The sequence below is a fragment of the Ictidomys tridecemlineatus genome, chromosome 7 (genome assembly GCF_052094955.1).
Source record: "Ictidomys tridecemlineatus isolate mIctTri1 chromosome 7, mIctTri1.hap1, whole genome shotgun sequence".
NCBI classification, from domain to species: domain Eukaryota; kingdom Metazoa; phylum Chordata; class Mammalia; order Rodentia; family Sciuridae; genus Ictidomys; species Ictidomys tridecemlineatus.
Genome location: NC_135483.1, coordinates 55,348,077 through 55,420,165, shown reverse-complemented (window position 1 = coordinate 55,420,165; position 72,089 = coordinate 55,348,077).

Genomic DNA, 72,089 nt, shown 5'->3' with positions numbered 1-72,089 from the left:
TACTGAAAATGTTAAAACAACCACATAGAAATCATCCAGTATATGCTCTGACTTGTAAAATATAACTTATGATTAAGTCAAAAATTAAAAAAAGCATTAAATTCTGTAATTAATTTTAAGTTATTTGTTTTATTTTCTATCTTCTGTATAATTATTTTTGCATGACTTTTAAAGGTATAATTCTTTTAATGGCTCAAAATTTATTATCCTAAAATTTCTATAGGATGGAAGTAGCCATATTTCTTACTACCTGTTTGCTTTGTATATTATTTTGCAACTTATATTTAATATCCCATGATATATCAGTACATTTATTTTAATTTACATCCACTTGAGAAGTAAAAGAATACCAATGTAGGATTAAGTAAGATAGGTAGCTATGAGAAGCATTGTTTGAGCAGTCATACACCATGTTGTTTAATCCAATTGTTTGGATTCTTATAATAGGAAAATAAGTGATTATAACCCTTATAAAGCACTTGAGATAACAATTTGAAGAAAATACATGTTCTTTTCAAATGTCTACTTGGACACTTGAAAAACTCATTAGACCCAAGAGTAAACTACAGAAAAAATAGTAGAATCTTTCATGAGGAATTTATCATAATTACAATTAAGAGACATCAATGGGTTGGAGTTGCAGATCAGAGTAGATCACTTGCAATAAATTCATTACCTGTTATTATTTCTTAAGGTGCTTTATGAGTGCTTTGTAATTTCATTGTGAATGGGATTGCTGCACACTCTTGACAACAGAAAGACAAAGTCTAGCTTGTCAGGATAAGAAAACACAGAAGCTGCTGCTGAGCATGCTGAGTTTTACACGAAGAGCTCAGAATTTTCTTGGAGAGTCACTTTCTCAGTATAGCATGCTTACCATAATTAGTATCCTGACGACTCAGGAGATGGTTGTAGACACAGCTGTTGTTTAAGGTAGCAGGCACATCAATGCAAGCCACTAGGTATTGATTTGTGCAGTGACAGCCTTCTAAGTATGTCATCTGTGTGAAAGAAGCCCCAAATTAACCAATAATAAAGTGTTAGAAGTTGTAGTAGCTGCCCTCTTGGGACTTGTTCTAAAGAGTATAGGTGCCCCTCCCCCACCCACACCATCAATACTGCTAAAAGACTCACAGTGACATTAACTTGACCAAGAGGACAATGCAAAGCCTACAATAATGTTGTATCCCATGTTTTAATGTATATGTGTGTCATTTAATGTAAGTTTTCTATAGGTACTTATGTAGTAATATATGCAAGTGTGAATAGAATAGACATGTGATCTGAAGAATGCTTGGTTCATGAATATCATATAAAATTGTCAAGCATTAGAGCTCATCTTTGATATAACTAATTTTATCAAAACTAAAATTTTATCATAAAAATTATCAAAAAATAATTTTATCATTAAAATTAAATTCAATGGGTTGGGCTGTGGCTCGCCTAGCATGTGTGAGGCCCTGGGTTCAATCCTCAGCATCACATAAAAAAGAAAACAAATATATTGTGTCCACCTATAACAATAAAGTAAAATATTAAAAAAATTAACTTCAAAAGCAAAAACTGGATTATTTTATTTGTATCAGAATTAGATATGAATAAACTTACTGGCAACTTTTTAAATTATTACTGTTTTATTTTTTATTAGAGAGAGAGAGAATTTTTTAATATTTATTGTTCAGTTTTCAGTGGACACAACATCTTTATTTTTATGTGGTGCTGAGGATCCAACCCAGTGCCCCGCACATGCCAGGCGAGCGCATTACCCCTTGAGCCACATCCCCAGCCCTTGTTTTATTTTTGATTTGATTTTCTTTTTGAATATGGGCCTTCACACAGAGTTTATGAAGAGATCACAAATAAAATTGGGTTATTTATTTAGTGATATGCTAATATCACTAAAGCCAAAGGGCACACATGTTTAAAAGAATAATAAGTTTGTAGTTATACTTACTTTAGTCCAAATTATCCCTTTACCATATTAATTTGTGAACTTTTGATTTTTGCCTCATTATTTGAAACAAACTTTCACAACCATTTTATCTACTGTGTGGTTTCTGAACTTTTGTGGTCTTTGGGGGGAGTATTCATTAAACACCATAGACCTTCACTTTTATCTTTTGCATAATGAAACATTAGAATCTCATCATACCATATCACCCATTGCCTTATCTCATAGATATAATATTTCTCTGTAATGGATTTGATCAAAGTAAAATTAACTTTAGAAAACAGTTCTCACTTTAAAAAAAATAGATGCTGCTAATGTTGACAGCAATAAGTATAGGCATCAAGCAAATGTAGGGCTTCAGCTTGCAATGGTTTTTGTAACTCTTATCAAAATCTCAGCAAAAGCCTTCAATTTCTATGGCCTAATATAAGATCTAGTTTAAGAAAGGGAAATCATCTTAATAATTACCACCCAAGCAAATGTTACTACTTTCTTTGTTTATTTGTGGTTTCTAGGGAGAGTTTAGTTTTTACTGAATGATCCTGGTTGTTGGTCAATCCCAACACATAATTTCTCTTCCAAGTGTTAGCTGATAATAATGATGAAGCCAAATCTTGGCTGTATTATAGGCTGTGGGAAATGTCTCATCATTGGCTATTATCTTTGCCAGTTTAACAGTTTTCCCAGCAAGCTTGAGAGTTGAGATTAAAATTGGATGAGAACTATGCTCCCTATCCATGTATCTTAGCTTTTTGGAGTGATGACTCTTCAATTGCCTCTTTAAATCATACGCTGCCCTTCTGTTCTCCACTCTGCTCTAAGAGGTTGACTTCCACAGATTCCTCTCTTGTTCTCTGGATTTTTACTTAATTGGGCCAATGTGAGGCAATGGCAGCAGAACAGAGGGTGGGAGAAAAGAAACTAAGTTCTAGGCATGGTTTTACCTTTCTTTCATTCTCTTGATGTTTCTGGCAGTGGCTACCTCCTTTTACAGCCATAGACCCGGACAGATGCCCTAATATTATGGCTCCATTTCTCCTTGGATTCCTTGGACATCATTCTCCCACCTAATTTATCAATGTTGGCATAATAATGGCTGCATGCTCTTGTTTCTCTTCAGGGACACATCATCCCCTTAATTCTTCTCTTATTACTATGGATAGCCCTATTGCTAAATTCTTGAGTTAAACTGTGATCCTGGCAAGTTTATCACATACCTATGTACCTACGTACACCCCCCCCACACACACACACACATTTAAGGCTCACAGAGATGTGTTTACATCATTTTGAATTAAACAGAATCATTTTCTTAATTCATAAAGGCGTGATAACTGTGTTAACATTCATAATACCAAGCTTTAATTTATTGAGTATATATATATATACGTTTATGCGCTAACCTTTCCAGAGAGGCCTTCAAGCATATCTAGATTTTCTTAATGAAGAGTATAAAGTTCTTCATATAGAGACTTCCTTAAATTCATGTAGTCTGTCACCAAAAGCAGCATATAAGGATGGTCTGGAAGTCATGATTATATATCATAAGGCATAAAATTAGAAAACTTTGTCTTTTAGCTAGTTTTACTTTGCTACTAAAAAAGCTACTATCCTTTCATTCATCTCAACTTATCATTAATTCCAATTAGAACAAGCCCTTAAAAAAATAATTTTTCAATTGTGTTATCTACTGTGTATTATAGCAACTGGGTTAGGCAATGAGGCTGAAGAGTTGTGTGTGTGTGTGTGTTGTTCAATATTTATTCTCCTGAACCTACACAGAGGCTTGTGACTGTTCCAACCAAAAGCCGTGACAAAGGAGACTTTCTAGATTATTTTGTTAAATGGATGACTTTTGCCTAGCTTTCTCTCTTAACACAAAAACTTTTGGGACTTTGATCTGAAGTGCTAGAAGACAAGTCACCTAACGATATACACCATTCTAGAGGGATCATGTGAAGAAACCACATACAATAGAGAGAAATCTGAGAAGTCCCAGCTCTTTGTGTCTTCCCAATCAAGAGTCAGACACATGAGCAAGGAAACCTTAGAGAAGACCCCAGCCATAGTGACCATTTGACTACAGTCTCATTAGGGTCCCTAGGCCAGGATCATCCAGCTGAACTACTTTCAAATTCTTAATCTGCCAAAGTTTTTACAGGTAATAAATGTCTTGTCTGCTTGTTTTTGTGTGTGTATTTTGTTTTTGTTTTGTTCTAAGTTACTATGCTTTGGAATAATTTGTTATATAGCCAACATAACTGGAACATGAGCCAATTACTAAAAGGAAATGGAAGAAGAAAAAGATTCTCCGGAGATTTCTCAAAGTTATTGCTACCTAGATTAGAATTTCCTAAAATGCTTATTAAATCACTCTTTTCCACCCTGGATTTCACCTTAGATCTAAGGAATCAATATCTCATTTTTTTTTTTTTGCCCAAACTCTGTCCCTCTCCATCTGTCTCTCTCTGCTCTCTATCCCACCCACCTTTCTGCTTTAGACAAAAAAAAAAATTGTAACATTAAGTTTGAGGAGGTTTGCTTCCAAATCTCTTAGTTTCTTAAATTTCTTTTATTGCTATCCAAAAACAAAACACCTGATTTCAACTGGGTATAAAAGGGAATTACATGAATCAAAGCCTTTAGAAAACATACTGAAATAATTGAAATATTATCAATTAATATAGAGAGTCAAAAGGTAGAAGTTCTATCAAGTTTTGGTTTAAGAAGTATATGAAAGGGAATGATAAGAACTTGTTCACCAAATATTCTAAAACTAGAACTCACACTGCCCTAATATAGTCTTAGACTTTGTACATATCTTTAAAGAGTATTTCTGTGTTTTTATCTTCTAAATAAAGAAAAATAATTCTCAGAAGTTACACAACTGGCTCTTGTTTATATAATGTATCACATATATGCAAATAAAAAAATGTGTAATACTACAATTATGCTTAATTTAAATATTTTCTAATTTCACTAAGACAAAGTGAATGTATACCTATAAACTTTTATTCTTAGATATTATAATATGAAGGAAAAAATTTCTAGTACATACTTTCATGCAGTAAATAAATGAATATATTTCACATTTGTATATTAAAATATAGTTTGAAAATTTTATGAGCTCCAAAGAAAATATATTGATATTTTCAATATAAATTTCCAGCTTCATCTTTTACACAAAATATTTCTTCTTTCCTTCCAGTCTTCTGCATCAGTTTTCTCCCTTCAAAAATTTAGCTTTTTTTTTTCAGGAAATAGATATACAAATGATTAAAATTTCATTTAATAGTTATTCAACTGGAGGTATGTGTAAGACATATTGGGAAAAAGGAAGGAGAAAACTAAATTTTATTTGGAAAGTTAGAGGAAAATTTTTCTATTCTCATCGTAACCCTAAGTTTAAGATTTAGAGATGAATGGCCCCAAATAAGGTGAAAAAAGAAAGGATGTCAGTTTGGAAAGAGATCAAATATGCAAGAGCTCAGCATGTGAAAGCTTACAATATGTGAGAGAATTGCTTTCAGTTTGCCTGAGCATGAGAAACTTGTTGAGTAAAACTGAAATGATCAAAATGGAAAAAAAAATCGTAAAATGATAATTTTTCAAACAACTACTTAATGCTTTTAGAAATTGTGAAAAACTGATGACCTCATGTTGTTATTCATTTTTTCATCAAGTTTTGCTCAACAAAAGAGAATTAATCTCAGGGAGAAAATACGACAACAGTATTATCTAGTAGGGTGTAAATACATATAGACAAAATATTAAAACATATCACATGCTCAGATATTTGGAGGACTGAATAGAAAATAATTACACAGATAATATTTTTCCAATTTTTTGTTGCAATGAGATTATTAAAGCAACTTTCAAAATAAAATGTTATTTCACAGCTAAAGAACTCAAAATTATTTTTCTTCAAATCGAGTGATGTTTTCTTCATGAAGATATCTTTATCAGACATTCATAAATACTTAGGGAAATCGTATTCATTCAAAATGAAGAAATTACATAAAAATATAAAACATTAAAATACTAAAAGTCAAAAAATCTATATGAATAATTATAGGTATGTTAATTTTTACATACTATATAATTTTATTTATAAAAGTTTTTGAAATGACAGCTATTTAGAATAAAAGGACACATAAGTGATGCCAGATGTTGGAGGCATTGAGGGAGAGAGAGAGTGAGTATTATACAAGGGTAGTGAAAAAGGTCCCTGTGGAGTTGGAAATATTCAGTATCTTGACGACAGTGGTGGATGCATGAAACTACCAGGTGATACAACTAGGTAGGACATAATACATAGAAATACACATGCATAAATGAGTATAGAAAAAATTGGGAAATTCTGAATCATTGTAGTGTAGCTATAATATATAATACTCTTTTGTAAACTATTACCATTGGATGAAATTGAAATTGTCTTTTGACTTGCAGTCTTGTTGAATAATGGTGCTGGGTCACCAGCTGCCCTCATATTTTGAAAGCATAAATGATTTTTCTACAGACCTTACTGGAAATGGACACAGGTTCAGAATGAAAGATGATAAATAAATAAATTGGATCATTAAACCAAAAAAGGTAGATCATCAGTTAGAATCTATTTTTTTCTTACAACAGCATGTGAATCTACAAGTATCTCAATAAAAATTCCAATTAGAATGTAATACTAACAGAAGGATCCCAATTTTATTTTTAAAATACATAGAAAACACCAGATGATTATTTAATTATCACTAAAAATAATTAATAAGAATGTTATTTTCTAATCCTTTGGCTTTCTAACAATTTAGTTAAAAGCAGGAGAAACTTAAAATGTAAATAAGCAAAGTAAGTACAATTGGCTAAAAAACAATTGAAAATATCATGTAAAAAAACAGAATATTTATCAGAAGTTTAAAAAAGCTTCTGAATTGACAAAATTATATAAACACATTGAAATGTTAAAGGAACTAACATGTTCAAAGCTACATGAAAAATCAATGAACATAAAACATACCTCAAAAATGTTACCAATATATGGAAAAATCATTCTTGACAGAATGTGGTCAGTCAATTTATTGTTTTAGTCAAAATTTTTTCAACCAACATCACGTACTTATTTTACCAACTGGAGATTGAAAATGGTGGGCTATTTAAGGACAGAGACCCTAAGGAGCTAAGGGTTTGTGTTTTGTTCTGAGGTCATGACAATGTCTTAAAAATATTCAAATTAGTTTGTAATTAGATATATTTGGAAGAAAAAGACTTGAATGACACTGTGAATAACTGATTGTAAAAGTAGAAGTAGAAAAATGTAGAGACAACTATTGCAATAATCTGGCAGAGATGATGCCACATCAGCTGGGTGGTGTCAACAAGGTAAGGATGATATGTACAGGAAAACAGGAAAGGCACATATTTGTGTTGTATCACAAAGTGGCTTAATAATATTAAATCGAATTCCTGTTCTTATGGAATTTCCAATCTGCTACCTGCTGCATCTATGCATAACACTCATATTGTTAGTTTGCTTTTGCCTAAATCTGGTCTAAAATAGAGTAGTATCTTTTGAGAAATGATTCAGCTTAAGAGATCCACATTGAGGAAGACAGCAGCCCTAAATTCCAACCTGGATTTAGTTTTGGGTAGACACCATGAGTTGATACTAGAAGTGAGTAATGACATAACTTTCTGGGTCTGTTTTTTTTTATTTTTATTTTTAAATGAGAACTGATGTTACCTAATATTTAGGAGAGTTTCAAGGATTAATCTGGAAACAAAGCAGCATGCATGACGAATTTAACTCATTCTTCAGTTAATGCTAATTCTTCCCATTTCTTAAAAATTTTTGTGATAGTTTAAATAGTATGTTACAAGTGTCCAATAATAAACAACAAACTGAATACAAAATGGATTTGCTTATTTTAGTTGGATATATTAAAGATTATAATCAGTCTTTTATTAGAGGTTCCTTTATAAAGCTTCTCCAAACCTATATCCCTGGATTTTGATGCTTTCATTGGCTTGTTTCTATACAAAGAGTATTATTTGTAAGTTTCTTTTAAACTTCAGATATAATTGAAAAGTTTATAGAGAGATAATCAGGTATAAATTTATGCTCAGAAAAATATTACAAAATTAAAATGAGTCCTTGAGTCTGAAAATGAAGTTATTTTTTTGTTAATTTTTTAACCAATCATAAAATCCATATGAGTATTTCTTCTTCAATTTTTAAATGATCATAAAGTCTATCATTTATAAAGATTACTTGAGTGAAACGAAGTCACAAACCAAAAAAAATTACTCAGAATTATTCAGTTTCTTTAAAAAAATTTTTTAAAGTTATCTCAACAAAATATATTTAAACCTCTCTTATATTCACTTCTAAAATAATGTCAAATATTTTACTAAAATATTTGGGAAATGAATATGAGAATATAAATGGTGGTAAATATTAGAATTTGGGGTACATTTATGTGATAGAAAACTATCTTTTGACTTGCAGTCTTGCTGCAGAATTGCACTGGGATTCTGAAAGTTTAAATGATTTTCCTACAGAATTTACTAGCAATTGATACATTTTTACAATAAGAGATGATATTAGTTGGATATTAGACAAAAAATATAAATCATGAGTCAGGAAATTGGAACACTTTTGGAAAAGGAAACATATGCACAGTAATCCTTACAAGGAACAAAATCATAGGTTTCTTAGATGTGCTTTTACCCCAAATCAACCAAAAACCCTTTACAGTCCTCAAAGATGTTATCCTTTAAGATAACAGTCCTAAAAATGTGAGTGAGATACCAGGTGGGCATCCATGACACTTATGTAACATGGAATACAGCTATGACAGAAGATTAGTATGTTCCTAATATCTATCCATATTTATTATTCTTATTTTCTCATAACCAGACTTTTAAGTGAAAACTATGTCTTGGATCTACTCTCATTCATCACATTAAAATTTGTTTAATAGCTTTAGGATACAACTTTTCCAGAAAGACTGTCTTTACAACATTTGACCCCATAAGTCTAGACTCCATGGGGATAAAGTCCGGAGATGTACTTAAGTAGCACTTTAAGCCCAGAGAGATTTGGCACATTCAACAAATAAAAAATGACTGTAAAACCATCTGTAAACATGAAGTGCCATATAAATGCTTATTAATAAGCATTTTCTTCAATTTATATTTAATTTTACTCCAAGATGCCTCTTAAAAATGCATTATGGTTTATTGTGTATAATGTCTTTCAAACAAATTGTATTCAAGACATTTTAGAGAGTTAAATACATGTCAGAGTGTGGCATAAATTATAGAAGGACACTTTCAATGGTAAATGAATTAGTGCATTCAGTCATAAGGCCAGAGAAAAATGGGTTGTGTAAGCGTCTGGTTTGAAATATCTAGACTCCCTGGAACCAACACTTCAAATCCCAGCAGGGCAGCTCTGTCCTTCATCCTTCTGAGATAAGAATCCATTCAGTTTACAGTCTGCTAGTTTTTTGAATGATCTTTTAGAACAGTAGGCATGTCTGCTCTGTGTGAACATTTTACCAAGTCAGGATGAGGGGAAAAAAAACATTCCAGAGAATTTAAGAAGAACTAAGTTATTTTTTTTTCATGTGGACAATATTTTAGTCATAATGAGAGGATGACTTAGAACACAGCACGAGTATAAGCTTGAGAAGTCTAGTCAAGGTTTGAAAACAGAAAAGTTAGTATCTCATTAGTTGTTACTACTGATTCCCACACCTGTTTTTAAATATGGGAAAATGGATTTCAATATAACTATAGAGTTTATGGCAGTATGAAATTGACCTTTGCTACATAGTTGATATTTTGGATCCCATTATGATATTTTTTATTAAGCATTAAAATGATTTCTTAATGAAAAGCATTTATAATCTAGACAAAACTTTCAAGAGTTTAAATGTAAGGCAGAATAATAGGGCCCCTGTAAATGAAATGAAAGGGACACCAATCACATTTGAATGTGGCTCTTCTAAATATTCGCTTACAGTGATTCTGAGTGATGATTTTCAAATTTGTACAGTCTCCAGAAACCCCCCTGAGTGTCAAGCATAATCTGTAAGAAAGAGGAATTCAAATAAGCAAATACAGAAAGCTCTGATGTTTCCCAGATAATGACTTGTGATGGATATTCCTAGATTCTTATTAGGGGAGTGCAGACACTTAGGATATAAATCAAAACTGGGAATAAGATAGAACCAGACTGCTGCTTTTTTACTGGGAATCATCCGACAATCTTGACAACAAATAAAGAGCTGGGATAATCTAAGTGTATTTTATATTTCACTGATTAGCTTTCAGACTGGTGAATGTGAAAACTTTTTAAGAAAAACTTTTTAAAATCTACCATTTGACATTTTACTTTTCTATGATGCTGCTGGAAGTCTACCTCTTTGAGCACCCATTGTTTCTGAGCCTCTCTTCACTCTTTCGAAAGAATGGTAGAAAGAATTCAAAAGTGCTGATGAGGCATATACAGAAGAGCTGAATCATCTGTGAATTTGTCTGGGGAGAAGAAAGTTAACAGAAATAACAGAGAAGCACAAAACTAGCTTTTGGACTTTTATTAATACCTATTGACTATTATGCAGGTATGTGTACAGAAAAACTTGATGCAGTGGCACTATTGCTATCCAAGAAGAATCAAATTTTCTAGCCAATGGATAATATGCCCTTATTTTAATAGTTCCCTATATAAATTCTTATACTTTTTCCAAAATTAAGGTTCTTACCTAACAAGAATATTTACTAATCCACCTATCTTGTTTGGATCACTTCCTAAGGTTCTAACAGCATCCATGTGTCTATTTAATCATATCTCATAGCTTACCTAGCAGTCAATATCAACCTCATCATCTGTCTCTTTTTTTGTATCTTTAGTGTGCCTGGAATTAATTGTAAGATACAGAATATGATAGAAATATAATATGTAGAATAGTTACTTATTTGGGGGTACAGTTTTATTTTTTTTAAAAAATTCAAATGCTCCTATCAAAATGGACACATATTTTAAAGGAACTCTTAATACAAAACCAGCAACATACATTCATATTACATCTTAAGTAGAATAAACAGATCATGAATATGTATGTAGCTTGGGAAAGACTTGTATTACACACTCTGTATTGTTGAACCAAATAATTATACAAAGATAGTTTCATTTAAAATTACAAATGCCATATTTTAGTTTGTGTTCAACAGTTTTAATGCATATTGATAATGGAAGGGAATAGCTTCTATTTAAAAACAATACATTTAAGTTTGAAAAATGCCATTACAGCATATTTTAAAATGTTAAAATGGCTGGAATTGTGTTAGGGTAAGAGCTAGCAAAGGTCCAAATGCTGACTGATGTTTAAGAATGAGACATAATTGCCTCTTTTGAAGAGAATATACATCTAAGTTTCAGTCTGATAATTCCTTATGCTCCAGTTTATGCATTCCTCCTATTTGTCCAGTATGACCTGTACATACAACAAAGTGCACAGGGAACTTTAAAGAGGTTATTATGGGTTGGGAGCAGAGTGACATATCTCTATTAAGAGTCATGTGAATACCAATTTCTATGACATTTCATGTCATTAGTCTTTTTAAAAAAGAATTTGTGGTCTTAATGTCTATATAATAGACATTTGAGGAAGCAAAAAGTATATTACAAGATGCATAGAAGGAATAAAGACCATGCCTATAAAATAGATAATACAAGGCACATCTATGTATTTTATTAAAATACAAGATGGTGAGGTACTAGTACCCTCACATTCTGTCCAGTAGGAAAACCATGGACTTAGAAATTAGATATGTAATTTCAAATTCAGTTGTGTGCCCTTGCTCAAATTTTTAATGCTTTTGAATTTCAATTTCTGTGTATGTTAAGTATTTGTTATGTAAGAGAATGTGAATGCAAGCTAGTCCCCAGAATTCCTCCTTTCTTGCCCTTTCACCTCAATGAGATGTCACTGGAGCCTGGGACATGTTAACATTATACATTTTCACCTGGAATTCATATTTATTCCCTTTTTATCTCAATAAAACTACAATCTTTGCAAATGCTTTGCTGTTGCAAAATACTTTCCTCTCTTCACTAAAGTCTATAGGCAAAGTTATGAAAACAGTGTTTTTATAATAAAACAGATATTTATGGAAATGTTCTGATAGGATTGGAAGTATTTTTACTTTTCTGAAAAAAATAATTCTTCATTTTAATAATTGACATTAGTGTAAGCAGACAATCTAGGAAGAACTGGTGGATGATTTTTTCCACGTATATTATCCTGAAATATGAAGTTAGATTTTTCTTATCTCAACAATTTAATCATTTTTCCAATTAAGGGGAGGTTTAGGACTCAATAGATATACAGATCAAGTAGCACAGTCCTGTTTCAGACTGGTACTTCTTAACTTTGATGCACAGTGGAGCCATCTGTGATGTGAACTTCGAAAAGGGGAGGCAGGATCTTGTGAAAGCACTTAGCTACTTTAAATTTTTTTCTCCACAATCTGCAAAGATGACCATGAAGAGAAGTGTTGCAGAGAAATACACATGCTACATTCTCTATTGTTTATAATGTATTCTTTTGTGCACATATGTATACATTTTATATAATACATGTTAATGTATGTATAACACATGATGTATATGTGGATCATATGTAGTGGCTATGTAACACATGTTGTTCAGGCATGAATCAAAGAGCAAAGGTCAATGTACTGCATTGTTGAGAAGGAGTGAAGCTATGAGACTTAAGATAGAGTACCAAACATAAACTCTGACAATTGAAGGAGAGTGTGAAGGGGATTATTACGTGGGAACAATAGACAGAAGTATTTGAAATATTGGAAAGACAACATCTCAAACACAAGAAACCACAAGAAGGGCTCTTTAGTAGGGAAGAGACTAGCAAGTCACTAAATAATACTTTCGAACTTAGCTGTTACACTGGAAAAGAAAGGCATTCTAAATATGAAGTTTGGAATAGAAAAAAGGGTAAGGGAACATTATCAGCATCATTACCAATTTCCTCTAGGAGAGGCCCTGGAAACAGTTTGGTATACGTATATATTAGAATTAGGATTTCAGAAATAAAATGAAGAGTCAAAATGGTAGAGGTCTTGAATTAAGGTTGTGAATGTGGGAAACAAAAAATAAAAAAGAGGATTCAAAATATGCTATTAAATATATTAGCAATGATCAGGTTTTTATTAGACATCTATCCAGTGTGATGTCAAAGTCTTGGACATATTTGTGAATCAGAAAGAGTGTGGTCCAGTGACTTGGGAAGCTAAGCCAGGAGGACCACAAGTTCAAAGCTAGCTTTAGTAACTTAGGCCCTAAGCAACTTATTGAGACACTGTCTCAAAATAAAAAAATAAAAAAATAAAAAGCTGGGGATATAGCTCAGTGGTTAAAAGCCCTTGTATTCGATCTCTGGTGCCAAAAATAAATAAATAAATAAGAAAGAAATATAGAGGAATTAGAAGATAATGGAGTTACACAGTGACTCAGGACTAAAGCAGCAGGTGAACAGCTTCTCAATGAGATGAATAAAAGAGGGATTTCACTAAAATTCAATATTGGTCATTCAAAGTAACTTAGGGACTCAGAAATTTGGGTACAATAAGCAAAGAAGAAAGAATACATTGGAGCCCACCCAGCTGCCACACCAGTGCAGAAAAGTGGCCATAGCAATGCCTATTCGCCATAGAAGGAGAGAGAACAAAGAATTGGTAGACCTAAGATCAAAAAAGCTGCCTAAACTTAGCTGATCCAGAGACTGCATTTCATAATGGTGCTTGAAAAGCTCACTCTGTATCTCATCTGGCCAAAGAGAGCTGAGGTAGGTGCCATCTTGGGGTCATCTTGTTGCAGAGAGGACTCCTTCTAGGAGATCAGAGCAAACTGTTCCACAGTATCCAGCAGAGCCCAACCCAGTGGCTGAGTGTTGCCCAGCAGAATGTGAGTGAAACAAGAGCAGAGAAATTGCACCCAGGGAGATTCCAGTCGGAAGGGTGAGGAGAGACTGACTTGCTTCTCCTTTGTGTCTGGCGGCTCATGTAACCAGCTAAGGCTGGCCAGGAGTCTGAGTGGGCAAGGGTGAATACACCCAGGGACTAAACTCAGGCAAGCTGGGCTTCTGAACAGCAGTGAGTGGAGGATCTCGCCTGCCCTATGATTGGATTTCTCTGGTGGTTCCTGAAAACTAGACTCTCCATGAAATTGGCTACTCTCTAGTTCTAAGGGTGGTTGATCTAGTCTCTCCAAAGCAGATGCCACAAAACAAAGCCCCTGAGTCTTGCTTATAATCCCCAACCTCTGGAACTTCTTTCAAAGAACACTGCAGAAACTGTACCTGGGGTGCACTGATCTGGTCAGAATGGACGAAACACCAACCGACAGTACTTCCTGACACATCTCACTTCATGCTGGTGAGAAGGGAAGCCGAGTCTTAAATCAAACTGCATATACTTTAGGCCACTCCTACTGGCAGCCCAGAGAGTAACACAAAACAGGAAGGGATTAACATCTTCTCCCTCTTGCTCTAACAGCACATAATTCAAGAAGAATTGGAAAGAAAGACTGCTGCACCTAGATAGGGACCTCCCAATCTAGTCAACTATTTTGACCACCTCAGTAGAGATGGTTCCTTCATTCTTCACTAAGATTTTCTTTTCTTTCCTTTTCTTCTCTCTCTCTCTCTCTCTCTCTCTCTCTCTCTCTCTCTCTCTCTCCTTTCAATTCCTGTGCTGATTGGTTCATATTAACATACTATTATTTGTGTATTTTTGTCACATCTTTAGCATTTTGAAAGCAAAAAGTAGTTATTTTTCCCTTGATCATTTCTAAAAAAGAATTTCTGAGACAAAATTCCACAAATGAGAATTATAGTCAGACATGTATCATTACCTTTGGTATAGTTAAACTTCACTTAATATCCATTTCTGTATACGTAAAACAGATACTTCAACTCACCAAATCTTCTAAGCATGCCATAATTTATAAAATGAACTACTGTACAGAAGAGAAATTAAAGATTAAAATGCTGTAAAATACTGGATGATATTGTTATATTATTGTGAAAGGTATAATATCAAGATCACAGATTCACTAAACTTGTACAAGTATAACTTCCTGCCAAGTGTCAATAAAACATCATAAATAGAAAGCATTGGCAATGAAGAAAGAACAGGCAAAATGGTTAAATATTTCTATCTCAAAAGGATATTGGGAAAATTGAAAAGGTTTCCAAGTACAGCCATAAAAATAAAATTTGAAATGGAAAATATGTCTCATGAAGACAGGAGAAGGAAACTGAGTAGGTTCTGCCTATAAAACAGAAAAATAAGAACTAGTTTAGCTTCAAGATATAAAGAAAGTGTATCAAAGGTAGGCTATTATTTTGCATGTTCTATTTTAAAAAGGGAATTTTTGTAAAGTAAAAAAAGCTTCATATATATATATATATATATATATATATATATATATATATGAAAGTTCATTCATAACAGGACGATACTAGAGAGAGTAATTATAGAAAATAATCCAAACTTCTCTCTCTCCCCCTCCTTTTCTCCCTCCCTCTCTCCCTCCCTATTTCCCTCTCTCTCTCCCTATTTCCCTCTCTCCCTCCCTCTCTCTCTCCATTCCTATTTATTTCTAGTCTCTAGGTGTATGCTTTGGATTATGTGTTTGAAAGTCAAAACCTAGGCCAATTTCTCCTTGGAATCCTTTTCAGTTGTATAATTTTTAGAAAAAAAAGTAAAGTTGCTCATTTTTATATAATGCCTTTTTACTAAATCATCAAGGTAATTGATAATTTATCATTTCCAATAACTACCCACAATTATCATAAGTTCTTTGATGGATTTTGGTGTGGGACAAAATATTTGAATATTTCACTAGTTTTTCTATGAGTGTATTTAAGGTTATGGGGCAAAATGAAGTCATGCAGAAAAATCCTTTCAAAAGATAGAAGTGTCTATATTAGAAATATTTTAAAGTGAAATTAAAAGAGTGAAGAGTATCCAAAAATATAGTAAATATTATTTCAATAATTTGGCCAGTTTCTTTAAATGTGGAGAGAGAATTCAATAGAATCTAAAACATGGTTAGAATAGAATATTCTATGACTATAAAGTCATCCAGCTCTCAAATTGTGATTTCTTTTTAATCACATATGATAATATTTTCCAAATTTGAAATTCAAAATTATCTTATTCTGTCTTGATTGACATAAAATAGTCAACTGGCAGAGAATGCAGTTAAGGCAACCAATTAATTTGAGGAATTTTCATTTCAATAATGACCTTGAGCCTCTGCTGCCTGGAATGTCCTCGGATCATGTTGTGGGTCTCTAGTAAAGATCTATTGTCAAATCAATTGTGAAAACCATGGACCATCTGATCCTTCTCTTGAAATTAACTAGTGAAAGTAGGTCAGCACACCTTCAAATGACACAATGAATTATTATGTTCTCAATGACCCAGGAAGGAAAGCACTGGTGATTGATGGGAGGTGATATTTAAATGAGATTGAACCTTTCCAGGATTAAACATGTAGCAATGGCCACGAAAACTACTATAAACTTAAATCTCTTAAAACAATTTCCTTTTTCACTTTAACCAGATATAGAGTCACAATCTATACTACTACTACAATTCTGGGAAAACATATATATTTGGATTAGTGTTTTATCATTTGAAAGAAAATTTGGCTGTGGTTATAGCAGATTTTTTTTTCATTTTTTATTACTGTGTAGAAAAAAATATACAAAATGATTCATCATATAGTAATGATGTCATTTGTTTTTCATCATGATAGTTCAGCTAAAGTTTAAAAGATACAGTCAAAGATGACTAATTTTATTATAGGAATTTTATTTTACTAAAAGGAAATGAATATTATTTGGGTCATGGTTCCATTCTGTATATAAAAAATAAAACCAACAAATAAATAGGTAAACTGCCTCCCTCAAGAAAAAAATCCTCAATATTTCTCATTTGTTTGATATTTTAGGTAGTTACTGTATTTTTATATGAAGTCTGAGAGTTTTATTCTTTTAAATTTATAATCTATTGCCTATACACATCCATACAGTTAAGTTTTAACTCAGAGCTTTATTTTTACACCTTTTATAAAAAATATAAATCATAATATGCATTATTGTAAGTACTATAAAGTATTATTAAGTAATCCTTTATGTTAAATCCTTAAATATTGTTATTCGGTTAGCTATGAGGACTTCAAGGTGGTAATGCAGTGTATTTTATTTATTAATACACAGCACTGAGTTTTCTTTGCAAGTTTTTCTAAATTCATTAACATGTCAATCATGACATTTAATGAGTCTTTGAGTAGTACTTAACCTGTTATCATGACTCTGTGTATCACAAAGTGAGAAAGAATCAATATAGCCATTGGACTTATGCTGATAGTATAAATAACTATACTATCTTTGAAAGGGACAGCCTGTGTTCAGAAGACACATTCCTTAAGCATCAAATTCCATGTTTTTGTGCCTAGTGGAGTAATGCATTTTCCATTCTATTTCCAGAGATTCCTTAATAACAAACCGCCTAAGTTAGATGTAGAAAAATCACCTCTCAGTGTGCTTAGAATTCCATCACATTCACTTATATATTCACACATTTCTATCATCTTTGGATTTGGGGGTTTCTTGAGTTTTAACATTAATGTATGTTAGCATTCTTAGGATAGGGCAAGGATTTCAGAAGAGAATAAATCCTCTTTCTAGCATCTTTCACTTCCTACTTTAAAAAAGATCCAGGCTGCCAAAGGAACTTGCCATTCAGCCTTGCTTTGTACTCAGCAAAGTTCCTGCCAATAAGATCTGTGAGATGCTGGAGGGTGTCATAAAGCACCCTGTGGAGTGCTTTCTCTCCAGAGAGCTTAAAGAAAAATGTAGCTCTTATCTTTATAGTCTTGCTGGGTCAGAGGGCAAAAAGAGAGGGGAAAGAAGCACTCAAACTCTCCGGAAAAGAAACAGAGAGAAAGAGGAATGAGTGATGGAACAGGGCTTTTGATGTGATAACCTGATACCATAGGTACTTGGGATTAGGCATCAAATTTTAATTATCTGTCTGGAGTAAGAGGAATTATTCTGAAACATTTAAATATGGAAGTTGGGATATAGAAATAGATTTTTAAAAAATCATTTTCAAAAGAAAAGGAATTCTTATTGGGCAGTTTCTAATGATCTAGGAATCCAGGAAATGTAGCCATAAACACATGCAACCTAACAATACTGAAATACTTAAATGACATTTGAAAGTAATGTTATCAGAGCTGTGACCAGCCATGCATAGCTAATTATGAGAAGGATTCAAAGATAAAAGAGTAGAAGTTTACCTCTTTAAATTAAATCAGAGGTTCCACTGGGAGGGAACAGGACAGGTCTATGAACATCAAGGGTCAAATCCTGAAGACTACAAACTGAAATTGTTAAACTTACAACATACTTTCTTTAAGATCATATGTGTTTTAAATCTATTTCAGTAAATTCCCTCTACTTTAATTTTGTACAGCAAAATTAAAGATGAGAGAAAGAATGTTAAAAGCAGTGAGCCAAAGTCAACACCTTTGCTGTCCAAAATATCAGAGAACTTAGTGAAGGAGAACAGAGTTCATGTGCTCCAGGACCCCTGTGACTGCACAAAGGTGAAACAGTAGACATAGAACTAGAAAGATGTCCTCAGGGATACATGTGCTGTGTGAATCTTCTGCTAGTGTAGACAGAGAGACTTGTACTTGGAGTGTACAAACTCTGATACCATTTACACTTTTTCCTTACATTCTATTGTGTGAGGACCATTATAATGCCAAGTTTTGTTTTTGTATTTGCATGGTATATTCTCTTCCTACTCTTGATTTTCATTTTTTGCATTGTTAAGTTGTAAGTACATCTTACAAATAGCATGTATCTGGATTTTTGTCCTTAAAATTAAATTTAAAAGAGTTTTCATTTTTAATGGAGAAAAAATAAAAATAACCATGACATCAGCAGATATTATGGGATGAGATTAATGCCAGGCACGCAAGCAGATTAAAAGAATGAATCATAGATGGTGAATCAGAGCTAGAAATGACTCATATGTGAGAGAGGTAAGATTTATCAATGAGAGATTGTGCTTGTAGTTAGTTATATTTGAAATTTGGATTAAAGGATCTATAAACTATGCAGTTTGCTCCGTTTTCTACGTGTAACTACTCTCAACTTATACTTCTTTATAACGTGATATTAAAGAATGACATTGGGTTCATTTGGTACCCATAGTAGTCTCAGCAGTGTAAATATAATGCATTTTTTAGTGTCTTGATGAAGCCTACTTTGTCATAGAAGTGTTCAGAAAATCTATTCTTCACTGTTACTGACAGACATGTAGAGTTCAAAAAAAAAAAAAAACCCAATATTCTTTTAAGAATGGCAGTTAAGCTAATAATGAGGCAAAACCAAGACCTGGGTTAACTACAGTGTTTTAAATTATTGTATAACAAATCAGTAACTTAATACAGCATAAATCTATTACCTCCCTGTCAGTGTGGGTCAGGAAATCAGGGATGGTTTAGCTGACTTCTCCACTCAGTTTCTAATAGGCTAGACCATGGTGTCACTCAGGACTACAGTTTTCATTTGAAGCATGGGGTCCTCTTCCAAGTGCACTAGGTAGAAGTAGAATTCCATCCTTACTAGTGATATGATGATGATCCTTAGACCCTACCAGTGTTCATAGTTTTCTGCCATGTGGTCTTCTCCACAGCACATTGTTTTGTTTGTTTAAGGCTATAGGTGAACATCTCTGTTACTTGGAATCTGTCATTCAGGCAAGGCATGGACTCTTTTAAAGGGCTTGATGGAGCCCACCAGCATAGTCTTTGTTTGGTAGAATTTAAAGACAATTGGATTAGGGACCTTAATTACATCTGTGAAATCCTTTCACCTTTGCCATGGTAACATAATCTAATCACAGCAGGCAAATCTCATCATATCCACATGTCTTGCCAGTATTTAGGGGCTGGGATCTTTGAGTCTCTCGTAGAATTTTGCCTATGGGGTTACAACATCATATAATATGTATTGTACAGTAGGATTACAGAAAGTTTTGGTCACCTCTCATACTTCTTTTCCTTCATTTCTATACAGGGGAATTAATTATTTAGTTTCATGTGGTTGTAAGTATTGGACAAGGTAGTGATTGTAAAGTGTTTGTTAGAGTGCTTGCACATACTAAGTGATAACTAGTAATTTGTTAAAAGAAAATAGAGAATTTTGAATAGTTACTGGCACCTAATAAGCACCCAAGAATATTAGTAATATTATTTTAAAGTTATTATTCTCTTCTGAAACGTAATGTCTGTCAAAAGCAGAAAGGGATCTTTAGTCTTATGTCATTTTTGTAGTTATAAGATGTAAAATATATTACACATTTACTTTCATATTAATACTTTAATTTTTATAAATAAAATATCTGAAATTAGTACAATATCTATATTTTTAATTTTTTCTATCTCAATAACATCATGATAATTAAAAACTATGTGTTTGAAGAACTGATTAATTTCAGATAATGATCTTCTAGTACACAAGAGACACGGGGAAGATTTTAGTATAATTAGACTTTGAATGCCAAGGTCATGATCAATAAGAGTTAAAGGACCATTTCCAAAAGCTTTCTTCATGGAATTTATACAGACAGATTTTTCTTTTAAAAAAGTCAAACCTCATTGTCAAAAAATATATCTGATGGGATTATTTGCTAATGGCTCCATTACTTTAACTTCAATCAGTATTTTACAGGAAAAGAAGACCAATTTTCAAGCAAAAGAGAAATTTTAGTTTCAATTTGACAGGCATCAGTTTAATTAATAATCAACAAAATGGCATTCAAATTTGCTTCAGTTGGTAAGTTTAATGACATCTATTGATTTTGTATTATTACACTGAATATTGTCATTCCTGTGTGGCATGCTTCAGGTAGGATTTCAATATGCCATCTCACACAAAGTTTCTTTTTGAAATGCTTTATATCAAATGAATAAAATTTCATACTGCTATAGTATGTCCAGCTTTCTTCGTATAAGCAGTGCATAATATTATATATATTTATGCATATATATGTATAGAACTATTTCTTCAATACAGTTTATAGTGATTAATAAATTCTTCTTTGATATTACACTGTAGTCATCACCTTCTACTAAGTACACTCTAGAACACAATATGGCTGTCATACATGATGAATAAGATTAGAAGGGCCTAGAGGTATGACATTTAAGGGAGTCTTAAATAGTGCACTAAAGAATATGGACCTATTCTTCAGGCAATGAGAAGTTTTGATAATACCATGTGGCCGCCCACCAAATACTTTTGAAACATTTTTTTTCTTTTCTCTTTTCCTCATATGCCATACCCCCTAGCAAATCATATTGACTCTATTTTGAAGAAATAACTAAAATCTGATCTCACTGTAACTGTCAATCTCCAAATGGGGTACCATCATTTTCCACTTTAGTTGAATGAATTTTCAGGGTTTTTTTTTATTTCTTCATCTACCCACTTCCAATCTATCCTCCACACAGAAACCATAAGATTCTAAGAAAATATTGAATACCAAAATTCCTTTCTTTAATATCCTCTTTACATCTAAAAAGTTCACAACAATAACAAATGAGCAAACATTGGAATATAACATTTTATCACAATAAAATAAGGAAAGTGCCAGAACCAGAATTTGTACATTAGGAAGGAAATAGTGAAGTAGGGTGCTAGATGCAATAAAAGACAAGATAGTCTGAGATGTGCCTTCTTTGACAGCTGGAGGATTATGAATTTCTCTAAACTTAAAAGACATTCTTAAGGACCATTTAATAGAAGATAATATCTAGAAGTATAGATATCTCAGAAAAAAATAGCAAGTATCTTTGCAGAGAATCGGTTTAGCTCTGAAGAAAGGAAAGGATGGTGAAGATTATGGAGGAGACAGGCTAACCTGACATTATTTCTATCTACAGCCTATCTTCCTAGCTAAAAATAATGCAATAAGAAGGTGGTAATCTCTCACAAGGTGGAGAACCTTTGCTACACTAAACCCTTGCATAACAGAATGGTAGGATTGCATTCACAGAGAAAGTTCCAGGAACACAGTGACAGTAAGTTGCACACTGGGCCTCTCAAAACTTCTATAAAATATACCTATGTGTAGTTTTCCCATTAGCACCATAATAAATCAATACAATTTAGCTCTCACTATAACAAAAATATCTCAATTTTAAAAGTGTGGCGGAACTTGATGAGGTTTTCTTGGTTGAAACCAAGGTGTTGACAGAGCTACATCCTTTGGATGAAAGCATCCACCTCCAAACTTATTCAGTTTGTTGGCTGTGTCAATGTAAAATAATGACTGTTTTAAAGAAAGAAAGAAATAGTTTATTATAAACCAAGTATGAAAGATCATGGTCCAGCAAGATGGACTAAAGTTTTGCTGGATGGCATGTTTTACTGTCGAAGAGGTTACATGGACTTTTATAGCCACATAAAAAATGAAAGTCATGAATCAATACATTTGCATTGGTGGGAGAACCAGGTAGGTGGGCTATAGCAAGGTGGGAAAATCTCTTCCGTAGTTTTCAGATGTCATCTTATTATACTTCTGGCATTAGGGTTGGTGGAGGTTAGAGGTCTGATAAGCTTAGCTTAGTACATCCCAAGAAGAATATTGATCAATTAGGAGAATGTTAGGTCAGATACAAAATTTAAGGTAATGTTACTAAAAGGCCTAAGATAGCTCATTATAATTTTGGCTCTTAATCTGCAACATTCCATCTCTCCATAGCCACAATGATCTAGTCACTCAAGATTAAGCAGTCTGTAGGATTCCTAACCTACAAGAAGATTCTTCAGAGAACTTTCATTCCCAGCTGAATTCGGGTTTTTGTCATTGTCGGAGACCCCTATTTCCCTCCTGGCTCCCAGCCTGGGTCTGGTCTGTACTCTTTGAGGCTGCTTTCAGTTTCATAGCAAATAGTCAGTTAGACCTTTTAATTTCTTGCTTTGCATGTTTCCCTTTCTAACAAAAAGATAAAGTTCCTTTTACATGAAGTCTGACTGCAACAGTGGAAAGTGCTCTGCTTTTCAGGACTCCTGTCATTAGATTAGGTCTGTATGAATAAGCCATAATACTATAGCTATTTTAAATGCAGAAAATTTGTATTAGCACAGTTCTTTCTATCATGTGATGCAACATATTCACAGGTCCTATATATTATAATGGGCATGACCATCTTTGGAGTATCATTCTGCCCACCATAATCAGAATGAGTAATAACAATTATGCAAATTTAAATAGAAAGCAAAAGAAGAGGAGAAATCAGAAGGAAAAGGAAATGCAAGCAGAATGCAGAGAAAGGAAAGAAACTGAACACAAGGAAATAGGCCAAGGTTCGGAAAACAAAGCTTCTTTGTGGTTTCATAAAGTTGGTCAATAATGATCTCTCTCTTTAAAGAAGAAAAACAAAAAAAAAGAGGATAAGTGGATGGAAAATATCATAAGACAACAAAGCAAAATGAAAAAGAAGCTTGATGGAGTTTAACCAAGGAATTTTTTTTTAAATTAAGTATTAAAAAATTTAAGTATTAAAAATTTAAAAATTAAAGTATCTTCAGTTATATGAATAAAAAATTGTCATGGCTGAAAGCACATAAAGTAACATCAAGAAGAGGCTTAAGAAAATCCTTTAAAGCAAAATAAACAAAAACATTTAAGTAATTTTAGAAAATATTGTGAATAAAAATTGAAAAAGTTAAATACCATTTTGATATAACTAGATATTTGGAAGATCAGAAAAAAAGTAACTTAAAGATATAATAGAAGAATTTCAAAAAAAAACATGTAAATAGGTTATGGTAAAAACAATTTTAGAAGAAATTGCAAGTGTCTCCAAAGTGAGGTTAATTTGGATGAAGGGTAAAGAGAGAGTTGTCAGATGTGTTAAATGGCTGTGCCCATATTATTATCTCATATTTCACAACAAATAGTCAGTAAGACCTAAAATTAAAACATATACCTTTAGAAGTAGTGACTTTAAACTTATTATTTTCAGTCATTTTTAAATAAAGAGGAATAAGAAATTTTTAAAAATAGTCTCCATAGCAGATTCAAAAATGAAATATTTTATTGAAATTTCAGTAAGTACTTAATGGTCAGTTTAGGTTATTTTTCTTGAATAAGATAAATATATATACTTTATATTTATTTGTATATTTGCATTTATTAGAGGTTTATAATGTATCTGTCTAACCTTCCTCCTACCTAAATATGTGTGAGAGGTGATTGTACACGTGCTAATCTTCGCTGTAGTCAATCCTGGTTGATGGAACTTTTGATGGATGTAAAACTTTCTGTTTTCAGACTATTTGTTGCAATTACAATATAAGCAGATATACATTCGTTTAACAACTAAAATATAACTGAATTTCATTTTTAAAGTTCCATTGAGCTTCCTAATTTACCTCCTGTGAAGGCAAGCTGTAAAATCTGTTCAGCACCCAACAGACCTTTTGCATGTTAGGCCTCAGGTTTGGACTTCCCTGAGGACTGCATTAGCATGTATTTGCAACTGTGAGCCCTGATTTTGCTTCTGAACTGGGACAATTTCAGTATCAGGAACTTCCTTGAAGTAGAATGACTCTAAGATAGTTACTGGCAATTTGGATGTTCGTAAGAATGAACAGCTTTGTACATACGTTTTATACTTATTTCATGTGAACTGCTTTGGTTATAATTCCTAATAGTTCCTGAATGTCTATGTCCAGTGAAACTGGGGTTTGGCTTTCTGAAGTACCTCCTCACCACTGCATGTCTTTAAAACCTTTTCTGTAACAACAGAGGTTCATGGGCTGTCCTCCCACAAGATACACTTACCACATCACTTTGAGCTTTATGGTATTCCCCAAATTAGTACATATTGCTCTTTTATAATAAAGTTTTGAATAGTAGAATTTTGGAGCATTGGGAATAAAATCCCCACTAGTTAAAAATAATCTATACACATAATGATACAGTCAGCACTATTTTTGGAAACTGGTTTATAAAGGCAACTGTGGAATACAGTAGAATTCTGAAAATGATTATCATAATGCTAACCATTTTTCATGTTATATAACTATCACAGTTCTGCAAACAGCTTTTCTTGAGGGTCAAAAATAAAAATTATAGAGTTAGTGTGGATTACAATAATGTGCAATTACAATACTAATTTAATCATTTACTACTAATCAATGTTAAGAATATTTATATTTCTTCAAGTTTCCAATTCAGATATACTATTAAGTAGTTTTATTTTCAAGCTGTCATTAACTTGAAATTTTTATCCGTATATATATATATATATGCATCTCATAAGAGAATATTATAGTATTTCTACATTTCTTTTTATAATGAACTCTAATATAATGGATAAAAAATATAGAGTAGAAAGACCTCTCAGATACATTTTCTACAAAACAAAAATGTTTTACAAACAAGTGTCCATGACTTTTTCCTTCTCATTCATAATAACACAAAGCAGAAAAAACATTCTATGTGAATAGAATGTTCCAAGAAGCCTCTACAATGTAAGTTGTTAAAATAAAACATAGGCCTGAATTATGGTCAGATGCCTGCCCCTTGCCAATCACATCATATCTCAACTCATCTTCTCCATCTATACAATGGTAGGGTTGAACCATGTTGGGTGTTTTAAAATTTCATTATTTTCCAAGTTAATTCTTATTGTCAATAAAGAAAGATTCAATTTATTTTACTGTATCTGCCTAAATTTATTAGACAATGACTATGGAAAAATGATGTATAAGGGAGACCAACAGTGAGAATTTATTTATTTATTTATGTATGTATGTATGTATGTATGTATGTGTGTGTGTGGTGCTGGGGATTGATCCCAGGGCCTTGTGCATGTGAAGCAAGCTCTCTACTAACTGACCTATATCCCCAGCCCAGAATTTTGTTTTTTTGTATGTCATAAAAATTTAACCTTTTGAGATCACAATTTCCATATTCATAAGATGAAATTTTATATATAGGGTAACTAGTAGTATGTCCGTGGCCTTTGTTTAGCATTATTTACCTTTGTTGATACTCCTTTGTCCTCAAGGGTACACCCAGATTCACCTCCTTGCTGCTTCCATCCTGGTATTCTGATCTCAGTTATATGCTAAGAATAAAAATACTGCATATTTCATGTTCCTGATCATCAGTTTTATTCTAAGGATTTTGGAAGTCAGAGAAAGGATTGTTTATAAATATTAAGGAAATACATGAGTATTTTGAAATATATATCAAAGGAATATTTATAATTAAGCAAATAATTCAGTGTTTTCTGTAGTTACAGGTTAGTTTAAAAAGTTCTGCTAGATATTATATCAAATGATCTAAAGTTTTCTCAATTTGGAAACTAATGCCCAACTATACATTTGAGACTCTTTATGTGGTGCATATTATATTTATATATTACTGAGATGTAATAATTTCTTTGCCAAGAAGCATTTTTAAACTGTTTTCTGCTCTTTACTTAAATATACTACTTCTTTCAGTTTGTTTGTTTGCTTATTTATTTATTTTGATATTCATGTTTCATTCAATGTCTAAAAATGAAGGAATAAAAATGTGTTTTGTAAAGATATTGTGTTCAAGGAGTAGTGTTAGAAATGTGACTCATTTTCGAGCATTTGTATTTTTAATGGACTTTTCATGCAGTTAGGTTTAAATGCATATATCTTGAATCATTACATTGTTACATTACTGTTTAGTCTATTCAATCCAAATTGACATCATTTATAAAACAATTGAAATCACAACACATAATTTTTTTAGAAAATATTGGACCACTTCAAATTTTATTAGCTCTTAAATTTGGAAGTGATCAGGGTTCGAGCTGTGCCATAGAAAATAATTTAAAATTATTGAAACACTTCACATATTTTAAAAACCACTTCAGTGGGGGAAATGACGGTGTTCTGAAAATGGCAGTAAGGGTGTAAAATTATCAGAGATTCAAGTGTTTCAGTGCAAAAGCGATTGAGGTTCTTTGCTTGCACATCACAAAGCAATTGAAAATTACTGAAGTGGCTCAAGTGGTTCATGTTTCCAGAGAGTTTTTAGTCTTTCTTCCTCAGAGTGCTTTAAATGTTTGAATGTCTGAATAATTCCACAATGTTGCATATAGACTTCTGGTCCGGATGATCAGTTTAGGAGTCCATTCAAATATTGAATGTCTGTGTTGGGTTTAGGCAGATATGAAGTGATTGGAGATCCTTGATTTCTAACAGTCAAAATGGTGCAGCCAATATGGAAAGCAGTATGGAGATTCCCTGGAAAACTTGGAATGGAACCACCAGTTGACCCAGCTATCCCTCTCCTCAGTGTATACCCAAAAGACTAAAAAAATATGGCATATATACACAATGAAATATTACTCAGCAATAAAAGAGAATAAAATCATGGTATTTTCAGGTAAATTGATGGCACTGGAGAAGATAATGCTAAGTGAAGTCAGTCAATCCCCAAAAAACAAATGGCGAATGTTTTCTCTGATATAAGGTGACTGACTCATAGTGGGGTAGGGAGGGAGAGCATAGAAGGAATAGAACTATAGATAGGGCAGTGGTGGAAGGGGAAGGGGAGGGGTAGAGGATTAGCAATGATGGTGGAATGTGACGGACATCATTATCCAAAGTACATGTATGAAGACATGAATTGGTGTGAACATACTTTATATAAAAACAGAGATATGAAATATTGTGTTTAATATGTGTAATAAGAATTGTGATGTATTTTGCTGTCATGTATATAAAAAATAAGAGCAATTTATAAAAAATGTAACCATGAGCCATTTACTACAGGCAGAACAACTGCTTTCATAAAACTTAGAGTCAGAGAAAACTTTAGTAATCTCAAAACCCGATCCTACCCCAAATGAGAAAACTAAAACCCAGAGAAACAAGGTGACTTACTCATCAGGAAAATTCTAGTATGAAAAGCAGAACAAAGACTGTCTTTCAGTGAAACTATCTCTCCTATGAGTAACAGCACCTCTTTCCTGTTCCATTTTATTTTTCTAGTTTTGATAATTTTTTGAAATTTGTGAGGGCAGAAGTCCAAAGGTTGAAAATTGACAGAAATATAATGCTGATAATTCTCAGGATAATTTGGCCTCAGTTCCTTCCAAAAATTATGAATAAATAGTATAAACAAATACATAGTATGTCATTCAGACTAATTGTTTCTATCTGAAGATCTCTTTAGATAATGTGGATTGAAAATCTGACATATTAATGATGCAAATCTCAGAAGAAATATGAATGCATTATTGAATAAATATTATTAAAAGAGTACAATTACAAAAAAAGAATACAGAATTTATGTATAGAAACAATATTAAGAAAACTAAAGTAGGAAACATTAATAATACACTGCTAGATAATATTAGTTAGAATGTCATACATTTTAAGCTCAAACATGTTTATTAGAATGTCGATAACAATATAGTAGAGATTCAATTTATGTAGTCTTTCTAACCTTTATAGTATTATTTACATTCAAAAGCATACAAACTAATTTTAGTGACATTTTAAATTTTTCAAAAAGAGCATTTCATTTAAGACACATTTTGTGTACATTTTCTTCCTATGAATTCTTCACATCTTGTGAGAATGTATGAAAAACCAAATGTCAAAACCTCATGAGAAGTTTTAAAACATTCAAATAAAGCTAATATAAAGTTTGTTTGATTCAGTCACAATAAAGATTATAAAGAAAGAAATAAAAGCAGGAAGTATCAGAAAAACATTACAATTGTCCCACCATGTCCTTTACTATTTCAGGTCACAAAGCAAGAATACAAAAGGGGAGACAAGAATCATATCTCTAAATATTTTATAGTTAAAGATTAAGGTAACAAACTATCTTGATAATATTGCTTGGAATAAACAATTGAAAAGCCAGGCTCAGTGATGCAGACCTGTAATCCCAGCAGCATAGGAGACTGAGGGAGGAGGATTGCAAGTTCAAAGCCACCCTCAACAATTTAGCAAGGTCCTAAGCAACTCAGCAAGGCCCTTTCTCAAAATAAAAACCTGAAAAGGACTGGGGATGTGGCTCAGTGGTTAAGCACCCCTGGGTTCAATCCCTGGTACAAAAAAAAAAAAAAAAAGTAAGTGAAATTTTATAGCTTCTAATGCAGTCATGGACCTCACAGTGACATCTGGGTCACAATGGACCTATATATGATGATGTTCCCATAAGATGATGATGGAGCTGAACTGTTCCTCCCGTATAGTGACATCACAGACATCCCACCAGTGTTAGCCCAGTACATTACACATGTGTTTGTGGTGATGCTGGTGTAAACAACCCTCCTTGCTGCCACTTATATGAAAGTATAGCACATACAATTATGCACAGTGCATAATTGTTATGGACTGGAATAAGGTGTCCCCCCAAAGCACCTAAAAATGCAGAAATAGGAAATGATTTGAGGTGAAATGATTAGATTATGAGAACTATGACTTCTTCTCTCTATCCTAATTTGAACAGACTGAGTGGTAACTGTATATAGATTGGGTGTGGCTGGAGGGGCAGGTCATGGGGGCCTGCCTGGAAGCATTCATCTCCCCTGAGGTTCTTCTGATTCCTGACTACCAGGTATTGAGCAGCTTTACTTGAGCATACCCTTCTGTCATGATGTTCTGCCTCAACTTGGGACCAGGGCAAGGGAGTCTCCTGACTGTGGACTGAGCAGTTACTTGTCAGTTATTTTGGTCACAGCAACAAAATAACTGACTAACACAATGATACTTGATAATGGTAAACGATTAGGTTTCAGTTTTGTGTATTTATTTTTCTATGCTTTTTATAGTTATTTTAGAGTGTGCCCTTCTACCTATCCAAAATGTTTGCTATGAACATATGCTCTGTCATGTCAGCAGCAACCTCATATATCTTGTGTTTTCTATGTCCCTTAATGGCATCAGAGGCCACGTAAGATGATTGATGTAAGTTTACACTATGATGTTCCTATAATGATAAAATTACTTAATAATAAATTTCTCTGAATGTATCTCCATTGTTAAGTGACAACAGTTTGTAATTCAAAGCCACATAAATACTAAAGACAATGGAATTTATTGACTTATGTCAGTTAACAATCACTGAATACATGATTTTGTCAGAAAGTCTCTTGAAATGCTTTGTTCTTTCAGGAAGACTAATTATTTTTCTGGTATGATAAATTTTTCAACCTCCATTTCACTAAATAAATAGGCCGAGTGATATTTCAACATTATAGAGATTAATATGACATATTGATTCATATGAGAGAAATTCTTTTATTATTTTGGATAGCTAATTTGTTACCAATATATACCTAAGCAAGATAAGAAAAGCAAATAGATTCAGGAAAATACTGAAGTGCAAAATAAAGCCTAAATACCAAAGTCTAAAATCATGGGAATAGTCCCTGCTACACAGTAGACCAATTCATACATGTCACCTCTTTATTATTGTTGCTTAACATACATATGAAAAACAGAGCAAAGCATTTTTGGTTCAATGAAACATGGCATGAAATTCAAATATGTTCTTTATGTGATGGAGTTTTCATTTCCATTATAACTTATGTCGTATTACATAATCTGGATGAGCATGACTTTACCTGAAAATATTAAGTTCAAATATGACTTCATGCTGAAGCCAATACATGTATCAAGTATAACTGCAAAGCTTAAAAAATATTTCTAATAAGTACATCAAAACAATAGTCAATATGAAATTCTGTGTGGAATATTATTTTAATTATTTGAAACACATTCATGGAAAAAAAACTGGAAGACTTATTACTTTTATCATTGATGAAATTTATAGGTGTTTAAAAATCTTATTCACATTTTTCTATATTTTAATAATAAAAATAAATGCTATCTTTTTAATTTGCTCAAAATGAAAAAGCACTGTAGCAAACTACAGAAATATAAATTCATTTTGGCACAAAGTCATTAATAAAATTTTATTTTATGTAAATAATCAACTAGCTTCATTGCTACCTAATAATATTAAGACACAGCTCACCAAGTAAAATCTTATGGGAAGTTTTGTCACTGGTTTTGCTGTAATTAAGATATTTTATACTTACTTCATGCTATGTGTGGACCAGTTTGAATTCTACTCAGAAAATTTAGTATATAAACTTTAAAACATTTTTATTGAATTTTTTGGAATGTATAAAGAATATTTCATGTCCTTAGATCATTTCACACTTAGTTCAATGAATATTTTTGAGAACAGTTCATTTCTAGGTATTTTGATTTAGAGATAAGAAGAAAAACCTGGTTCCTACCATGAGCTCTTGGGTTGGAAAGTGGGGAGAGGTGGAGTGTATATGTGTTTGTGTGTCTATATATTAGTTTGTGTGTGCATGTAGTATATATTTGTAGGTAGTTACTGTATAGAGCCTGTATATACAGACACAAATGCACATATTATACATATATGGTATATGTATGTACAAATATATGCTATGCATTTTGAGTTTATTTGCCTATTAAAGAATAAATTCAAGGAAATATTTGTATTTGTAATTACTTATTAATTAATTAATTCAATACACTTTTATCAAGGGAACCTGAATTTTATGAAACAAAGCTGAAATCTGAATCTTTTCTATGCTTGTGACATTCCTGCCTGTTCTCTCCTAACTATATGGTGCAGAGTGAGAAAAATTTGACTTTGGCCTCCAAATCCTCTACAATGAACATGGTTGGATTTGAGCTCAATGCTAATATTTATGAATCCTTTAACAGTAAACATCTCAGTTCTCATAGTCAGGGCTAACTTTATTCAAATGTACACTAAAGATTCATTTCAGGGAAGAAATCACATACTGAATGATACTACATAAATTAATTGATAGGCACAATGATACATATTAATATACTAAATACCCAAATTATAAAAGGATGTGTGCAAGATTATATTTATATAATATATATCAAAGAATGAAGGTGCTGAAAGGGAAGCAAAATGACTGAGGATCACACTGTTAAATTAGGAATGGAACCACCATATGACCCAGCTATCCCACTCCTTGGTTTATACCCAAAAGATGTAAAATCAGCATACTGTAGGGATATAGCCATATCAATGTTTATAGCAGTACAATTCACAGTAGCCAATTTATGGAACCAACATATCAATGGATAAATGAATAAAGAAAATGTGTTATATATACACAATGGAGTAAGAAGAATAATTTAGTGGCGTTTGTCAGTAAATGGATGGGATTGGATACTATTATACTAAGTAAAATAAGCCAGACACAGAAAGTTAAAGGTTGAATGTTTTCTCTGATATTAGGAAGTTTTCTTTAAGGAAAAAGAAAGGGGAAAACAAGGTGTGTGGGGCAGGGTAGTATTCCATCAAAATAAAAGGAAGATCAGTGGAGTAGAGAATGAGGATTGATGGAGAGAGGAGGGATTGGATAAGGGAAGAACAGTGGAATGAATCTCAGCTAATTTCCCTGTGTATATTAGAAATATACCACAATGAAGCTCACCATTATGTATATCTGTAGTTTTTTATGAAAAAAATCTATAAATGTAGATAAATGAGAATAGGAGAAGGAAGAGAGGAGAGCAAGAATAAATACTGGAGACTGTATGGGTGCAAATGACATTTCATGTTTTATAATAATGTCAAAATGAATTTTAATGATATATATAACTAACAAAGACCCAATAACATTTTAAAAAATAAATAGAAGGAATTTCTATCAAAAAAAGAGAGACTGTGTAAATAGAAAGCCTATCTTATTTGCAAAGCAACTTGAACCTCCTAAATTCTCAAAACCAGAGATACCGTTATCTTTCCTTCATTCCAAGAGATGCTGTTAACATATGTGTCAGGCACTACTCTGGTCATTTTATATAGGAATAATTAATCCTTTGTAATCAATATTTTATCATAATTTGAACTAAATGTCATATATTTTATTATTTGTTGTGTGGTTAAAATTTTTAATGTTTTTTTGGCATCAAAATAATACAGTCAAGAAATCTAAGTTTCTGTACAGACTCTAAAATAAAATGTGTAGGAACTTTCCTATATTCATTCAAATGAACATGTGTGCTATTCCCTAGAAACAAAGTAGCAGCTTATCAAATATCTTGAAATTTATTTTGTAGTTTACACTGCCGATGGCTAAATCCCAGTCATCCCATCTTGCTAAATGAAAAGAAGTATTATTATTTTAGTTTTCAGTAACATGCCTGTCAGTTAGAAATGCCTGCAAGACAGTCAATCAATAACATTAATTGAACAACCACTTTGCACAAAATACTATATATCACTAGATAAGGCCTTGCTGTTACCAGTGGAGTCAAATAGCTAGACTGGCACAAATGTATTGTTTGATATAGTTTTGAAATAATAGTCTTCTGTTATGTTAAGTCAAATATCATTAAACCTTTTATATAGCTACACAATTATTTGCATATCAAGTCAGATAGAATAAGTCAATAACCTATCTATAGAAAGCAGAAAATCCAATAATCACTCTTTTCACTACTATCATGTACCATCCATCTCTGGCTGGAATGTATTTCTGAAAACACAAAATCAAACATGCCATTCCCAATCTCTTGCTTCATAGCTTTCAAGAATTATCTCTCATCAGCATCCGTCTTTCTAAAAATGTACTCCAAAAAGCATCTGTAGCAGAATCCCCAGTGATGTATGTTAAAAATGCAGTTCAAGCCCAGCATTCTGTGACTTCCTTGTGATTCTGGAGTTGGATCCTGTAGACATTTCTTCTTGGTCACCTCATTCATTGTGAGGCAATATCAGATTGGAAGATTGCCTCCAGTACCCTCTACTGATAATGCAAGACTATTAGGAGTGCAGTTTCTTCTTGCTCCTGAATGCTACATTCCTAGGCTACTTCTAGACTTCTTTCTATGCCAAGGCTTCTTTCTATGCATGGACCAACAATGTCTTCTCTCCAAAAAGTTTTTCTCCTGTCTTACAGGTAATTTCCTGCTTGATTGCTCTCTACTGTGCTTCCCAGTGATCTTCCTTCTCATTCAACTTTGGGAAAACCCTCTTCCAAGTTTGTTTTCTTCTTAAATTGTTTAAGTTCAAAATTGCTACTCCATACATTTGCTATCTCTACATCTTTAGAATTCATTATTATTATTATTAGTATTAGTATTAGTAGTAGTAGTAGTAGTAGTTCCTAACCACCATTTACTATTTAATCATTCTTTAGATTAAATTTTTACTGGTCAAATCCCTGGAGTAGTTTCTATCTCCTGACTAGAATTTGATGGATACACTTGCCCACATATAGTACTTTCTACCTGTGGAGAATTATTTGGAGGAAGATTTCACATTTTGTGCAAACTTCATTCTGGAGACCCAAGTCCATTTTTGTTTTCAATATGTCACATATATCACATTTTTTTTCTTAGTGTCTTCAGAAAAAGAGAACTTTGCTGGGGCACAGTGGTGAACACTTAAAGTCCCTGCTACTCAGATACTGTAGCAAAAGAATCTCAAGTTCATGATCAATCATTATAATTTAGTGAAACCTTGTCTCAAAATGAAATTTAAAAGAACATTGGTTAAAGATGCTATCCTTTCTCCATTGCATGTTTTTAGCCCCTTTATCAAATATAAGATAGTTGTAACTTTGTGGATTAGTCTCTGTGTCCTCTATTCCGTACCATTGGTCCACCCGCCTGTTTTGGTACCAGTACCATGCTGTTTTTGTTACTATTGCTTTGTAGTACAGTTTGAACTCTGGTATCGCTATACCTCCAGATTCACACTTCCTGCTTAGAATTGCTTTTGCTATTCTGGGTCTTTTGTTTTTCCATATGAATTTCATGATTGCTTTATCTATTTCTACAAGAAATGCCTTTGGGATTTTGATTGGCATCGCATTAAACCTGTAGAGAACTTTGGGTAATATCGCCATTTTGATGATGTTAGTTCTGCCTATCCATGAACAGGGTACATTTTTCCATCTTCTGAGATCTTCTTCTATCTCTCTCTTTAGGGTTCTGTAGTTTTCATTGTATAAATCTTTCACCTCTTTTGTTAGGTTGATTCCCAAGTATCTTATTTTCTTTGAGGATATTGTGAATGGAGTGGTTTTCCTTATTTCTATTTCAGAGGTTTTGTTGCTGATATACAGGAATGCCTTTGATTTATGCGTGAGAGCAACTAAGAACAGAACAGGAAGGAAGAGCATGAGGAAAAGACTAACAGTAAACAAAGACGAATGGGGGGAGAGAAAGGGAGAGAGAAGGGAAAGCATATGGAAATGGTAGGAGATCTTCAATGATACACAAAAGTATAAGAGGTTATGATGGGCAAGGGGGAGGGGGAAAAAAGGGAGAGAATTGAACAACAGCAGAGGAGACAGAGAGGGAAGATGGGAGGGGAGGGGAGGGGGGATAGTAGGGGATAGGAAAGGTAGCAGAATACAACAGTCACTAATATGCCATTATGTAAAAATGTGAGTATGTAACAGATGTGATTCTGCTATCTGTATTTGGGGTAGAAATGGGAGTTCAAAACCCAATTGAGTCAAATGTATGAAAGATGATTTATCAAGAGCTCTGTAATGTTTTGAACAATCAAAAAAAAAAAGAACATTGGGAGTGTACCTCAGTGGTAGAGTGCTGGCTAGCATAATAAGACCTTGGTTTCCATTCCCAGCAGTAGAACAAAGAAAAAGAAAGAAAGAAGGAAGGAAAGATGGAAAGGAAGGAAGGAGGGAATGAAGAAAAAGAGAACTCTCTGTGCTTTCATGGTACCTCAGTTATATCTTTCCTACTGAATTTATCTTCTATAATAAAAATTGTGCATTTAATTCTCTGCCATTCTCCATAATCTCTGAAACCCAAACCACAGTTTTCTGTCATTTAGTTGTCAGCAATATTAACACATTCTAGGTATACCATTGAAATTTGTTGCTTATTTAAATAGACTCATCCTCCTCCTTTAATTTGTATTTTAATGGTGTGGTTTTGAGGTTATATAATTTTCAGAAAGTGTTCTTCATCTCTATTCTGAATAGAGTTCGTTAGGGTTGAATGAGCTTTTTGTCTTGTCTAAATCCATAGAGCAATATGCTCTGTAGATAAGGAGGCTAACACACTATAGTGATTTCTGTAACATTGAACACTGTGCTGTTAAGAATTGGACCCATGCCAGGACACATTTCTCATTGACAATTAAACACCCATCAACTGGTAATGATGACTCCTGGTAACTTGTGACACAGACCAGACAGAAAGGCTATGATCTAGATGGGAAAGGTATTTGATCTCATTACTCATCCCTGCAGCCATTCTCTGCCTTAGAATGTTGAGGGACTGGAGCCCTCAGTGATCAGAAGCTACACCATATAGACAATCCCATGAGAAGTGCGTGCATTTTATTTTAAAGGATGTAAACATGCTTTCTATTTGATTTGTATGTGTATGTTTTGGGGGAACAGTAAACATTTCCTCAGTTATTGAATTCAGGTTTTCAAAACTTGCAAAATGGTTACATGATGTGCACAAGGAAAGCTGATATCCAAAAAGTAACAAATCTGTATCTTAAGAGTTAATTTTAAAATATTAATGTTAAAATTAAAACATTTAACTTTTATTCCTTTTGAAAAATGAGAGTAATGGCAAAGAAATGTTTTTGCACATAAGCATTTGGAAATGTGTACAGCACGCAAAATAAGTTCAGGTTTGGTTTCCTAAGCAAATGAAATGAAATTGATAGCAATATATTCTAAAGCAACCCTGTGGCACTCATATTATTATAATACCAGCTACCTTAGTATTTCTGATTCAGAATTTATACCTTATTGAAGGATTTCTGAATCTTTAGATTTTTAGTCTTCTTTTTGAAAGGAAATTAGTCAACTACTTAAAAATGACAATCTATAGAACTGCATTCATCCCACATGGGCCATAGACCATTGATGAAAACATCATATCATGATGTAAAGCTATACTCTAGATGGCATGCCTTTTTATTTCTACATTATGAATATTAAATGTTATAAAATAAAAGCAAGTTCATAACCAAACAGTATGAATTTATGAAAATTTCCTTCTTGCATAATGTTTATATTTTAACTTCTTGCCCACACACTTTCATAAAATTCCATTACCCTACTACACATAATACCTTTGTTGTCTGTTTCAGAATATTTATAGTTATGGGAATGAGAATTATTTTTCTTTTTCTATGTAGGTCATCAAATCCTTAGAAGTTGAGTTTTACCCTTAGTGTCAAAATGACCACACTTGACTTGTTTTCATTATATTTGATTGAGTTATTTTTTTTCTTCTTTACATTGTAAATAAATTATTATGTTGGTTAATGAGCAAAAGGAGATATAATTATAAGTAATGTATATTCATTTTATTGGTACAAGGAGTAGAAAGAAATGGAACAGATATTAGAATTTTTCTTAAAAATGCTAAAAATTCTTCTGAATTATAAGGAAGTTCAAAACCTTTGAAACATACATAATCAAGAAACACTTTTTAAGTGCCTATAATTATCATATGTTGCATACTTCTTTGTCTAACAGTTTACTCTTTGGAAATTGGGAGGCTAATAATATAATTTATTATAGATGAGAAAATAATAATCTGAAGCAAAGAAACATAAATTTAATTATTAAGATCCTAAAATTAATTGGGGGGGAGAAAAATGTATGAGATACAGAAACTCTATATAGAAACTGTAAAAGAAATTCTTCTTTTCCTAGAAAACTTGACCTAAAATTTCTAAAGATAGATTTTAAAATGTAAACTAACATTTACCTGTAATGAAAGTCAAACATATACCATTGAAATGATGCCTGATTTGGTATTTATTAGAAGTCTGCCCCTTTTCATCTTTTGAGCACCATGGGCTGATCTGACTACTGAAGCAAGATTTGCACTTTGTATAACACATCCTCTAATAGTTAGAAGCTTTGAGTTAGATTATTTGCTTTGGCAAATAACCTGGGCATGATATTCATACATTCTGTTCCTCAGTTTTATTTCTTAATTTACTGTGGCTCAAATGAAGTCACAAGTTTTGTCATGTGTAGATATGATAATATATTACCATACATTTGCTAGCTATTAATCTATATATATATTTGTAAATTATTAAAACATTATGATTAATAGTTTAGACTTTATTGAGTAACTTAATTACAAATATATATGCATTTAATTGTCACCAGATCCCTTTACATGACTTTTTACTAGGTTCTATATTAATTTTCAAAAGAGAGCATACATTTTTCTAATCTATTTTACTCAGAACTATGAAGGTATTTTGTCTACTCAAGAAATAGATTTAATTGATTAACAGATGAAAGGATTCTAGTGATTTTGGATTGTATGTCAGCATTGCTTTGTGTCAGACAATGAATTAACTAATGACTCAAAATATGCAATTTTTATTGAAGAAACACGCCATATTTAGGTTTTTACAGACATGACTATGAACAGTCATTCCAAAAACTGTTTATAAAATGCATAGTCATTTCTGTTATGATCTACCTGTACTAATTTGTAAGGCACTTCAATTGCCATAGCATGGAAAGAGATTTTCTTTTCCTTTTTTGCATTTTAAAGAGTTGCAGGGGGCAAAGGTTGTAGACATACACAAACCAGGATCATATTCTGATTTGACACATTTGCCTGACATGCCTCCGTATACCAGAACTTACCTTTCAAAATGCGGAAGAACGAGGTTGTGAAAGATTGTGGGAGATGTCAAACTACAGTGCCTAACAGCTCTTACCTCTGAACATGTCATGGTCAGTGATCATTAAAGTCCTCTGATCTTGCCTGCAACCGTGTGGAAATCCAAATGTAGAGGTCTTGCTGCCAATCATTACTTAGGTTATTGTTGTCTTTTGGAGCAGTCACCATAGCATTGGAAGTGAATTCATTAAAAGTATTACGGGTCCCTAATACACTTAAAAAAAAGTGGGCTGTAGTAGGAAGGAAACCTTAAGTTTGTCATTTAATTTCATCTGGCTCAAATAAAAGTCATAAAATGACTACCTTCCTCATTGTAGAAGGATCACAGATGCAGATTTTTTTTTACCCTATGAAAACATCTTTCAAAAAATATTGTGAAAGAAAAATCTAAATTCTGAATATAGTTATACTGATGAAATATAAAAACAAGAGTTAATTTTAGAAAGGAATGCATGCATGCATTTTATATGATTATTTTACTCTTTAAAACCTCCCTTTGCAACTTTTTACCTACTAAAATACCTGGAGTACCTAAAGAAGTGTCAGTGTAGAAGTTGTCAGTATAGAAGTTGTATTATTACATTTATTTTACATTGAGTAACCTATCATTTTTCCTCCACTGTTCTCTTATTTGTTGTCTATACCTTTGCTTTTGCTTTTATCTGCAAATGGTCATAAAATATCTGAAATATATTTATTGTTTTTACTGAGTGCAATTTGCCCCTGGCCACTAGCAAGCACTAGCAGGAATATCTTCCTCCTGAAATTACTCATTTAAATTTACAAAATTTTTATGACTAATGATGGTCATAATGAGGATGATATTTTTAAACTTTGTGTTTTGCTTAGAGCACTTGACTTTTATTTTTCTTCCTGTTGGTTGATGCAGTGATCTGAATATCCCCTCTAAGTTCATATATTGAGTACCTAATCCCCAATGCAATAGTATTGAGAAACAGAACCTTAAGAGCCTTTGAGAGTAGATTAAAGGCATTGACATAGGAATGGGTTTGTTATCACAGCAATGGTGTCCTTATTAATGATGAGCTCAGCCTTTTTCCTTCTATCATCTGATGTCTTCTGCCATATTAGGACATAAAGAGAAACTTCACCATATGTAGCCCCTGGATCATGGTCTTTAGAATTCTCAACCTCCAGGTTGTGAGTTGAAAAAACTTCTATTGTTTACCAATACTCTGTGGTAGCCTATTATAGCAGTGTACTGTGGACTGTTAGTTTTACCTGGTAGGTCAAAACAAGTGTTCTTAAATATGGTTTATCCCATATACTCATGATTTCCACTTTAGCATCTTCTAGTCTGGTTAACCTCTGTACTTCAATAATTTATTTTGGATATGTACATTCTAGCTACGTTACTTATAGTGCCTGCAATCCTTACAATATCTTAAGTTAGGCCTTTGTTGTTCAGCATTCACAAGGATAGCTCAGACTCAGGATAAATGATTTGTTCATGGTCCCTAAATTAAGATGTGGCAGATACACAACGTAAATTTTTCTTTCTTCTTTGATTATGCTCTACAACCTTCACAACACTTGAATAGTGTTTTCAGTGTTAAAGTGAATGTAGCTCCCTTAGCGATGGTATAAACTTGGACGAAGTAAAATAGCATTACTTCTTTGAGTCTGAATTTCCTCGTGTATATTAGCTATGACATCAATACTGGCCTAATACTCAGGTGATGGTTTAATTCATGTTGGTGAACATAGCTGCTATCTAGAAATTGACATTAAAATATACAACTTTTGGCGGTTATTAACATTTTATATTTTTTACTTCTCTACCTCATTCATTTCTACTTTTTCTTATTATGTGCCTTCTCTGACATGGAATAAAAAAATATATTTCCAAGTTTAGTTTTTTGTTTCACTTTGGTAAAACCTACATCATGTTGAGGACATTGCCGTCTAAGCCAATTTTCATTTTTTATGAACCGGGGATATCAAGGTAGAATATTTCTGATGTCACACACAGCAGGTACTCAATAAATGCTGGTTCCCTCCTCTTGTTTTTTTTTTGCTTTGTTAAACATGATGTTTTATGCAAATGTTAGATTTTATTATTGCTAGGAACCAAAAGAGTCTCACCAAAATTACATTTAATTTGATGTTCAGAAGGACCCAGAAAAGAACAATTTATTATCTAACTTTTCAAGTGCTGTTTACCAACACAATGCTATAGTTGTTTACTAATTATATAGAAAACAGCACTTTGTTCTTCTTTAGCCAGAGAAAAGAAATTGCTTTTTCTGATAATCTCCACCAGCAGGGGTGTATTATACATCATTTTGTCATGCATTGCTTGGACATTGATCCTTTCCAAATAGTCTTCCAATGCTGATATTTTGTTGTACTGCATTAAAATCATGCTTCTTTTTCTACATGCTAATTTCTTTCATCTTATCTATAAAATCTGAAGGTAGTCTCCCTGGTCAAGATACCCAGGTTAGCATTCCCTGAGCTGATTGATCTGCTCTCTACTGCAGGCTCATCTGATCACCCCTCAGTGTCTTAAAAGCAACAACTTCTGCCTATTGTATAAATTTTTCACGTTACCACCATCCCTGCCACACATGTTTTGGCTTTTCCCTTTTTCTTGGGCTTATCTTCTCCTACCCTGTTCTTTTATTTATTTATTTTTCCATTTTTATCTTCCCTTCTTTGATACTTTATCCTGACTGTGATCGATCACCCTTCTTTTCACATGATCCAGAGAAGATGGATTAAAAAAGGTAGATAATATATTTGTAAAGAACGTAAATGTTTATGCAACATAAAATACATGGCAAAAAAAAAAGAGATTCTCAGCTTTGAAGTCATCTATGTGGGTACTTATGACATTCTTGGGCAAGTGTATTTGCAACATTCAATTTCCAGTGCTAACGAGTGGAAGTTTGATGTGTCCAGTAAATGAAAGCATGTCTGAGGGACACTTGGAGAAATCATCACCTTCCCAGGAGGTAGTGCAAAATTAATTCTGCATTTTAGTGCTTTCAGTTTCTCACATGTGATCCCACTGTTATGTCACTTCTGTCACTTGACGACTAGGCACAGTGACTCACTGATGTTATCTTCCTGTGTTTCATTGTTAGCTGCATGGAATGTATTTAACTTCTCATGCTGCTGTCGGGTTTTATAGTATTCTTGCTGTCTTTTAAGTCTTTATTTTTTTTCTGCTACTTCCTTGTTCAAGAAGAGTTTGCAATATTTTTTTCAGGTGTTTGTGAGGCTGAAATACACAATGTTGACATCTCCTTTTGTCAAGTGTCAAATTTTTGAGGAAGTTTTCTTAGATATTTTTGAAAGCAAAATTTATGCTTGAATGTGTAAATAGATAACTGGTCTAAGATATGGCTTTAATAAATTCTCTGATAAATTCTCATGAAGTACTTATTTGATTTTTCAATGTGTACAATTATATACTCCTGTGAATGATCCCAATGCCTTGTGTTTATATAAAATTATAATAAAGTTTAACATACATCATCTCCTTTGTTTCTTTGTGAATCACATCAACACTATAATGTAGAGAAGGTATACTGTTTCTTGTGGTGACAGATTCTGAAGTTTCATGGCATTCTGAAAGTCATGTAGCTAGAGAGAAATTAAGACTGGGATACATAGGTCCACAATATTTATACATAATTGGCCGCTTTTTCACCCAAAGTTAATACCTCTTGTCCTAGTTCATTAAGGGTTACTGTGATGAAATACCATAACTGGGTAGCTTATCAACAACAGAAATTTATTTTTCAATTTTGGATCCTAGGAAGTCCAAGATCAAGGCAAGATCAATATTCCAAACTAGAGGGCCCTGCACACATAATCTAATCACCTTCCAGAAGTCCTCACCTCCTAATATTATCAGCTTTGATGTAGAATTCAACACAAGAATTTGGATGGACACAAACATTTATATGATAGCACTTCTTCTATATAAATATGTCTAGAATATGTAGCTGTTTAATGCCTTAAAATAAAAATTATTTTTATTTTCTACCATCATTATCATAATAGTTACAATTTCTTATGTAAATTTTTTTGTCCTTAGAAAAGTTTAGAAGCCAAGTCCAATTAGTCACCAATGTGGGTGAGAAAGATGGTATAACAGAATCTGAATAATGTGTCCAAAGTAAAACACTTAAACTCTAGATAGAGCAGAGGGGTGGGAGGGACAGGGAGAGGCCAGGGGGTTAGCAAGGATAGTGAAATGTGATGAACATCATTATCCAAAGTACATGTATGAAGACACAAATTGGTGTGAACATACTTTATATACAACCAGAGATATGAAAAATTGTGCTCTATATGTGTCATAAAAATTGTAATGCATTCCGCTGTCATTTATTTAAAAAAATCAATAAAAAAACAAAGTAAAACACTTAAAATGAATTAGTCTTGACTTCTTAATTATGTGTAGATTTGATTATACACTGTTTCTACTTCCCTATTCTAAACTATTTCTAAACAAATTCTTTAATACTTTTTGTTTTGCAATAGTTTGTGACTGTTACACAATAAAATGAAGAAAAAGTAAAGAAATGAAAAAAAAGTAATTTTCAAATTAACCCCAGCATAACTTCCAGTTTAGATCCTCTCTAAACTCATTTATCTACTACTTATTTTTGCCTGAGGAAATTGGTGGTCATATCAGTGACTTGGATGTACATGCAATAATTTGTCTATAATTCAGCAATGAAGCCAGCTACAGATTGAGATAGATACACTTTGCCCTGAGACTGAGCAGGGATACCTCAGATAGACACATGCATGTGCATCTACACCCACATGTTGCTTGGAATCCAACCAATGACATTTCAATTAGATACACTGCATTATCTGTGTATCGTTTGAAAACAAATTATCAAAATTTCATGTTGTAAAACAAGATACATTTTTTTCCTCACAATTTTTATGCATCAGGAATCAGAATATGAATAATTGTGGATCCTTTTCTCAGGATTTTGATAGCAACAGAGTCAGGTCAGTTTTTTCCTCTCCGAAGACTTAAGTTTTCTTTCAAGATCACAAGATGATTGGTAAAAATCCCTTTCTTAGTTATAGAACTAAAGTCTTCATTTTCTTGCTGGCTATCAGCAGAGGGTTACTCTTGGTCCCTACAGGACATTCACATTTCTTTGCCTTGTGGTCTTCTCATAAACCCTCTCACAATATGGTAGCTTGCTTCTTCAAGTCCAATAAAACTCTCTCTCCTTTCTTCGAAGACACAGTTTCACATAATATAATATCATTACTGGAGTGACTATCCCTTCACCTTTGCTTATAATTTAATCAAAATTATGCGTCTCTTATCATGTTTTCCATGTTTCATTGGCAGGGAGAAAGTCACATTTCTAATCCCTTTCAAAGGGAGCCGACTGTAATGGGCATGGCCCAGTGAGTGCCATCTTGAAGTTTTGCCTAACATACCAACTTACAAGACAGATTTTTTCTAAGAGGAGTAGACAAATACTAACTTCTCTTTCCATTTAAGTTTGGAAGAAAAATGACTTATTGATGGCAGAATCTGACTCTATGAAATGGTTCATAAAAAGCATTGAAGAGACTTAGGTTTTACCTTGTCCATCTATGGTAAACAGTTTTGTTAGCAAGTTTCTCTTGTGGTGACAAAATACCTGTGAAAATCAACGTAAAGAGGAAGGATTTATTTTGGTTCATGGTTTCAGTTTTTTCCCAGGGTTACCTGTCACATTACTCTGGGTCTTTACTATAAAGAACATCATGACAGATATGGTGGAGCAGAGATGTTCAATTCATGGGTAGTCAGGAAGCAAAGCAGGGAGGGCTGAAGATCCCACATTACCTGTAAAGGTACACCTCCAATAACGTATTTCTTTCCATTCGAACCTAAAAGTTCCACCACTTTGCAATAGCACCAAAGACTGCCAACAAAGCTTTCAAAATGTGACCTCAAGGGACATTTAAGATCCAAACTGTAACAATAGGTGGTATGCTTTTACTAACTAATATCATGGAAATTCTCTTCCTGTCTTCGCATCCTGTTGTTTCCTTTCCCCTTGTAATCTAATGCATTTATAGTGATGTGAAAAGATAAAAGAAGCCCTAGTTTTTAGTGTCAATTAAGTTGAATATATTTTTTCAACATGAGCATAAAAACGTATTAACTTGAAATGATTTTTAAAATTATATCTGCAAATATTTTTTTCAATTTAAATGAATAAAGAGTACAGGTAGGTTTTTAAATATTCCTAACATGATCTTATGTGTCTCTTTTTCTATAAATTATTTTTAGCTTAAGCCAAGACTGTATTAGTCTAACTTCTCAAAACAATAGTATTTCTGAGAAAGTTTCCCAACTTATGGTTATACTGTTTTCAAGAATTTCTACTTCCTGAAAATTTAGTATCTCAAGCTAAGATTTATGAATAGTGGACCAATATATTGTGAAGGAAATCTTACTTGGAGCTTACAATATCCACCCTCTATGGGCTGAGGGAATGAGTGACTATAATACTGATGATAATTTATTGCATAATAATAAGACTTTACTATTGTATCATTTAAATTAATCGTGTTGCAGGGAGGGTCTTTTCTGTTCTTATTTATTCAAAGGCATTTGTTTGAGTTCTATCTCTACTTTCTCATGTCAGAGAAAACATTAGACATGATTAGCTGTAGGTATCTGTGCTTCATGACATCCAAGCAAAGTTCTTTTTATATTTCATCTTATAATTGTATTTGCAACTTAATGTTTGAAGTGTCAGTCTTTGTAAAATTAGCTCATCTTGTTATGATTTAGAGCTTTGATGTGAGTGAAAGGCTTCTATTGCAATGCAGAGTCACATCTGAGAGTAAACTGCATAGACAAAGAGACTTACAAGACTAGTAAATCAAATACTCTGAGCTGTCTATGTGGATTATGAGATAGTATTTGCATAACTTTGAAGTATTTATACTGATGAAATTACAATAATTAAAATCATTGCTGTGTCAATTGCTAGATGCCACAAGGCATAGCAATTACTAGCATGCAAATCAGACTTTGTGTAAGCATTTTAAAGAATAATTACCTTATTTGATTCAGATGTGCCTGAAAGGCATTAAGAATCATTTGAGCTATTTGCCTTCAACAATTTTAAGGCTCGTAGATAATGTTGTTATTATCAATTATTTACTTTTGTATATCACTTTTCCTTATTTTGGTTGAAACTTAATGCCACTGACAAAATAAAAATACACAACTTTGCTGTAACTAGGAACAATTTACAATATCAGTTAAATCTTCATCTTGCTTCAGCAAACATTTTTCTTTCTAATGGGCTTTACTCTGCTATGTCATCAGTTTCATTCTAAATAGCTAATGTATACCCAATGTCTATATTCACACAATTTAGGATCAGCATTGTGAACTGCAGGAAAATACCAGAGTAGGAAATTAAGACATGAGGCTATAGAATAGCCTCTCAAAAATATTTGTTACAGAAAATGTATAGGTGGTTACTTAGCTTGCTGAAAATTGTAATTTTTACATTGCAATTTACTTTCTAAAAATGAACACCAAACTTTATGTAACATATAAAATCAGACTTTGACATCATGTGATGTCAATAACATATTAACAATTATGAAGTACTTGATCTAAGGTAAAATGATGGATAATGCAAGATTACTTCATATGATTATGTTTAACAAAATATCAAGTTATGATCTATTTTTTATCTATATGTGGTAGTTATTATAACACAAGATTTTTTTAAAACATCATGCTAAATAATTGAGTTGAAAATCACAAAACCACAGCAGGGAGTTTTATGAGTATTCCGCCCAACCTACTTTCTGAGAGTTTGCTTAATTTCCTTAAGTCTCTTAATAGTTTCCTAAAACTGTAAAATTTTACGTAATACTTTTGAAAATCCAGGGTGTTTTCCTGACCAAAGCTTTGTTATTTTATTTCAATGTGAATTAGTTTTGTTTTTTGTTTATTGGTTTGTTTGCGTCTGAAAGCTCCAGAAAATATGCAGAATTTTATTTTTCATTGAGTTCAAAAGTTGATTTAAAATTAAAATATCCGTAATTATTTGCTTGACTCTATCTCATCTTTGGATGACTATGGGAGTAATATCTACTTCCTATTTTACAGAAGTCATAAACATCTGAAAATTCAAACATTCAGAATATATTTAAAAATAATTTTAGATTATTTAAGCTAGCAAATAATGGTTTCATTTGGAAAATATATTCTGTGAAAATGAAACATACAGAGGTATACGGGATCTGAAAAATTAGTAATGAATATGTGAGGTCTGTGCCTTTTTTCTAGATCTATTTGTATCTATCCAACGGATAATTTCTCTTTAGTAAGACAGACAACATGATAGACAGATATATATTTCTCTTCAACAAAAGTTAGTAGAGGAAAGGTCCTGGTATTAGGTCAAAAATATTTTAAGGCCATATTTGAGATATTCATTAGATATTTTTTCCTTGATTGAATAAAGCTTTCTACATAAGAAGTATCCAATATGCTAGAGTACACATTTGTTGGAAAAATCAAGGAAAGGAAATTTATTTATGCAGAAAGATATTCCTCTGACCATACTGTGCAAGCAAAAAGAGGGTCTGGATTTTATCATGACAATTCTAGTTATCATTAATAGTGGAATTGCTAAATTTGGATATTATTGTGATTATTTTATAACAAAATGTATTGAAATACAGAAAAAGGATACAAGAGCATAAAAATTCTTATAAAAAATAAATCAATAAATCTTATGACAAATTGTAGTGTATGTAACCACTGGAAATTAAAAAGATTTATTGATTTTCCATTTCAGTACTTTTTAAAAAATCCAGGCTTTTTTGTTTTAGCCTCTCTTCCCTGTGGAGTGACAGTGGGTAATCTATTTGACTCTTTCCATGTATTTTAAACACTATCTTCATTATTTTTGATTAAAGCTTTTATAGCTATGTTCCTTAGAATTCTTTTCTTTCTTACAAAAACCATACAAAATAAAGGTCCACTGACAACTCTTAATTACACTCGTTTAGAACAATATTTTGAGAGACTTAGTTACAGGGCATAGTAAAATTCAAAAAAAAATTATTTTTTTCCCTATAGCAAAATAAACCCATCATTAATATGTACACTCTAGGCAAAAAATTGTGCAACATGAATACTTTTAGCATCACAGTGCATTCGAATTATAGCATCATTACTGTCAGTCCTCTAATAAAAGACATATATATATATATATATATATATATATATATATACACAAGTACAATGGATCAGAATTCTCTAGAAAACATCTAGGCAAGATTTATAAAACAACCTAATTTCATTTAAAGTAATTTCTCAAAATTTTCTACAGAAATTCTGCCTAAAAGTTAACATTAACTATATTATACATCAATTTTGTTGTAATTGGCTAAGAAAAAGAATGACATAGTAGAGCACATATATATAGATGTTTTAATTTCATTTTTATATAGTTTGAATTTAAAACGAATGCTTATGGCATATGCTTTAGGAGGGTATGCTTATGTTTATATAGATAGTATTAAAGACTAAAGAATTGTGTTGTGCTATAGAGCTAAGCACACAATAAACCCAAACCTTACGTGGTCCTTTCTGAGCAACGACAAAACCAGCTCAACCTCAGGATTCCCTGGAGGACATTTTAATAAAGGAGTTCCATTGTCTTCCCCAGAGGTGCAGAATTAGTGTTTTAGTTAAATCAGCTCTAGGACTCTGTACTACAAAGAATTTTCCAGAGATATTTAATCACAGCCAGATTTGAAATGACTGGCAGTTCAGTTTACATAGAGGAACGCTTACAGATATGTCCCACAGTCCACAAAAGGGGGTAGAAGTAGGGAGTTACAAAGTTTATTTAAACTTCTTTTTCTCTTCAAAGCAAGCAGACTTTTACTGTTTTCACATATAGCTTTAGTGCAAAATTTCACTATGCAAAAACTTCATAGTAAACAGAATTTTCTGACCTGGTACATTTTCAAGTTGATCTTGTAACTTGTAACAAATAGTTTTGTCTCTAGTATAGAACTCTTTTCTTCTAAGTATATAATAATTGGTAGATATTTTCTTAACATGAAAGCCAACACACACACACACACACACACACACACTTACACACACACATTAGAAAACAAAATTCATAATTCTGCTTAATAGTGAAATAGATTTTCTAAGGAATAAGAAACAAATTTTAAAATTTTCTATGTTTATTATAATATTGTTTAGGAGAGCTACTGAATGCAATTAGCCTAAGAATAAAATATAAATTTCACATGTTAAAAGGAAAAATTTAAAATAGTTAAAAAATATAAATCTAAGAGAATCAATTAAAAATCCATTTGAAAACATTAGGCAATAGCTTTTATATTTAATCAAAATTTATTTAGGTAGACATTTACATTTTAAAGTATCAATAGCAAAATATTTCTCTACATAAATTAAAATAACAAAGATAAATCATTGTGAAAAACAATTTAAAGTAACAATATATACTATAAAATATTTAGAACCTCATGATGAAAGTTGAGGACCCATATCAAGAAAACCAGGTAATTATTTTGAAGTGTTAGTATATGACACTATATTAGAATAGTAGAGATATACCTAACTTTTGAAAGGAATATAATGTTATAAAAATGAAATATACTGTAGAGATGTCAAGTATCTCAGAAACAATCAGCATATTTAATGCACTATTCATTAAAAACAAATAGCACTTGCTAAGGTATCTATAAAGTACATGCAGAAGAATAAAATTATAAAAATCAGAAAATCATGAAAAAGAAAAAAATCACATGATTACAAGTGATAGAAAGTGAAACCTAACAAATACACATTATGAAATTCTAGTCACAAAATTAATATATTAACATTAGAACTGAAATTAATTGACTATATATTAGAATAGGGTAATAAATGATATTGTAAGTCAGTAGAGAAAGGCAGCATTAAAAATATATATTCAAGGAATTTAGCTTCTGGCACATAGTATAAAAATGGAACCAGAAATACTCTACTGCCTGAAACTATTAAAAATCAGACAAACTATATAAAGTGATGGTTGGCAGCCATTGAACATCAGACAACATAGAACAATGGTCACTGAGTGAAGACTAGCAGTTGTCCCAGATTATTACTAGAGAGAGTATCCAGGATACAGTACAACAGGGGCCAACAAGATGGAGGTCAGCCTTATCCAGTGTTGAACAGAAAGGTCTGGGCTTCAGGGAGGGCACTGGAGAACGAATACAGAAGACTGATTACTAGGAAAGAGACAACGACTTAGCTAGAGAATTCCAGAGTTCTGCAGGGGGCTAACCATCATGTCTTCATCTGTGTAGTGGTCAGTGTATGCTGGTGAGAAACTACCCAATCTTGACAGGCGAAAGAGAGAAAGAAAGAAAGAAAGAAAGAAAGAAAGAAAGAAAGAAAGAAAGAAAGAAAGAAAGAGAGAGAGAGAGAGAGAGAGAGAGAGAGAGAGAGAGGGAGGGAGGGAGGGAGGGAGGGAGGGAGGGAGGGAGGAAGAAAGAAAGAAAGAAAGAAAGAAAGAAAGAAAGAAAGAAAGAAAGAAAGAAAGAAAGAAAGAAAGAAAGAAAGAAAGAAAGAAAGAAGGAAGGAAGGAAAGAAAAGGAAGGAAGGAAAGTAGAGGAATAAATCTCATGACCCAAAAATGTAGGCAATTTGAATTGCCACCAGCCAGAGTGGAAAGTCATTGTAATTCATGGAGCATTATGCAGAGGGGGTCATTGCCTCAGTATTCAGACAAAATCACTCTTGGACTAAAGATGAATCTGGTCCTGCATATCACAAATTAACGCAAACTCAAAGGAATAAAGCTGTTTCTAAGTAATTTTTTTGCGTCCCAGAACAAAACTCAAGAATATTATAGCACTACAAAATATAACCAGCACCCAGAAATGTAATACTAAAAATGCTTGGCACTCAATAAAACATGACTAAATGTGTAAAGAAATAGGAAAAACAATTCATGTTAAAGAGAAATCTCAATCAATAACAACATAGAGAAAAACGATAAAGATTATATCATTTGTAGAAAAGGCCATAATCAATTATCATTGTATGCCATAGTTCACAAATACAAAGGAGCAATTAACAACATACGCCATGATGTCTATGTGGAATGTATATAACTATACCCATAAATAAAATAATAAAGAGCACTGGAATGATAAATATGTATATTGTGGCTTATATATTAGGTGTTTCCTAAAAACTCATGAGTGAGACAATGCAAGAAAGAAGTGAAATGAATGGATTATGAGAGCCTTGAAGCTAATCAGTGCAGTAAAAACCTGATAAGAATTAACGTGGTAACTGGCAGGTCAAGTGCTGTTGGAGGTGGGTACCTGGGGGTTTATCTTTGGAATTATATTTTGTACCTGAAGAGTGGAGTACACTCTCTCTCTCTCTCTCTCTCTCTGTTTTTTTTTTTCCTTTCTTTTTTTAAAAAATTTGTCCCTTTAATATATAATGTCAGTAAAGTGTATTTTCACATAGTATACATACATGGAATATAACTTATACTAATTAGGATCCCCGTTTTTTAGTTGTTCATGATGTGGAGTTTCACTGGTTGTGTATTCATATATGGACATAGGAATGTTATGTCCAATTCAGTGTACAGTCTTTCCTATTTCCATTCTCCTTCCCTTCCCTTCATTCGCCATTATCTAATCCAATGAACTTCTGTTCTTCCCTACACAATCCCCCACCCCACCTTATTGTATGTTAGCATCTGTGAGTCAGAGACAACATTTGGCCTTTGGTTTGTTGGGATTGGCCTATTTCATTTAGCATGATAGTCTCTACTTCCAATTTGCAGTCCCACAGCAATGTATGAGTGTACGTTTTTCCCCACATCCTTGTCAACATTTACAGTTACTTGTTCTTAATAATTGCCATTCTGGTGTGAGATGGAATTTCAGTGCAGTTTTAATTTCCATTTCTTTAATTGCTGGAGATGTTGAACATTTTTTCACATATTTTTTGATCATTCATATTTCTTCTTCTGTGAATTCCCTGTTCCTGTCCTTTGCCCATTTATTGTTGGGTTATTAGTTTTTTGGGGTTTTTCATGTTTTTTTTTTCTGTTTTCTGATGACCATTTCTTAAATTACTTTTTAAAATTTCTCTGCCATGTCATTCCACCATGATGTTCGGCCTTACCTTGAGCCCCTAGGAATGGAGCCAACTATCTATGGACTGAGAACTATGAAACTGTGAACCCCCATATAAACTTTTCCTTTTAAAATTGTTAATATCAGCTTTTCAATCACAGTAGCAAAAAATCTGACTAAAATAATGTGGATAAATATAAAATACTTTATTTCTTCTTTCTTTCATTCTTTTTTCCTTTTATCTTTTCTATCTCTCTCTTTCCTTCCTCCATCCCTCTATTCTTCCTTCCTTCCTTCCTTCCTTCCTTCCTTCCTTCCTTCCTTCCTTCCTTCCTTCCTTCTTCCTTCCTTTATTTCATGCTGGCGTTGAATTCAAAGCCTTAAGCAGGGTAAACACAAACACTACAATAGAGCTACATCCCTAGTCCTTCTTCTTTTTAAATATCTTTATAAGTTAATTGACTATTAAAAGAAAAAAACTATGATGGTAAAGTTTGAGATTTTCAACTAGTAAGAAATAAAATGTAACAATAGTACAGAAGCCATGAAGGGCATAATAGAAGATTACTCCTACATGACCCTTCTAATATGCTTCTGAAAGAATTAAGAGATTGCTTCAGTTTCTATTGTTAAGCTTATTATGTAAGATTCAAAGCCTGACATTTGTTTTCCCTGAGTTTCTAAAATCTCTTTCCAAGTTTATCCTGATGCCTCTGTCTTGCAGAGACTTAGATATTGATTTTACTAATTTAGACAGGAAAATCTATGTTGTCTTTGTAATTCTGTCTCATTTTATCCCTCAGATTGTGAATGTCAATACATAATCTTCATTTATCTAAATTCTTTTCCTTCATTTATCTAATTTCTTTCACAAAAATAAACTTTCACAACGTTAATTTGTTAAAGTTTGGTTGCCCTGACCAAAACTTCCTGACAAGGACAACTTAGAAGAAGAAAAGTTTATTTTGGGTTCACAAGTTCAGTCCATTGTTGCCCAACTGCGTTGCCCTGGGACTAAAGGGAAACAGACCATCATGGCAGAAAGGTATAGCAGAGAAAAAATGTTTTAGTTCCTAGCATTCAGGAAGGAAAAAAAAAAAGAGTGTTGGAGGAACCAGGGACAAAATGAAATCCCCAAGAGAACACCTTCAGTGACCTATATCCTCCAACAATGTCATACCTATTTATAGTTAGTACCTGGTACAGTAGTCCTTCTGAATTATTTATCCACCAAGTGGATTAATCCACTGACCAGGTTAAAATTCTTATAATCTAATGATTTCACCTCTGAACATTGCTACATTTTATAATACATGAGCTTTTGGGGGAAACACCTCACATTCAAACCATAACATTCTGCTCATGGCCTCTGAAAACTCTAATCTTCCAAGGCAAAATCATTTAGTCAATTGTTAGGAGTCCTCATATCTTAATAATCCTAGTACTGACCAAAAGTTCAAGTCTAAATTCTTCTCCGAGATAAAGACAAACTTGAAGCTTTGAACCTTTGTTTAAACAAGATAAAATTATGTATATCCACTATATTGTGGCACAGAGTAAACATTCGCATTCCAAAGGAAATAATAGGAACATAGAAAGAAGAAACAAAACCAAAGCAATGCCAAAATTTAGCTGGGCAAACAAGTCCTGTTGCTTCATGTCTAGCATCTAGAGAAAATGCTGGTGAAGTGTGAATTCTAAAGGGCTTGGGCAGCCCCACCCCTGTGGCCTCGGTTTCAACTCATATGGCTTCTCTTCACTTGGCTTTTCTTGCATTTCCTCAGCTGGTGTTCCATGTTACTGGCAACTCTTAATTCAGCACACCTCCATTACAACTTCATTCTCACAGCTTTAAGCATTGCCATCCCTGGGGTTATCCACAGGGATTCCAACCTGGTACACTTTGCCTTGCCTTCCAGGCCTTCCTTTGAAATCTCTGTGGAAGCCCCTGTGACCTTGTAACTCCAGCATCCTGCATTTCTTCGAAATAAATAACACATGGACTTGCCAAAGTCTTCTACAAGCTCAAGCAGTAGACAGGTCCCCTTGAACTATGGATGCAGTGGTCTTTGAGTGGGAGGGCAGCTGATCACATTGTAACATATCCTGGGGAATAACTTCCTTAGGCACCCTGTGTGAGCAAGGTGCTTCTATAGTTTCTTTTTTTAAATTGATTTTATTTTTAAATACATGACCCCAGAATGCATTACAATTCTTATTACACATATAGAGCACAATTTTTTCACTTCTCTGTCTATAAAGTATGATCATACCAATTCATGTCTTCATACATGTACTTAGGATAGTGATGTCTATCACATTCCACCATCATTGCTAACCCCCTGCCATCTCTCTTCCCCTCCCACCCCTCTACCCTGGTATTGGCACCAAAGCAAACTGGTAGACCAATGGTACAGAATAGAGGACACAGAGACTAACCCACAAAATTACAATTATCTTATATTAGACAAAGGTGCCAAAAACATGCATTGGAGAAAAGATAGCCTCTTCAACAAATGGTGCTGGGAAAACTGGAAATCCATATGCAACAAAATGAAATTAAACTTCTATCTCTCACCATGCGCTAAACTTAACTCAAAGTGGATCAAGGACCTAGAAATTAAACCAGAGACTCTGTGTCTAATAGAAGAAAAAGTAGGCCCTAATCTTCATCATGTGGGATTAGGCCCCAACTTCCTTAATAAAACTCCTATAACACAAGAATTAAAACCAAGAATCAATAAATGGGATGGAATCAAACTAAAAAGTTTCTTCTCAGCAAAAGAAACAATCTGTGAGGTGAATAGAGAGCCTACAACTTGGGAGCAAAATTTTAGCCCTCACACATCAGATAGAGCACTAATCTCTAGAATATATAAAGAACTCAAAAAGCTAAGCACCAAAAACAAACAAACAAAAAACAAATAACCCAATCAATAAATGGACCAAAGACATGAACAGACACGTCTCAGAAGAGGATATACTATCAATTAACAAATATATAAAAATATGTTCCATAGTTTCTTAAAGAAGTTTGCACTGTTATACTCTTAAATCTGTGGTGAGCTGGGTCTTGTTGATACCTAAGATGCCCTCAGGCATCTTTCCTATTGTTTCTGTGAAAAATACTTACTTTGTGGCCGTAATCTCTCCCTTGGCTCAAATTTTAGACATACTTCTTTTGAGACCAAACTGAAAGTTTTTAGTCTTTTTTTTCTCTGCTTTCTGCTACCAATTATCATAGCAAACCTGGCTAAAAGCTGCCGGCAATATCCATACCTAAATGCTATGCTGCTTTGAAATTCCTCCACCAGTTTAATTATTACATGACTTTTAAATTCAGTCCACAGAAATTCTCAGGACATGTCAAAATATATCAAGTTCTTTGCCAGAATAAAACTTGAATGGCTTTTAGTCCCATTCCTATAGTGCCCTCATTCCCTTCAGAAACCTCAAGATCACAGTCTTTACTGTCTGCAATTCTTATCCATATTCTAGTCTTCTATGCTCCAACCAGAATTGCCTACTAAGCTCTATTAACATTATTCCAAGCCTTCTCCATTCAGTATCTGCAAACTTTTCCAAATTCCTTCCACAATCCAATTATAAATATTTCTGAACCACGTGGTCAGTTATAATCACAACAATTACCCCACTATTCAGTACCAGTTTCTCTGTTATTCAGCTTTTCACTATTGTGACAAAAATATCTTACATTATCAACTTGGAGGAGGAAACATTTATTTGGGTCTCACCGTTTCAGAAGTTCATTCCACTATTGGCCAACTTCATACTCTGGGTTCAAGGTGAGGCAGAACATGGTGGAAGGGCATGGTGGAGTAAAACTGCTCAGCTTATAGCAACTGGAAAGCAGAGACAGAGAGCAAAAGGAGGCCAAGGACAATCCCTACTGGCATGTCCCCTCAATAGTCCTTTCAAATTATTAGTCTGGTAAATGAATTAATCCATTGATGATGTTACAGCTCTCATAATTCAATCATTTTACCTTGGAACATTGCTGTACTGGGTAATGCAGGAGCTTTGAGGGGGAATACCTTGTATCCAAACCCAAACAACTAGGTAAATATAAATTAATCCCTGGTAAGACTGAGATGGGTCTCCAGGTTAAAAACCAAACCAAACCAAACCAAAACAAAACAACAACAACAACAAAAAAAAAACTAAACTAAACAAAAACTAGCAGGAAAGCTGGATCAAATAGGAAAGTGACTTAGGTACAGGATGGAAAGACTTTAACTTAGTACCAAACTATCAAGTCTCTATATATGCCTTCATTTTTACTGAGAATTCAGGAAATTCACCAATAGTGAAAATAAGTCTTCTGTTGTCTCTGCCTTTTAGCCTTTTGCTTTATTTACGACAGTCTGATAAAAAGGAATTTTTATTTTATTTCTTCCCAATTGGAACTAAGTGCATCTCTTTCAATTGCTTGGAAGATTGAAATAGAATTGCATAACAGGAAGGACTTTGACGTGGCTGATATAAGTTGTAAATTTGATAAGCACTTTCTTCTAGAAACTTAGCAGCCTGTCCTCTGGTTTCACATTTCATACAGATTGTTGACACCTCCTGTACAGAGTACAGAGGACCTGTGAATACTCTAAGATCTGTCCTCAAATATTCTTGATTCTTGAACACTAAACCTGGAATTTTTTCTTCTTGTGCTTAGATATATACAATGGAATAGAATATCATCAGAATATAATGGTGACTTTCATTTAATACAAACTTATTCATGACATATGGTATGAAAAAAGATAATTGCTTTAATATTTTAAATAAATCAAACAAAAACATGGCTGTATTAAGTAAGAAGACTTAAAATTCCAAAATAGATCAAAAGAGCATGAAAAAATAAACTACGATTAAATAAAATAAGTAAAAGACACAACATATAGTAGACTTAACAATATAATCTAGTGAGTCTTTTGTGTAATAGAAAAATAACACAGACAATTGCAAATCATAAAGAAGAAAATTAATGAAAAAAATTATAGTAATAGAAGATAATCAGATAAATTTAGCTCTATAAATAATAACTCTTCTCAAATAAGGAAAGAGAACAAATAGAAGGAATCATCACATTTATTAAAATTGCTTAAAGTACTAAAATTATTTACTAATGCTCATTATAATCTGGAAAAAATACTTAATTCTAATCTGGGAAAAATACTTAATGATAATCCTTACTTGATATTACTTGAAAAAAGTTACCTATGTTAAAAAAAAACAAACAAACCTTGTAAATTATATTAAGGCAGAAATTAGTAACATAAAGGAATTTATATAAGAGACATAAATAAATTAAAAATTAATTAGTCCAACTTTCCTGAAAATTTGGAGCAAATATTGTTCTAATAAATGAATCAAATTCTTTTGGTAGCAAAATTTTTTAAAACAAATGAATTATTAGCTAATAAATATTTAATAAACTATAAACAGTATAAATAGATTTATCTTACAAAAATATTCAATCATAGTTTAAAAAGTGGTGTCCTATATCATATTCATAACAAATCTCCTGCTAGAACAAATCATTTCAGTGGCATAACACAATAAGTCTCGTCTACTTCAACTTAAGTGCTAGGAATTCTTTACTCTATTTGGGGAAGTAGATACCTACCATTTAGTTCTATTATCATCTGGAGCCTTGCCAACTCACCCTGGATTTTCAGAATATGGACATTGCACAAGGGAAGAGAAAGTGTGACACATGTGAGAGGAATTTTAGGGATCAGTTTAAGACTCGACTAAATATCATGGATACTTTTCCTCAACATATTCCTAGCCGGAAACTGTTTACATAGCTTCACCAAAAGCAAGGGAGGATGGAAATATACTTAACCACTGGGTTAAGAAGAAAAGGTGGGAAAAAGGTTTGAGCACTAATATGTTTTCTTACTAAACCATTTTTTTAACCAAAAATAAGAATAAAAATGAAATAAGAAATTCAAGGAAATAAAGTATTATATATATATATATATATATATATATAAAATCAGAAGTTAAATAAAAAGTGACAATTGATTAAATCTGTATGTTCCAGATATAGACTATACAGTCTTCAGAAGTATATGTGAAATGCCTACCAAAATAATAACATATTTTACAATGAAGGAAATTGCAATAGAAGAGACTAGATTGCTTAGGAATGCACTTAATAAATTTATTCACTTTATATAAATTGTTCATTTCATCATGGTGGTTTGAGCAACTATTCTTGGCTACAATCACATAGACATACACTCAAAGGAAGACTTGGAATATTGAGAAGGGATTTACATGAAATGTGATATTTTGAATTGATTAATAATGAACAATTTAACAATTTATAATTAACATAATAAAGAAATGTGAAAAAATGAAATGTTCCTAAATGAACACATCAAAATGTTTTATTAATAATTTGAGGGAAATTTATATCTCTCTAAATAACTAGGATTAAAATAAATTCAGTGTGAATAATTCAACATAAAAATTAAGTATTTGAATTAAAAAGTGTTCTAATAATGAGGGTTAAATGAAATATACTCTAAGTTAAAAGTAAAGAAAAATCTTAAAAGGAGCATGCAGTTTACATATGATTAATTTTAAGTGAAACAATTAATTTATGAAAGTGCAAACATATGTGCACATAATATCACAATTACTCAAGGAGTTAAGACAAATGAATACATCAGTATTTATCAATAATGGTCTAGATGTCACAAATATGAAGAAATACTTTAAAATAAAAATGCTTATTTACACTAAAATTTAACGGTATCAAATACGTTTTTTTCTGAATGCTAAATTTTGCTCCCTAAGTCAAAATATCATTGGAATTCAAAATATAGCATTGGGATTCAAATCTTTTTAAAATTTCAATTAATTGCTCCATTTTTTCAAATCAATGGAAATATTAATAATAACACTTTTTTTTTCTGTGTTTGTCAGCTTTTCATCACTGTGACTGACAGACCAGGCAAGAACAATATGGAGGAAGAGGAGTTGATTTTGGCTTATGGTTTAAGAGGTTCCGTCTATGACAAGCCTAGTTTATTGCTCTGGACTTGAGGTGAGGCAGAACATTATGGTAGAGGTTTGAGCAACTATTCATGGATACAATCACATAGACATACACCCAAAGGAAGCCTTGGAATATTGAGAAGGATTTACATAAAAATGTGATATTTAGTATTGATTAATAATGAGCAATTTAACAATTTATAATTAATGTAATAAAGAAGGAAAGCTGCTTATCTCATGGCAGCTGGGAAATAAAGAAAATGGAAGAGGCCGCAGGGAAGACAAACCCTTCCAGGACATATTCCAGCTATACCCTCCTCCAGCCATACCCCATCTGCCTACAGCTACCGCCCAGTTAGTCTGTTCAAAATAGAATGGACAAGTTAGGTTATTGCTCTCATAATCTGCTTGAGGTTGCTAGGGGTAAGGACAAGGATAACTAAGGAAGGGCTGTTGTGATTGCAGCTGTGAGGAACAGAAGCAGGTGTTATAGGTCAGAAGAAGGCATTGTGGTTAACCTTGGCAGAGAGTAGAGAGTTACAGGATGTCTTTCAGACCCACTGTCTCCTTTCAGATGGCCATGATGTCCACCTCCCCTGTCCTTCTCCAAGGCCCTTATCCTGGCTGCCTATGGGAGATCTATGTTTCTGCCTCAATAGGCCTGAAACATAGTAGGGGTTTTATAGTCACTTCTGTAAATTACAGGGATACCATTAGTCAAGGTGAGTAAACAAGGTGTTTTGTAAGATGTGTTATGATTATTATATGCATATGAAATAAAGATTCTATCTATAGATGATGTATTTCTTTATTATAATATGTCTATCAAGACCAGAGTTTGGAATTGAATATCTTGATTTAATTTCTAATTTAACCTGATAAAACTACATATTTTAGTAATAACATGTGATTTTTTATTTCACTGTCACAATTTTCTTTAAATCGTGCAAATGATTAATGATGCCAGAGTATTTGTCAGAGTGGGCTCTCTTATGTAATTAAATTTCCTTTTGGATAAAATAATCATTAGAAATACATGATACATGAATGTTATCAATATTAGACCATGATATTTTATGCAAATTTTATTGTGACATAAAAACATAAGGAACTATCAAATCGAATATAATCAAATCATGTACAATCTATCTCAGAATTTAAGATTTGCTACCTCTATTCAGTGAGCTTAATATTCCTGGCCATATAAATGTATTAAATAATAATATCTTATTACTAACAACTTTACATTCTTATGAAATGTCTTTGAAATGTTGAGTTTTCATGCAGACTACATGTCTATTGTATTTTACTGCCAAAATAACATGTTTCAAATAGTAAAACGGCAGGGGAATACTGACTGAGCTATTAATAAAACACAACAGCTTTTAGCTGGCAAAGCAGCCTTCTTTCCATCAAACATGTCTCAGCCTTTAATAAAGAAACTCAAGTGGTGTAGGTGAAAAATTACTTTTCTCACCCGGTCATCTGTCTGTCATGTATTATTCAGGTCACCAATGTTTGTCCTGAACTGTATCATTCTGTAGTTGTGTCAGGTATGAGATATGTTCAGTGTAATTCCATCAGACTTCGTGAAGTTGATTAGAACAGATCACCTTTCGGCATGGGCACAAGTTATCTCAGCAGATTGAGTGAAAAAGACTTATTTATCTTTGCCTTATAATAAAGAAAAAGATGAGCAAATTTATCCATTAACTTGAAAAGAGTCACATATTTGGTGTGAAAACAAACTATAGCCTGTAATTCTATTGAAAATACTATAGTAGATAGATGTTTCTTCAGGAGAAAAAAAAAACTTACACTAGGTTCAACATTTAATAGCATGACATATTTAGCCAATGTACATACCTTTTATTATAACCCTTAAAAGAATAAATATTTGTCCCACAAGAAAATGACAGAATATAATAAAAAGTGTCATATCTTTGATGGATTCCATTGATTTTTTTCCAGTATTATTATTATTATTATTATTTTACAAAACAATTTTCCCACAAAATATACTTCAAAGCTTATGCAATTATTATACTATTATGTCATAATTAAAGTATAGACCATTTTGCTATAAATATTATAAACATTTAGCAACTTAAAATAACTGTGAAGAGAGTTGAAATATTAGGCAGACATATAAGTTAGGTAAAAAAAACCTAAGATCTTGTCAGGTGACCTGGACCTTCAGGTTCCTTATCTATCACATTAACAAGTTGGACATGTGCATTCCCATGGTGATGAGAGAGCAAGGTAATGCACACTGATTACATAGTAGAGCTTGATCTATGTTTACATTTAGATTTGACTATTTATTAAATTCATGATTTTAGACATGTTTCTAAAATGCAAATTAAATAAAGTAACATGGCAGCATCTAGCACATAGGAAGGTTTGCATATGCATGTAGACACACAGTATGTATGTATTGCCTCATTCCTAACATGATTTAAAATAGTGCATTTTAAAAAATCAGTGTACTTTGTTCTCTTATCTTCCATTTCTTATTTTAAGAATCCTTGAAATAAGAGAATTCTGCTGTCATGTATAACTGATTAGAACAACAACAACAACAAATATATATATACACACACATATATATGAATATAAAGACTTATAATATTGATACCAAGGGCATGGAAGTTCTCTCCTTTTATTCTGGTCATCATCTCTGTTATTTAGAGTTTTGAATTTTTTTCTGTAGAAGTCTTATCTTTTCTTTTAAAAGTCATTTCTAGACAATTTATTGTTCCTGGTGCTGTTCAGAATATTTTCCTTTAATTATTATAATCTAGTTGATTATTGTTGGTGCAGAGAGACAAATCTCTTATAAAAGATGTTCATATTATCTGCAATATATGGCAGCATTATGTCTTACTTGCCAATTCTTACGTAGCTTGTTTTTTTAATATTTGCCAAAAGTTCCAATAGTATGTTAAATAGTAGTTAGTAGTTTTAGTGAACCTTTGTCTTATTGTTAACCTCAAATAAAATACATTAAAAGCTTTTATATTAAAAATGGAGTTTGCAAAAAAAAAGAAAGAAAGAAAAAAATGGGGTTTGCTGAGGATTTTGGTAAATATCTTTTACCTAGTTAAATACAACCCTGTTTTTGTCTTAATTTGCTAACCCCTTTTATTTAAAAGAAAAAAAAGAATGACTTGATTTTTATCAAATGTATTTCTATCCTTAATTGTGGAAATTACAGACTTTCTTTCTTAATGTAAAAAAAAGAGAAAAATATAGAACACCACTACTAAAGAATACTAGTGATTTTGCAAAAAGATTTTTTTGACCTACCATATAAAAGTCAAAAATACATAGAGTGAAGTACACTGAGGAATTACCCAATTACTCTTTTTTATATATACATTTTATTTATAGTAGGCCATAGATGGTCTAGAAAACAAAGTCAATTTCTGCTAAATTGTTTCTCACCCCCTGGGATCTGGAATGTGTTTTGAAATAGGAAACTTTGGAAATTTTCTCAATTCTCCTCAATCTCTGTTATATATTTTGTGGAAACTTGTTTTGTATTGAAAGGTCCCCTCTATATTTCTCCCACTCTGTAAACCTGTTTCCTTTTGCTGGAAGCCAGAGCTCAAAGCATCAAGAATTTATTAAGCTTCAGGGAAGTTGTCAATAATGTGCTAGGCTGTGGAGAATATTTGAGAAAAGTAGCTTTTGTTCTCACAGGGTCAAATATGTTTTTAAACAGGTGACCAGGAAGGCTTGCATGTGCAAAACAAGTCAAAAACAATATAAAACAAGACTAAATCAAGTGTTAGCACCTTGAAGGGCAAATTAAAGCTGCTAGCAAGATTTGGAGAAGGAAAAAATATAGAAGAGAATTGATTTTGTGTAAAAGATTTAGATCTAAAAAGACATAACTAATTTTATACTCATCTTACTTCACATGTAAGATCTTATATTTTTACTAAAATTATTTGCTTTAGATTCTATGTTTTATTTGTGGATCATTCCACATAATTGTTTTATGAGGTTTTGAAAGTCGAGAGTGATTTAAACGGCTGCTCAAAACACCTCCTCTGTTATGTTGTTCTGGGATTATCTTGAACCCTAGCTGCAGAGGTGAGCTCTGGTTTGCCTCCTTTAATGAAATCATATAATTTCATTGAGGAATAGGTACATGAGCTAAATTTGTCCAATCAGAGTGAAACTCTAAAGTTTTATTTCATAGTTAAAGGAAAATATATGGTCCCTCTCCTCTTCTTTTAACGATAGACGCAGAGGCATTAAGTCTTCTTGCTGAAAGCAACCATTCTTCAGCCATGAGATATATCAGCTTGAGGACAAAGAAGACATAGGGAACAAGTCTACAGAATTTGGGAGAAAGTACCCCAAACCATGTATTAATTCTGGACTTTTACCAAGAACCAACACTTTACTTTTATTTATTTTTTTCAATCCAGTTTAGATTATGTCAGTTGCAGTGCTATTTGAAAATTGGTAAGCATACAAATTAAACAATTAAAATTAAATATAAATTATTTTTTCTTAGACAACCAATTTTATTTATTTATTTTAAGTGTTATTTAATTATTTTAAGTGTTCTTTTTAACCAAAAAAAGATTTGACTTTTATATATCAGATATATTCTTACCTGATATATTTTGTCTAAAATACTTTATCAGTTAAGAATTTAAAAACATTCTAAAATTACAAGTATAGATCTGGATGTCTGAAAGAAATCACATGTAAACCCTGAGAAACAAATGAGAACAATGAGAAGATAGTGTATTGGTGACAGAGAAAACATATTCTGGAGTCATGGAGAAATGGATTTAAATTACCACTTCAATCACTCACTCCTTCTGTGACTTCAGGATAAATCATTTATCATATCTCAGACTAAGCTCCTTATCTGGTAATTGTAATAATAATAGCACCCAAATTTCTGGCTTTTGATTAGTTATGTGTGATTCACACTAAGAGTATGCTCTGACAGTGGGTAACTGATTCTGAAAGAGAGAAAAAAAAAATCTCTACGTGCTTGTGAAATAAAAGATCTATATGAACCACAGTTAAAGAAAAATAATTAAAGTTGAATTAAATGATAATAAAAGTAAAACTACTAGGCTAGAGGTAAAACTATGTTTTGAGACAATATGTAATTTAAATGTATATGTTAGAAACAAAGAAAAGAAGGCTGAAAGCCAATTATCTATGCATAATAGAATTAGTTAAGAATATAAATTGGTTCCAAAATAGTAAGAAAATATTAAAGATAAAAGCAGAATAATATGTCTTGTCCATTGATCAAAGAATCAGTAGGGTAAAAATATCAACTCTCTTCAAACTTATCAGTTCATTTAATGAAATCCCACATTAAAACAGATGTTTTGCAGAAATTAAGAAGCTGATTTTATAATTTACAAGAAAATATAAAGGACAATGTATAGTATGAAAAGCATGATTTTTAGGTATTCACTTTATTAGACATCAACACATTAAAAAGACACACTGAAAAAAGATAGTGTATTTTTGGCACAGTAAATAATACTAAACCAATGAAATATAATTGAAATTTAAAAAGCTATGTCAGAAACACATGGACTTTTATTTAATTCAAGGTGGGACTACTATGCTGTAAGGAGGGTCTTTCTGATACCTATTGCTGAGCTAGTTGAATACCCATCTGGAAAAACACTCTTACCTCATACCATATTAAAAACTCAGTTCCAGCAGTTTGCAGCTGTATATGTAAAAGGTGAAGCAATAAAGATTCTAGAAGACAATATGAAAGATCATGCTTATGGTTTTTGAATTTAAAAGATCTTTTCTAAGCAGGGCAAAAAATTAGAAACCATAAAAACAAAATACTTTAAATTGGATGATTTTAAAGCTTTTTTTCATAAAAAGGCATCTGAACTGAAAAGGTATTCCGCAAAGACTGAAAAATATTGTAACACACATAATGACAAAAGCTTATGAGCTCAGAATATGATAAAAGTATAACCAATAATAAAGGGGCAGAAAGCTCATTGAAAAATATGAACAAGAGTGTTCAACAGGCATTTTACAAAAAAATGTATCCAAATGTTCCATAAACAGATAGTAGAGATCAACTGATCTCAGATGTGTTTATTAATATATATGAGCACATATATGCACACATACATACATATATATGTATATATCTCAGAAGATTACTACAAGTCCTTCAGAATGACTAATATTAACAGATTACCAATACTAAGTATTGAATAGAAGGTAGAATAATGAGAATAAAAGTAAATGGTTTAGGATTCAGGATCTACTGAAGTTCTTGGGGACCTCTTTGATCTAATTTGAATTGATCTTTTGTCTCTCAACCAAACAAAAAAATTAATGACTACCTTGAGCTTATTACATATAAATTTATTATGTTTCCAACTGAACATAAATGAGCAAAGTCCAGAGAAAACCATTCCATGTCCATATTTGTATTGAGATAAAAAATGGCCACAGTGTAGCTACAAAAAAAAGAGATTTAGCATCTCCCTCTTCTAAGGAACCTGAGAGACTTCTTACCCTTTTACAAATGGAAGTTTTAAACTTGTTTTAATCTATGTCCTAGTTACAAAGTTAGGATAAAGCAATCACCCTATGACCTTGCTTTTTGACAACATCCAATCCAGATGTGGCCCTTCCCTTTGCCTCAAAGTCTACCAGTACTATCTTACACCCTATAAGCCTAATTCAAATCCTTTTGCTGAGACATCCCACGAAATCTTCTAACTATTGGTGTAATTTTGATGGTCTTTGTTGATTTTAAATAAGACATAGAATTGATACAGTTAATCTTTCAACTGGATTTTTTAAATATTTAAATCTTAGTTTGAGCTCTAAAATTTAATTTTTCCAGTACTTTTATTTTGAAAAAAATTGCATAAAGATTGAAAACATAATTTAATGAATATTTATATAATTATTACCTGAATACAATTTCAAACATTGTGCTATATTTAAAATATTAACTAAATATTTACTAGTTAGTCCTCATTCAAACAATAACATTTGATAAATTAAACAATGCTTTAATTCTTAAAATCCCCTCTTAATTTTTCCTCCTTTTCACTGAATTTTTGTGGGTATTCTACATTTTTCCCCCTACTTTGTTTTTGTCCTCAAAAGGCACAAATTTCTTTATCCATTTGCTACCTGGAAGAGGTAAGTTTTCACCCTAAACCCTAGCTTTTTCTGTCCTCATAATGTGTTGTAATTTTTACTCTTAGTTTCCATCATCATATACAATCAGAAAAGTTCCAAGATAATATCTCCTATTTTTTTATTGATATCTAGAGGTATACATACAACTTCTTGCCTTTCATTGTTTTTTTAGAAGTGCTAAAGACATCTCAGATTCTACATATGTTTATAAAATCAAACCCTAGATTTTAACCATCTAACTGTAGTCCTTTGCCCTATTGTCTAGACAGGGACTGGCTTTGTTAGGATTTTGCTTGGAAAAACATGAAATCTATAAGTCATTTTGATGTTTTATCCAGTGATACTTCCATGTGTAATTCTGGTACGTTCCTTCCAACCCCCAAATACTAGCTTTCTCTGGGTCCATCAGCTTGCTTTACCCACCATCATTTCTCATAGAAAATTATTGGAATAGACTGCTTTAATGATCTCCAATCCATTCTCTAAAATGAAAAGGAGTAAGTATAAAGACTAAAAAATTAAAAAAGCAAGTCTTACCACAATCCCTTGCTTGGTTAAACTTCTTCATTGTTTTCTCATAGTGGTAATAATAAAAATAATGCTCCTAAAGAGGATTTATAAGGCTCTAAACTCTGACCTCAAATTGAATCATTACCTTCAATCCCATCCTCTGCATACTCCTCCTCTTAGATCTCTTTGTTCTATGCTTTCTCCTATTTCCTCGAACACCTCACTTCTTCCCTTTGTGCCCACCTACTAATTTTTCATATCTCATGTCAATTCTCACTTCTGGACTGCCTGTGTTTGAAACAAATTACCCAGCTTATGCTTTTGAGATACTGTGTGTTTCAGCTATCACTTATCACAATTAAATTTTATGTTACTATGTAATGCATTCACCTAAAATTCCAAATCACAAGAAGAAACACAGAGAAAATAGGTATTCATTTTTCTTCTACAAAAGTGAATCTGGAGCAGAGCCTTTCTGACCTTTCACTCCCTCATCTATAGAGGATAGGTAACTTTATTCTCACACTCATCCACCACTAAATCTCATGATGCTCTTCCTCTGTTTCACATTTTCATTCCAGAGAGAAGAGAAGCAGGAAAGGACATTCCAGTAGTTTTCGATTCTTTATATCAGAAGAATAGAGGCTTTCCTAGAGCCCCTTAGAAGACTACCTTTCCATTTAATTGTTCAGGACTATGCCCCAATTCTACCACTCACTGTGTTGGTTGTTGAGAAGCAATTAAAAATGGTGTCAGAGAGTTAATTACAGAATTGGTTCACAAGTTTACATTTTTTATGGGATTAGTTGACTTATGTTTGTCTATCCCAGTAGTGTAGATTTTAAGCTCCTTTAAGGCAGGGACAATATTTGTTTTGCTAGTAGCAAGTATTTCATAATTACAAATTATATAGAGATATATAATATATATACATATGTATGTGTATATATATATATATATATATATATATATATATGTGTGTTGCTGTTTCCAAATTGTTAATTAAAAAAAACACTTTCTGTGGATCTATTCATATATTCCTTCTAAAATATCTTAGTTTCAGAGTCTTATTTTCCAAATAAAGAAAGGATAATAATATAATTCTTATTTAGTCCAAATTCTTAGTTGTACTTGTCTCTGACAAGTGAGTATAAAACAGTGTTTTAGTCATAATCTCATAGAAGAATCTAAAAGACTAATTAACTTGAAGGCATTATTATTTTCACAGCAGAAGAAGCTTTAGGTTTTGATACTGACTAATGTAAGCAAGTAACACAGTTTTGGCAATATACACATAAGTTCCTAAAAGGACAATATTAATTTATTTAGTGATATGTGAATAACAACAAAGGAAATGGGTCATGCAAATGGGCCTTCAGGTCAAATATTTTCTAGTAGTGGCTCCAAGGGACATAGTGTGCAAAATTATTATAATTGCTCTGTACAGAACATAGCTACATTATATTAAGACTTCTCTAAAGTTCATTAACCTAGTCAATTTATAAATCTGACATGAAATTAAGATATGTACATATAATAGAATACAATAAAGGAATTATAGATATACATGCACTGATATGAAACTGTATCACAAATTTATAAGTTTAAAAAAGGAAGTTGTTAAAACTGTTGGGGATAATATATTTAACTACAGTGACGATTTACTGATATGATGAATAAAAATGACAAACTAAAGAATAAATGATTTTATTTTTATCAGTATGTATTATATGTATTAGCACATTCTTGATATTTATAATTTTTATTATTCATTGTAATACTTTAATATCATTTGTATATATAGTATCAAACCCTAAATTCTTTTTATGATTTAATCTTTATGGTTTGAACCTTATTGTGCAGAAAGAGAATATAGTCATACATTTTATAAAAGGTTTTTTTAAAGGTATTTTCAAATTTGGTTAGAAACAATAAAAATAAAATTATCTATCTGTATAATATCATTTTATATCATATAAACAATTTTTTTAATTTGAAATTTTAGAGCAAATATTAGGTTAAGCTTAAAAAAAGAAAAACAAAAATCAATTAAATATGAGAGCTAAGAATTTTCTACAGAAAGATAAGTATTTTATGCTTTTTAATTTTTTTCATATGTGGAAGCTGATTTAAAAAAAAAAAAAGATCTGAAAAGAGAAAACATGGAATATAGAAGAAAAAGGGAAAGGGGATGGGGCAGAAAGAGGAGGAAAAGAAAGGTTAGTATGAGGGTGGATATAATCAAAACATAATAAGTGCATGTATGGAAATGTCACAGTGAAACCCATTGTTTGAACAGCTAAAAATTAAACAATTTTAATAATAAAGAAAGATGTTGCATTAAATAGATAATAGTAAAAATTGAACAGGAAAAGCTTGCTAATTCTTGTAGTAACTTTATGAAGATATATATATATTTTAAAACTCACCCTTTAAAGTATAAAATGTGATGCTTTTCTGTTTTTATTTTTTCTTTATTCACATAATGAATATTTATTTTATTTTTAAATATTTTAATTTTATTTAGAGATTTGTGCAACTGCACCTATATAAAATTTTTGAACATTTTGTCATCCTAACAATGAATCCCATGACTGTTATTAGTCACTCCCCTTTCCCCCTTTCTGCATACCCCAGCAACCACAAATCTCTTCTGCTTCTATGGATTTGGTAATTAAGAACAATTTATATAGAAAGTCTTTTTTTTTCATCCAAAATCATCCACTTTAATGATGAATAGATTTCCTTGACATTTTTGGTTCACATATATTTTTTACATTGTTGCGATCATGTATTTATGTATTTTTTTTAAGAGAGAGTCTTTAGTACCTCCTTTCTTTCACTCAGCATGATGCTTTCAAGGTTTATTCAAGACATAGTAGACAAAAGAACTAGATGGCATATGGCTGAATTACTTTTTATTATATAATGCATTAGATTTTTTATTTATTCATTAGTTTATGGACATTTAAGTTAATAATTTCAATTGATGTATGCTGGACTTAGTTGATTTTTGCTTTTGTTTGCTCAGATGTTTTGTTGAACTTCTCTACCGAATTTTAGTACTTTAAACTCTAGAACTTTACTTTGGTTCTTCTATATGCTCTCTGTCTCTTTATCAACATTCTCTATTTGGGGAGATCATTATCATCTCTTTGAAATCTTTAGACACAGATTCTTATAGTTCTTTGAACTGTAGTAGTTAATTTTGAGTTTTTATCTAAAGCAGTGTTTGAACTTTCTCAGGAACAATTGATATTTCCTGTTTGTTTCTTTCTATTGATGGGCTTTATTTTCCCATTCCTTCTTATTCTTTTCTCAGAAGCTGGATTAGTTGGTTTTTATCTTTATTTATTTATTTTTTTCTGTGATCAAAATACCTGATAAAAACAACATAGAGGAGGAAACGGTTTTTTGGGATCATGGTTTCAGAGGTTCAGTCCATGGTCAGCTGACTTGATGGTCAAGGCCTGAGGTGAGGCTGACCATGGTGAAAGAAGGTTGCTTAGCTCATAGCAGTCTGTAAACACAGAGAGGGAGAAAGAGAGAAAGAGCAGCAGAAGAAAGAGAAGCCAAGGATAGTCTAAGGGCATACCCTCTGTGACCTACCTCCTACAGCCATGCCCTAGCTGTCTATAGTTCCTACTCAATACTTCATTCAAATTATTAATTCATTAAATGAAAAATACACTGAAGAGGTTACAGTTCTCCTAATACTATCATTTCACTTCTGAACATGCATGTATTACCTAACACATGAGCTCTTTGGGGAACACTTTTTATATCTAGACCATAACATACTCTGTATGAGTGTTGGACTTAATCTTCAACATTCCAGAAAGCAGTTTATGACTCTGTATGGAATCTCAAGGCAAGCCTAATGTAACAGATCACATCCTTTTCAGGTCTTTTCTTGATATATGCAGGAACTAGCTTCCCAGGAATACATCAGAGCTATGGAAATCAAAGAATCTCAAATTGTATAAGAATAAAGAGCAAAAATTATATCATGATTAATATACACTGACATGCTTAGAATAATATGATATGCAAAATTGAAAGAGAGAGATTTTAAGGAAAGAGCCTAAGAAATAAAGCCATGTAATTAAAAAAGAAAAAAAAGTTAGCTTGACAACTAAAAAAAGTGAAAGAAAATAGATTTTTAAGTTGGAAAGGCATTAATAGAAAATTTTTTTTCATAGATTAGAAATATAGTTATAATTGATATCTAATACATAAGAATCAAGCAACACAATTAAAATATATAAAAAAATTGGAACTCAAAAAGATGCTAATGAAAATCTCTCTCTTTTTGGCAGTCTCTGTTTAATGTATTTTTCTGCAAAATAAATGAAAAAAATCATAAGCAGAAGGTACTTTTGATTTGCATTATGTAAGTGAATATGAAAGTCCAAACGAATAGCCTGAAAATATTTTATTTTCTAGAAAGATTTCCCATAGCTTAATTTCATTATACTTTGTAGGATAAGCAAACCAATGATGAATAAAAAATGTTGACAGAAGATTTAAGTAGTGTACTTTAATGATTTGATTTAATCAATTCTTCCTAACCTTTTTTCATATAAGGGGAGAATATATAATATCATCTATAGCCCACAGAATGATTTGTATTATCATTAATAAAGAGGAACACTATATATTTCTACTTTAAAGGGAAAAAAGAAGCCCATAATCTAATTTCTGATTTTAGAAAAGAAGTAAATTTAATAACATATATTTCTTTTTGCCTAGACATTTTTAAACTTCATTAAATAAATGTTAGGGAAAAGAGAAATTAAAATTTATATTCACTGAATAAAGAGATGAAATATGAAATATTTAAAAGCTTATGCGATTTTGCCTTTGTTGAATGGTTGAGAAAGTCATAGCTTTAAATACCCATAATATTAGAAGAGAAATACAAAAGTCATATTAACTTATGGGTAAGTTCAAGAAACAGTAAAAGGAGAAAAAAGCTGGGCATGAGAAAAAGGAGAATGATAAAATTGTTTAAAGAATTTAAAGAAATAAATAATGCTATACAATAAAACACAATTTTTAAAAATTTGGGTAAAATTTAAACAAATTCAGAAAATTTCTCTAAAACTAATGAAAAACATGAGATTAGTTTAAGTACATAAATATTAGGTAGAACAAAGTATATACAGTCAGTAAGATGTAAGATTTTAAAATTTAAAGTATACCATTTGTAGTACTTTATATAGTTAAGAAAGGCATTATTCTATCTGGTCTTCACAATTCACATGGGAAGTGCTTAATTTCTCTACATGCAAAAACAACAGAGACAGATTTACTTATCTGTTTGAAGTCAGTCAGTTAAAAAATATAAAAGATGCATAATCTATTCA